Genomic DNA, 72,089 nt, shown 5'->3' on the forward strand with positions numbered 1-72,089 from the left:
AATACAATTAGTGGTAGTATAGTAGTAGTAGAACAATTTTGTTGAAAATGATCATTTTATATAATAGCAGAACAACAGCGGAGCTTGCGAGGATGTGCTAGAATAATAAACAAAAGAAGAAAGAGTATGGAGCATGAGACCATTTATCAAAACCAACATAAAAATAAACAACGAACCACTACAATATAAAACCCCAAAACAACACATAAAAAATACAGGAAAATAACCCACTGAAAATATAGTTAATCTATTTCGGAATTATAACTACCGAGCAACTCCACACGTAAATCAGATTTAAACTGGTTAAAATTACCATTATCCTTAATATCATTACTAAGTTTGTTCCAAAGCTTGGAAGCTCTATAAACAAGAGAAAAAGGAGACTTACTAGAAACAAGTCGAGGAACCTCAATATTTTCTTGCATCCGAGTATCGTGTTGGTGAACATCTGACATTTCACAAAATATACCTGCAAAACAATCTGGAAGGCCCTCGTTATGATACTTATATTTAAAAATCACCCAATACGACAGCAGGCATTATGTTTATTTCACTATAGACAGACCTCACGGAGTCCCGGTTCCCCACACCATAAAAGACTTGGATAGCGTTATTCTGGATTACACGGATTGGACGAAGTAACGAGGGGAAAGTACCAAGACATATCGATGAACAATACAAAATATAGAGGTGAATAAGGGAAAAATATAACAGCCGTAAAATATTTCGGGGGAAAATATGTTTTAATTTACTCATCCTACCTAGGTTACGCGATAGAGTTTTAGAAATCGACTTCACATGGTCCTTAAATGATAGGGTTTCTTCAACATTAATTCCGAGGTACTTGGTGGACCGTGTACGTTTGATAATTCCTCGCTCTGATATCAATTCAGTGATCCAAGGATAAAATTGTGGAGATCTAGAAAAAACAACAAAGTTTGACTTGCCTATATTCATGTCAAGGTGATCGATTTTTAGCCATGTGCATGTCTAGTTAATTGACATTATCTTTTACGGGTGTCAGTTTTCTACACTGATAGTATACACATTATTAGACCACATCCAGCAATGCAAACTTAAAATAAATTTATTTTTTAATTATTAGAATAACTAATAATTCATCCACTATCGTCATAAGCAACTCATTTTAAGTTTCGAATTTTGTTTTGTGTGTTTTGCTGTTTACGTAGGGTCCTTTCAAATGCGGTGCCTGTTTGGGACCAATCGGTCCATTTATCCTTTATCTGGCCCTGGTCCAAATGGGGAGTGAGCTTATTTGAACTGAAACCAAAGTTCTAGTGCCTTTTAAAGGGACCAAAAAGATTGGAGGACAACTAAACCCTCTCATAAGTCCCTTTTTTCCCAAAGTCATGTGCTCAGATTTTCAAGATAGTCATTTAATTCAGGATAGCTGAAAGGTCCAATAACTGTGCCTTTGAAGACTACGAATTACTCTGAGATTACTCTCAGACTACGAATTACTCTGAGATCCGTATTTTACATACGGGAACAAATGCGGTATAAAAAGCCATTTCGCGGCATAATCGCGGCATGCGGCATGATCAAAATTGTATGCGGCATTTCTCTCAGAATCGCGGCGTAATGCCGCGAAATGCGGCATAAGTGGCAACACTGCCAAGAATATCAAATCAAAAACTTTGATTGGCCTTTGGGCCAAATAATTTACAGGGATTCCGTTTGTATACATTTTCGACACTAATAGTAGGCTAATAATAATTTCGACACTAATAGTTAAATACCTAGAATATCAAAATAGAAACTGTTTTTACCCCCCTAGGCCGAATTAATGTACAATTAATGTACACTTTCTGACACTAAACTGAAAGTACCAAGAACGTCAAAACAAAAACATTTTCACTCCCTGGCAGTAGCCAGCCAAACTATGTAGTAGCCATTGTTTCCATAGAATTTTTCCATAGTATTTTGGTATTTTGTATTGATCATGGCTGCAACGATAGCTACACCGCAGTTCAGAGCGAACTATAGCCTATAGGAACCAAAGTTTTAAGGTTTTTCTTCTTTTTTTTAAATAGTCTAAGGAGAACATTGGGGCTGGTATTTTCCCTCCCGCCACCCCTTTTCCGTCCATTTTCAATCATAATTCATTTTTCAAAGATTAGGGGAAACCCTATGAAAAATCAAGTTTCGAATTAGGTTTTTAAGGAAAGTTTCTTTTAGCTGCTTGAGTATCTATTGAGTCTCCCTCTCGGATGAATACTCTGATGGTTCCTTCGCAGAAATATGCCTCCATTAATGTAAGTCATTCCCTTAAAACCCGTTCATTTCCGAATCCACCTATTATCAAAGTTGAATTGTATCCTTGCTCTGCCTGAATTTTATTTGGGTTGGAAATCGTAGACCAAACGCGTTAGTGTGACCATCAAATTATCGGTTTCTTTAAAAAAATATGAAAATGTGATGAGGACTTGCTGGTGGTTTCATAGTTTTAAACCGAATCGAGCATGTCTCCTGGTGTCTGGCGTAGAACTGGGCAGTGCAAGTTTCGAAGATCTCATGGAGCTATAAAAGATTGGTGATTACCTGAAAATCATTGGGGATTATTTATAAAATCACAAGAATCTTTATATTTTCGGTAGAAATTCCCCCTCATCGCGTATGTACCTGATCTATTAAGCAAATTTTCTTGTTAATGAGGGAGGGGTACCATTTATGACTAGATCTTTTTTGATAACTTAACAGTTAGTTAACTTAACACTTTTGTTTAGTTCAATTTCTTAGCACTTGAATGTTAAAGGGACGGCACTCAATAATTACGCTGTGTAGGATATGACAGAATTTGGTTTCCCTGCCTGGATTATGATTTGCTTATTTTGAGTGAGAAAAATGCGATATAGCTCCATGTATATTTTTATTCAATATATAAAAGTGATTTCAATAAAAAGTGGAAAACCTTATGTATTGTAGGAAATCAGATCATGACGAAATTTTTAGATCCAAACAATTTTCTTTTTTGACCAAATGAGACAACTGGTCAATGGTATTATTATAATCCTAAGAACTAACTGATAACCTTTCGGAAAATAAAATAATTGTTTTTACGCCACAAAAATACCCCTCCCAAAAACAACCCCATGGAAAATACTACCCCTTGTGGAAAATACTGGTTGGTTTCCAATAAATTTCGACTTTTAAAAAAGGACTAGAAATTTCTTTAAATCTCCAAAAATGCTGGCTCTCTGAAAAAATAGATACACGAAAATGAAAAAAAAAGAAAAAAAAAGCAAAACGGAAAAATAAATTAATAAAAAGAGATGATAAGAAAAGAAAACAAAGTTGCAAGAAAAACTCTAATCGGAAGTTCAAGGTAAACAGGGGCCAATACATCATCAAAAAGTTGTGTCAGCTTTTTGGTTATATTTACCTATAGGGGTGAGAGGAGGGGGACTCAGCCCCCCTAACTCAGAAGACTAGAGAGTGATTTTACAAATTCGTTAGAATAATTGGATTTATGGGGAGGGGGATGGTTAAAAAAGAAAAAATGTATTTTTAGGAGTTTAAAGTTATGATTAGGAGTTTTTAATGTGCTTTGCGGCAATATATTGAACGACAGAAAAATATATTGACGATTTTTAAGATTTAACCAAAAAGTGACGGGGTATAGGGATATCAGATAAATCTTACGACATCTAATCAACATTTTGAGCTACATGCTTTATGCTTTCTTTGTGGTACATTACCCTGTGTATGGGGAATTTTCACGGGGGTTTTTGGCGAGGGACAGATTTCATTTGGGTGAGGGGGGATTTTCAAGGAGAAAAAACACCAGTCCCAATTCCCTAGACTTTTTTGCTAAAACATTCTTCAAACTATGGTTCCTATAGGCTATGGTTTGTTCTGTGCTGCGGTGTAGCTATGTAGCTATAAAAAAAAAAAAAAAAAAAAATCCACTCGGATTTTACTTTTTTGGCCAAATGAGAAAGCTGCTAGATGGCATTATTTTAATCCTTTAGACTTTAGAACTAACTGAAAACCTTTTGGAAAAAATTAACAAAATTTGCAATTGCTATCATAATTCTGATAGGATGAATGGATGGATTTTTAGAGTAGTAAATCCAAGAATGCAAGTTTTTGTCCCTTTGATGCAAATTGCAGCTGCAGGATTGATAAGAAATTCTATGTTTTAGAAGAAAGATAGAGCTTAAACAGTAGAATTTTTAAATCAAATTTTTGGATATTTTGAAAAACAATCAGCAATGGAAACGCTTCGCAATCACCATCCGGGTATTTTTTTTTTATTTTTTTGATACTACAAAAGACTCTAAGTTAAGGATTAATAAACCTTAACGTAAAGAGCAGCTTTAAATTATTGAATAATTATAAGAAACAATGGCGAAAATTATAACGACCAGATCAAGGACCTCTTGGGTAGCAAAAAGTCTTATTCCCAGGCTTTTAAGGTCGATAGCTTGAGCTTTTGGTTTTAAATTAAGTGGCAATCCAGTTTCTCATTTGGTTTGTGGGTCCCTGCAATTATTCCTCGCTTGAAATAGTAGGAATTGGGGCATACAGAGCGGGGGCGTTGTGGAGAGAACAGCCCCTTTCATATACGGAGTAATTTCTGTTCGTTTTAAGTTTAATGTCGCTCCTTAGTTTCAGTTAAAAAAAACTTGTTTTCTTGTTTAATTTCTGAACGTTTTTGAATTAATGCAGGTTTTGGCTCTCTGCGCATGAATAATAAAAACGAAATTTGCATTTTTTTTTTTTTTTTTGGCTAAATGGTTTTCTCATAGTTTTGATCGGACTATTTTGAGAAAAACGGGAGCTGGGGAGTAGGTCTAGTTACCCTCTAATTTTTTGGTTATTTAAAAAGGTAACTAGAACTTTTAATTTTTAGGAACGTTTTTATTAGTAAAAACATACGTAACTTACGAATTAACTTACGTAACAAACTTCTATATTCGTAAGTTCTTATTACGTATATGAGGGGTTTCATCCTCACGTTGATACCTCGCTCTTTACACTAAAGCCTAAAATTAGTCCCAATTCCTTAAGAATCACCCCTGAATCACAAAAGCCGTAGAATAAATAGTTAAAATTAATAAAATTACTTTAGCGTAAAGAGCAAGGTATTAGGAGGAGGTGAACCCCTCATATGTAATAATTTCTGTTCATTTTAAGCTTTAATGCTGCTCCTTCCTTTCAGTTGAAAAAACTTTTTTAAATTAATTTTTTGACTGTTTATTTTTTAAATGCTAAACAATCCTGCGCCCCCTTCATGGAAATTTTATTCCACCATGACAAATTCCTCCATGGAATGTTTCTTCCACATTAACCTCCTTGCCTCAACCCCCCCCCCCAACCAAAAAAGACCCCTGAAAGCGTCTGTACACTTCCCAATAACCATTACAATATATAAACACTGGTCAAAGTTTGTAAATTGCAGCCCCTCCAACGGGGATTTTGGGGAAGTAAGTCATCCCAAAAGACATAGTTATTAGGCTTTTCGACTATGCTGAATAAAATGGCTATCTCAGAATTTTGATCCAGTGACTTTGGGGAAAACATGAGCCTGGGAGGGGGCTTAGGTGCCCTCCAATTTTTAGGTCACTTAAAAAGAGCACTAGAACTTTTAATTTACGTTAGAATGAGCCCCCTCGCGACATGCTAGGACGACTGGGTCGATATGATCACCCCTGGGAAAAACAAACAAATAAACACGCATCCGTGATCTTTCTTGTGGCAAAAAAAAAAAATTCATATTTTTGTAGATAGGAGATTGAAAATTTTACTGTAGGGTTCTCTGATACGTTAAATCTGATGGTGTGATTTTTGTTAAGAATCTATGAGTTTTAAGGGATGTTTCTCCCTGTTTTCTGAAATAAGGCAAATTTTCTCAGGCTCGTAACTTTTGATAGGTAAGTCAAAACTTAATGAAATTAATATATTTTTAATCAGCTTTAAAATGCGATTCTTTTGATGTAACTATTCTTATAAAATTTCTTGTTTAAGAGTTTCGGTTACTATTGAGCCGGGTCGCTCCTTACTACACTTCGTTACCACGAATTATTTGATAGTTTTTTATCATGGAATTTTTTCTTATATGTTTTGAGTTTTTTCCATAAGAATCAATGTTGGGGGTTGCTATTTGTATGTTGGAGAAGCTTTTCAACAATTTTTTATGTTGATGTTTTATGTTCTAACAGCATTTATTAATTTAATTTTATAACTCCTGAAGTTGACCTAAAAAATAAAGCTTAATATCATTCCAAAAAGACCTTTAGTAGTAGCCTTAAAAGTTTCAACTTATTATCCCCAGTCGTTCTCGATGCATTAATGAGGTGCTTATTGGCAACCATAAACAAATGCCTTTTGATTTAGCTTGAAGCAACATTTAGTTTTTAAGTAAAATAGGCCAACTGCATAATTGTGGGGGCTGACATGCCTAATATCCCTAAGGACATAGTTGCGGGATCTTTCTACCATGCTGAATAAAATGGTCGTCTCAAAAATATGACTGGGTGCGTTTTGAAAGTGAATGGGCTTGAGAGAAGGCCTGCGTGGCCTAATAACTTTTTATTCTTATAAAGGGCACTAGTACTTTCAATTTTGAATCAAATTAGCTCCTTTATAAATTACAATGATGTATCCAGCTATTATAGAGTGGTGCTGCCCATGACAAGGCTAATATGCTCTTTTGAAAACCTGCATGCATAAAGTTTTTTCATTTAATTGAGACTCCTCCCAAACGTTTCCTAAAGGTTTCACCTTAATACACATAACATCATTAGTTACAGTATTTTTAGTGGTAGCATTAAAAGTACAAACAAAGTGCCTCCTGGCTAGTTCAAAATACCCCACAACTTACCACAAGGCTCTAACTTAATAAAATAAGTTGTTCTTCAGATATTGGTTTGTCACCTTTTTTAAAGTCCATATACTCATATTTTGTTTTTAGTTAGTTCAAACATCCACCTAAATATTTCTAAAAAAGAATTTCACGCTAATACCCTCAGCTTGTCTAGTAGTAATAGCTGTTGCAGCATTAGCAGCAGTATAGCACCTTCGGTTTCTTCAACATCCTCTTCAAAACACGATGAAAGTTTCAGCTTAATACCATCAAACGTTCCTGAAACATTTCTGATGCGTCCGCTTGGCTACGTGTGTGGGCACAGTGGGTTTTGAAATTTTTCCATACAGTTTCTCTGCATCCCAAATTTTTCGCCTTAATCCCTTTAGTTTTTAATAGCAGTAGTAATAGTAGTAGCAGTAAAATTTAAAGCTTTATGGGTAGTAATAGCAACAGAAGCAGTATTAATAGTAATAGCAGTAGTTGTATGAGCAGAAGTAGTAGCATTAAGATGCAAATACTTTCTTGGTTCGTTTAACATCCCTCAAAACAAGCCCTGTTAATTCAACTTCACACACCAAACTGTTTCTTAGATATTGCTGTTACACTCTTTTGACTACCTGCATACAGACGGTATGTTGTGATTCACTTCATCTCCCCCACTTAAAATGTTTTGAAAGTTTCACCTTCAGACCCTTAGGCACAGCTTTAATAGTAGTCGAAGTAGTAATATTGATATTACTAGCAACAGTATTGAATAGTAGTAGTATTAAAATATTGTCCTTTGGTCAGTAGAAAATCCCTCCAATCTATTCCTGGATGTTTTCACCTAGGATGATTTGTTCCACAATGTGGAAGGTTCCAAATTGGTGATATGTCCTTTTCATAGCCTGTATTTTGGTATACTTCTTGAAATTGTCTTCTCAATACTCTTAGCCTTCCAAGAAGTTGCAACAAAAGTAGTTGCAGCAGTAGTACTAGTAGTAAATGAAGCAGCAATAGTAGTAATAGCACCAGTGTGCCCTTTTTTCCTTTTAGTAAAATTTAATATAAAAAAAACTAGTTATTTTAACTGAAAATAAGGAGCGACATTAAAACTTAAAACAAACAGAAATTACTCCGTATATGAAATGGGCCTTTCCTCCTCAATGCCCCACTCTTTACGCTAAAGTGTGACTCTTTCTCTTAACTCTACTTTTTAAAACAGTAAAAACTCCGTATATGAAATGGGCTTTTTCTCCTTAACGCCCCACTCTTTACGCTAAAGTTTGACTCTTTCTCTTAACTCTACTTTTTAAAACAGTAAAAAACTTTAGCGTAAAAAAAAAACCCAAAGAGATCATTAAATAAAAAAAAATCCAGATCAATTTCCGTGTAAGCTTCATGGCTATTTTATAATCTGCTCTTGACAATTTGAGTTGTGGTAATTTTGCAATATGATACTGTTTTTCTAATTAATTTGGTCGAGAAAATAAAAATAAGAATTTGTAAGAGAATAAATTCGAAGTTAATGTTTGCGTGGGTAGAAATTTGGCAAGCTACTTGACAAGTTACATAATTTTGCTGAATTGTGTTTCGGAGAAAAATATAAGAACGATTGTTATTCTAAATCATTTCTTTGTCAGATTTCTATAAGCGAGCACACAATGAGGATAATTCTGTTCGCTATACAGCCTAGCAGCCTATAGCAGCCTAGTGGGTAAGTGTTTCTTTATTTATTTTTTTTGCATTGCTCTAAATGTTTCAAAGAAAAATAAGAAAATTATTAGGACACAGATGGACATACCATGTGTAGCCGGTACTTTTTCTTTTGTATCGCTTTAATTTACTCATGTTATTTTTTTTCTGAAAATTATTTTAACTTTGCAGTTTCACCATCAAAATGTATTAGGACAAAACAATGCGTAGTTTCCTGATATGGGGGATATTATAAAGCGGCAATGCTATAGTGATGCCTATAGTAGAGGGCCATAGTTTTAAATGTATTATGTTTTTTTCCCAGATTGACTTCGTATCAAAGGGGTCATCATATGAACTTCGGAAGGGGTCATTTAATTTTAAATCCAAACTTCTAGTACCTTTTAACTTAAGCTTTAAGGGTAAAAAATGATCGGAAGGCAACCAACTCACTCCCCCTTCATCGCAATTTAGAAAATAGGGAAAAACAACCCCTAAAAGTCATAAAATCTTAACGAAAATCACACCATCAGATTCACCATATCAAAGAACCCTACTGTAGGAGTTTTAAGCTCCTAGTTACAAAAACGTGGAATTTATTATTTTGTTTGCCTGAAGACAGATCACGAATGGGTGTTTATTCATTTTTTATTTTTTCCAGAGATGATAGTATCGACCCAGTGGTCCTAGAATGTCGTGAGAGGGCTCATTCTAACGTAAATTGCAAGTTCCAGTTCCCTTTTTAATTGACAAAAAAAAATTGGAGGGTACCTAGACCCCGTCCCACGCTCATTTTCAACCCAATGTCACCGGATAAAAATTTGGAATCGTCATTTTGTTCAGCATAGTCGTAAAACATAATTATTATGTCTTTTAAGACAACTTAATCCCCTAGAGTCCCTGGAGGAGGGGCTGCAAGTTACGAACTTTGACCATTGTTTACATATAGTAATGGTTATTGAGAATTGTACAGACGTTTTCAGGGGACTTTTCACGTTGAGATGGGGGAGGAAGAGGGGGTTACAGTTGATACTATAAACCCTAAAAAAAACGCGTATCCTTGACTTTCCTCAAAGTTCCACATTTTCAAAATTCCACATTTTGTAGATGTGAGACTGAAACCTCTACAATACTGCTCTCTGATATGCCAAATTTGACGATGTAATTTTCATGCCACTACTCTCTTGAGGGATATTCTTTTTTTTTAAATAACCGACAACTTTTCTCAGGCTTGGAGCTTTTGTTCGTTAACATTAAACTTGATTAAAGCTTATCATTTGATCTTTTTTCTTTAGAGTTTCGGTTACTGCTAGCCCAAGCCACTGCTAACTTAAAGTTTATTACCACGAAATGTTTGAATCACCAAATTCTAAGAACAAAGCATTACACAAGAAAAAATTGTCGCATTTTTACCTTTTATCTACCACAAAACTTTTTCAAAAAATTTTAACAGCATTCACCCTTAAGTCAGTTTTATAACTCCTCTAGTTGATCTGAAAATAAAACTTAGTAACATTCTCGAAAAATTCAATCTTTGCTTTTTGAAAACCTGGATACACATACACTCTTTTGATTTAATCAAATTTAATGAGCAAAAGTAGCAATAGAAGTAACCCCAAAAAATTGAACTTGATGCCCTCGGTCGTTGTTGGGATATTGCTGACATGTCTTATTGGTAACTAGCATGAAAACAGTGCGTTTTGATTTAATTTAAAAATAATATTCAGTTTTTAAGAATAATGGGTAAATTGCATAACTTTATGGGGTTGACCTACCCGATAATCGTAGAGATATATGTATAATAGACTGTTCAGCTAAGCTGAACAAAATGCCTGTCTTAAAATTTTGATTGAAAGTGTTTGGAAAATTACGTGCTGAATAGGAGAGCTGATTGTCCTCCAATAAATTTTGGCTCTTAAAATGTGCAAAAGGGCTAGGATTCTTAGTTTTTTATGTAATGAGCACCCTCCAAAGTTTCTGCAACCATGAGGGGATGGGATGGATGAAGAAAGGGCAGTTCCCCTCTTCTATGGAATAAATTCTGCTCATTTTGGGGTTTATTGTTACTCTTTACTGTCGTAATAACTGCTTAGACCAAAAATTTTCCCGGAAAGCATTAGCAAGTAGAAAATAATTGGACAGTTTTGAAACGTTTTAAATTTCTTTTACAGTTTTTTGTTTGTTTTCTTGTAGAGGGGGGGGGTAACTTCGGCGGGGCCTGTTTTCTGGGGAGGGGGTAACTCCTAGGATCATTTCTATCACCAACATACCGATATACTCCTTCCTCAATCATAGAGTAAACACGAAACAAGATTTTTTTTTCTCACATTTATAGAATACGCTTGCTCAGATATTACCCAAATTTCTATTTGGAAAAAATTGTTCATTTTAATTCCGTTGCAAAGATTTTCCGGTGAGTAACAGTGACTAAATGTGCTATTACTCTTGTTTCCGTTTATCATTTCAGAATGCTTATAAAATATGGTACTTGTAAAGAAAGAAATTTAAATGAAAACATTTTGGACCTCAAAGGTTTGAAATCGAAACTAGATGACGAATGCCTAAGATATTTAAATTAGAGACATGTTTTTCCTAAATCGTATTGTTTGTTCTTTTATTACAAAAAACAGTTACGAAAGTAATCTAAGAAAGTAATCTAATATTTAGATTCTTCTAGATTTTTAATGGTGTGTGGAAGGTGATCATTGCATATTCACGGATGAAGAAGTAAGTATTTTTGGCTATTTGTTTATCCATATTCAAAATTCTCCTCTTACTCTTTTTCGTGAAAGTATAACTTTACTTTAAAGAATTGATATGCTAAACTGATACCGAGCCGGGACTATGCCAAAATACTGCTAGACAGCAGTAATTGATCTTAATTGACAGCTTATCCTTATACTTTCACCTTTGGAGGAGTTCCTGATCAATATTGGTAATCATAACTAGAAAAAAGAGTGGTCCCAAAAAGGTTCCTTGTGAAATTCCGACACGTTTAACTGATACGTCAGCGTCTTTAATATTTTTAATATTTTAATATTAATTTTTATTAATTTTAATATTTTAAAATTAATTTTTAATAATTTTTCGTCTCTTAATTTGGTTTGCAACCGTGTTGTAGGGAGTCATATTTCATACTATTTTCCTGTGCTTTCCAGCTTTAGCCTTGAAAAAAAGTTGTGCAGGAATACTCCAGCATCTGCTTCAGCTTCTTTTAGGTTTAGTCTGATTAAACTGATCCGCCTCAGATCCTATTTAGCTGAGAAGACATGGAAAATTGGGTTAGAATAATAATTTTTGTTCAAAGTTTGATTCCCTATATGAGTCAGTGAAAAATCTGTCAGTGAAAGTCTGATTAAACTGATCCGCCTCACACCCCGTTTAGCTGAGAAGACGTGGAAAATTTGGTTAGAATAATGATTTTGGTTCAAAGTTTGATTCCTTATATGAGTCAGTGAAAGAGTCTGCTTTTGACGTATTCGCTCTGTCCCCCTCTACTTCAAAATGAAAAAGATCTATTCTTCTTAGCCCATGGATGACCCTTGGCCTTCTAAAGAGTGGAAAAGAACAAATTCTCTTCGGAAAGCTTTTAAGTCAGCAAAGCTATCTTTGATTCTGCGCGTCTTCAGCAATTCAAACTCTACAGGAATCTTTTCAACTCCTTGTGCCGGTAGGCCCAATTCCTGTATTATTCCAAACAGTTCTTGGATTGTGGGAAGGAAGTTCAAAAAACTTGGCAAGAGATCATTTCTGTCCTATAAGGCTCTCTTCCAGCTCTTCATCTTGATCTTTTTCATCTTGAAGTAGAGGGGGACAGAGCGCATACGTCAAAAGCAGACTCTTTCACTGACACATATAAGGAATCAAACTTTGAAAAAAAATCAGTAATTGTTCGTTGACTAGTACTGCCCTACGTTTAAATTTGTTATTTCAATTCTGGATAAATTTGAATGAACTTAAAATATTGGGATGAATACTAATTTCGGTACAAAGGCCTTGTTATTAATACTACTAAAGAATTTTGATTGGATGAAAAGGAGTATTATTATTAGTATGGATAGAAATTCTGTGAAACTTTTGAATTTCCACATAATTGAAGCCATCACAACCTCTGAAATAGGATTTTCTTATCGATAAATGCATTAAATGCATTTGCGTAAATACATTGAAGTTCTTCATATAAATAGAAATAGAAAAATATTACCATTTAAACTCCTGAAAACTAAGCTCAAAGCAGTATTTGCCACCCCAAAAAATTTATTCCGTTAAAATGTTCTTTTTTTCAATCCACCCTAACCCACCTAAACAATAACCTCCCCCCCCCATTACAGCTCATCAACAATTACAGATGACCAAACGTAGGATAAATTTATTACAAGTAAAGCGAATCAAATTGGTTGAACCAGGTACTGCCACCATGTGGCATTACTTTTTTTGCAACTGGGAAGTCTAAAATACAGTAATTAATATTTTTAAATCAACTAGCTTCTCGTAATTTTAAATTGATTTTAAATTTGTTCCCTTTGGGATAAATTTTTTGTTTAGTGCCCTAAAATGGCAGGAAACAAAACCTTCCCCTAGCCCAACCTGTATGGTCACTTAAAAATAACTTTAAATTTACTTTTGAATGGGCTCTCTATCAATTATCTTAGACTTTCGGTTTGATCACCCCTGGTAAAAAGCAAAACAAATAAACATGCATCGACCATGTTTCTTTTTCTGAAAAGCAATGCAAAAATTCACATTTTGAAAATTGGATCTTGAAACCTCATAGGTTTTTCTGATATTATTTATCTAACAAAGTTATTTTCAATAAGATAGCTTGCTTTGGGGGGGGGGGTGTTTCTTCTTTTTTTCAAACATCAGGCATTGGGTGGTTATCAATAAACAGCAAGTATTTTATATATTTAGAATCAGCATAAAAAGCTAATACTCTCAGTTTAGCAATTGTCATGAGAATTCCAATTTTATTTTCGGTGAATATTGGCCCAAGCTACTTTTTACTTCCAGTTTTTATCACAAACTAATAAAAAAAGAGGGTCGATTTGACAGCTGGATAATAAGTTTAAATTATGTTTTTCTTTCTCTAGTCAATTTTTTTTTGCGAAAGAAGTACATTTTGTATGGCTGTTGTAAAATCAAAAGGTGGTATCTATGCAGGCAGGATGATTCTTGAGCATTTCTACTCCTTTTGTAAACTATTCTAAGGCGCAGGAAAATGCATAATGACAAAACTATATCTTTTATAATCTACGGAAGCAATAAATCTTTCTGTAATTTTGGTTTCAGTTTTATCTTCTTTTACTATTTAATGCATTATAATTAAATATATTATTGATTAAATAAATTGATCCATTTGCCAGGAATCCTTGTCATTTAAAATTTACTGTATTTTCTTTTATTTTGCAAGCAGTTTAACTAACTTTTTCTTAAGTTTAACTTAAGTTTTTCCTAAAAGTATTAAAAAATAAACTTAAACTTATTTCTACGAAAAATATCCTGAAATGTATTCCCTGTCACCCAACCGTCACTACTTTTTTTGTGTCTCCCCCCCCTGGAAAATATTCACCCTTAATACCCACCAGTACCCTTGGATTTAACAGCCTCGTTTGGTCGAACCACATCTGGCTGATTCATTAATTGATTTTATTAATCGATTTTAATAACCTCATTATTTTCAACGAATGACGATCGGCATTTTACGCATAACAAATTACGGTTTTTAAAGCAATTACTTTATGTGATGCCAGCACAAGCTGGGTGCAACCAAGCATTGCACTTAAAACACTGGAATGACCCAATTCCATGTTTTCTGTAGAATTCGTTACAAGAATGGGAATCTCCTTTCCCTTTGTCCAGTTTGGCAGTTTTTTAGTGAACCCCAGAAACTAGCTGTTCGTAGACTATATTTTTGTTATGCTAAATTCCATCTCAGTTACCCTCCTTGGATTAGAATTAGTTACTTAATGAATAAATTCCACCTAGTTTTGCCTATATGTGTTATTGATTAAAGGGTGCTTGATTTTCATTCTTCTATGTCAATAGTATCTCATTCTTGGTCAGCATTGTTTAATTGATTGTCTGTTGGTGTTGAATTGTATTTATTTATAGCTTTTTTCTCTTATTACTCCATCTTAAGGTTTTTTCGCCCTCTTTTTGTAAAAGATGGGTTAAAAAATAAATATCTTATATAAATATCTTATATTGATGGGTTATAAAGATGGGTTGTAAAGATGGGTTAAAAAATATATATCTTATTTATTTATTTATTTTTTAATGATATGTGAAATATTTTAAAGAAATGGATCGTTTTAGATGTCAGCTCTGCTTATAGGCCTTCTTTTTTTTGAATAAAGTTACCTACCTACCTAATTGAATATCAGATTTTAAAACAGTTTTTGACAGGGAAATGTAAATTAAGATTGATTTGTGCTAATAGTAAAAAACTCCAAAGAAAAAGCAGCTTTTGAATACAATGTCTTAATCAGAAGAATTAAGTTTTGTAGGGTTTCGGTTACTATTGAGCCACGTCACTCCTTACACACAGTTGGTCACCAAGAAATTCTTGGCTGAAAAAATATTTTTAGTGAATTCTGTTTGGTACTTTTGAAAAAAAAACCTTCTTGTTGGTCCAATTAAACGAACATACCGTTTCAGAAGTCGTTTTATTCAGATGAATTATTGTTGTATTGGTTGGTATCAGTAACCTAGTAAATCATGACTAGATTAGTAGCGTCTAATTAAGAAAATTATAATTTATATTATAGGTTTATTTGCTCATTATTTTTCTGTTTCTGTTTTTTTATCTTCATTCAAAAACAATCAAAAACTCCTAGCTCTCCCCCTACATTCTTCTAAACTGGTCCAACTGATGTGAATATGAGGTATGATTAAATATTCAGAAATGTATGATATTTGTCCAAAATGAGGCTCTTAACCTTATGCAGTATAAAAAATCTAATCAGGCAATATAAGGCCTGAGAAAAAGGCCAGGGTTTATTTTTATGGGAATAGCCAGAGGAAAATGAAAGATACACACTACTATCCCAGTTCATGTGACGTTCATAAGGTTTTGAGGTGAAGAGAAATATTAATCTTAACACCAAGAGTATGACACAAAACTACGGAAATAACAGTGGGCAAGTCCAAAAAAATTTTCATGCACTCCTTTTTGTGCCAGGATATCAATCCCTAAGATGACCAATGAAAATGATTCAATCCCAATTTTCAGGAATTTTTAAAGAATGAAAGGTGAAATTAGATGGGATACCTATTAACGGTGGAAAAAGATAGTCTGTCAAAATCTTGCTTATCGGTCTTATATTTGGAGCCTAAAAAGGAGGGTCTCGCTAATGGAAAGAGGTCGTAGAAAAAATATTTTTAGTGAATCCTGTTTGGTACTTTTGAAAAAAACCTTCTTTGTGGTCCAATTAAACGAGCATACTGTTTCAGAAGTCCTTTTATTCAGATGAATTGTTGTTGTATTGGTTGGTATCAGTAACCTAGTAAATCATGACTAGATTAATAGCATCTAATTAAGAAAATTAGAATTAGCGTCTAATTAGGACAAAACAGAGTGATTTAAGCTACATATTAACATATACTCATTTGTAGATTCATTCTACTGATTATCGATTACTGACTAATCAATAGTAATTTTTTTGATGACGATCGCTGTATATATGTGATTGAAATATATGGAATTTTGAACCTTTTTTTTCTCTGTCTAAATAAATGAATTTATCCCCACTTGAAAATTTGTTTGTTTGTCATAGATAGCCATTGTGGTGCAAGAAGAAAATACCTAATTTAAGGTGTTACGTCAAAAATTGTCCAAAAACCTTTTGAATGTAAGACTATCTTTTATCTCCAATCGATTAATGTCCTTTTTCTTTTCTAGGTTGAAAATTAAGAGAGCTGAGCAGTAAATTTCGAAACTAAATCTGTAAGGTCTGTATACCTGTTGCCGTCTTTTTGTGTGTAGCATTTATTTTCACATACAAAGGCGTTGCAACAGGCGTGGCCCCTTATAATTATAAAGTTTAAATAAAAACTAAGGGTTCTCAACCTTAAGTAAAGTTAATTTTCAGTAAAACTATTTCTTTTTATCTTCTTTTGTTTTATTTTAAAAGAAATGGAACCCTTAACATTTTTAAATCTGTTATTATTTTGCTCATCCCTTGCTAAACGGATTTACTGCTCATCTAAGCTCTTCTACTCTTTACGTGACTTCTCCGCCTCAGCCAAGGAGCCACTTCCTGAGTCAAGAAACAAACAACCAAAGAATCACAGACATTTTTTACAAATTACAGAAGAATTTTTTTATGTAGTTTCTATAATTGTGTTAATAAAGTTTTATGTTTTCATCCTGTTTTGGTATATTTCACCTAACTTCACTTCTTGAATGGGGTCGCTATAATACAGCAGTACCTATATACTTAGGGAAAAAATAACCCCCGATGTCGTTGGGGAGAGGGCTGTAAGTTCAGAAATTTGCCCATTGTTCACGTATCGTGATCAGATCAACGAAAACTCTGGGGTCGACAAACGCCCCCTCCCCAGTGTCTGGGGGCAATTGTTGTTAGTTATTCCGCGGGGGCATCAAAGGTTTAAAGTAAGGAGTGGCTGTATAAATTTTAGAGATAGCTAATTTGATTAGATATTGGAAGTTCTAGGTAGCTTTTAAGAGTGATCAAAAGTGATCGGAGGATATATCCCCCCAAACCATTTTTCAAAATGAACCTGATCAAAATTTTGAAATAACCTGAAGGCTTTTCCCCCAATTCTTATAGAACTCTTAAAGAATAAATTGAATAAAATCTTCTGTTTTCAAAATTGTATTCGTTGGGTTCATTATAAATATATTGTGATCGTAGACGGAATTTACTTCTTGAAATGACGCAGATTAACAATAGCCTTTTGTCATTCCCTGTAATGTTATTAAGTTATGGATCTCATTATATATTCATTTGTTTTGCTGGCTAGCAACCGGAAACAATCCTCTTTAATTTTAGTTTTGTATGATAGTGTGAGTAACTAAATAAATTTTAGCATTGGTAATTTAAACTTAAAATTTGAAAGAGAAGACGGACAAAAATGTTTTCAAAAGAAAGCCAGGACTAACATTAGAATTTAAAGCGAACATAAATTAGCGTATTACCTGAGGGGGTTGCTTTACATTGCTCCCTTATTATATATAGGCTAATAGGTCTAAGCGTTTCTGAAAGTGTTTAAACAATGATTTTATTTTCCGTTCGAGTGGTGGGGGATTTAGCCCCGTAAAATACCCCAATGGCTGATTGATCTCCAATCACTTTTGACTTATAAAAAAAAGTACTAGGCCTACTTTTTTCGGCGAAAAAGTTTTTCTGTTTCTCGTAAGTGTAAAAAAATAAAGAAGTTTGGGCGCTAGTTAAATATAAAAAAAAGTTATATGTGACAATTTGAAAAAGAACCACCCAATCATTCAAGTTCTTCACAAAATTCTCAATAGAGAAAATTTCCGTGGGAGAGATTTTTTATTTGGGGGGAGGGGGTTCCAAAAATGTTTACCGCACGCTGGGGTCCCTCGTGATCTGAAAAAAAGGATCAAAATTTAAGAAAAAAAACAGATCTTTCTTCAAATATAGATGTGCTAAAGGAGTAAGCTATTTTCGAGGTGGAATCGTAGCCTATGCAAAAAAATTCTGGAAGGAATACACAACTATAATTTTTTTTTCAAAATCGTCCAATCAAAATTTTTAGATAGCATCCCGCGCTTTGCAGAGGAAGGACGACAGATTACCAAAGATTGTCGTTTTTGTCCAGGCGTCTAGGGCTAAATAGAAAGCTGGTTATCAGTGGTTGGGGTGGGAGGATGTCATAGAGAAAGCTTTAAATGCAATGGAAATTTTCTGGGAGAGTGTAAAGAGGGAAGCTTTGAATAGATTGGGATGGAAGAGGACTGTGCTTAGCCTGTTCGCCTCAGGCGGCTTGTTGCTGAGGTAATGTGTTAGTAGTAAAAGCATTATTTTGTTCAGAATAGTTGAAAGGCCGATCAACTATGCCTTTGGTGATACACGATCCTCGTGGGAATAGGTCTAAGTTACAAATTTGCCCATTGCTTAAGTAGCCTATTATTGGGAATTATAAATGCATTAAAAATATTTGAAATAGCCATTTCGTTAAAAATAGTTAAAATTCAGAAGAAAAACTTTACAGTTGACTCAACCTCCCAGGGCCCGGAGGCAGCTGTTTTAAGTTAGACCATTGGGGCATATATGGTTCTTATGGAGGGGGTGCCCATATAAACTTCAGAGTGGGCTTGTATGACTGGAAATTAAAAATTCTAGTTTACTTTTAAAGAGTAAGAAAAGATAGGAGGGAAACTACCCACACGGCGCCTTTTTCCCAAACCTATCCGAAAAAATTTAACATAGTCATTTTGTTAAAATAGTTAAAAAGTCAGATAACAAAAACTTTGGTGTCGACAAAAACCCAGAGAGTCCTGGGGCAAGTCTTTTAAGTTATGCCCTAGGGTATATAAGTTTTTATGTAAGGGCTGGTCGTAAAAACTTCAGAAATGGCTCATTTGATGGGAAATTGAATGTTTTAGTTATCTTCTTATGAATCAAATTGATCAGAGGACATCTATCCCTCACACACACACCCTCTTTGCCCAAAATGCATCCGATCAAAATTTTGAGATAGCCAGTTTGTTTGAAATAGTCAAACTATAAGATAACAAAACTTTGGGGTCAGGATACCATACCCCTCCTTCCCCGATTCCGGGAAAAGGGTTGTAATTTATGCCCTCGGGACATATAGGCCTTTCTTATGGAAGAGGTGGTTGTTTAAAATTCGGACAGGACTCAAACAATTAAAAACTGGAAGTTTTAATTTCGTTTTTAAGAGTCAAAAGTGATCCGAAGGCAACTAGCCCCCCCCCTCAACCCTCTTTTCCCGAAATACGTTCGATAAAAATTTGTTTTATAGCCGTTTTGTTCAAAATAGACCAAAGATCATAAAAAAAAAAAAATAAGGGTAAGGCATCCCCCCAAAACCTTGGGGCATATAAGATTTTATTGAAGGGACGGTCGCATAAACTTTGGAGGGGAATCATTCGATTGTAAATTGGAATTCTAGTGCGCTTATTAAGAGTCAAATGTGATCGGATGGCAACTAACCCCCTCCCTCAAAGCCCTTTCTCCCAAATACGTCCAATAAAAATTTTGTTATAGCCATTTTGTTCAAAATATTTTTAAGATCAGACAACGAAAACTATGATTCGACAAACTCCCCCCTCCCCGGAGTCTGGGGGTAATTGCTGTAAGTTATTCCGTGGGGCATCTAAGGTTTAAAGTAAGGAGTGGCTGTATAAATTTTAGAGATAGCTCATTTGATTAGAAATTGGAAGCTCTAGTTAGCTTTTAAGAGTCATCAAAAATGATCGGGCGGTATACCCCCCTCCAAACCATCAAAATGAATCCGATCGAAATTTTGAAAAAGCCATGAAGTTTGAAATAGTCCAAAGATCAGATGAAAAACTACTCGGGTTCAACATACCCCCCCCCCAGCCCACGGGAAGGGTTTTAACTTATACCCATGGGGAAATATTATTTTGGAAGAGGTGATCAAATACATTTCAGAGGGGACCTAAATGACTAGAAATTGAAAGATCTAGTTTACTGTTTTTGGGTTGTTTATTCAGAAAAGAGGGCACGTTTGATTCTGGATCTCCTGGATGCGCTGCTAGCTGTGCAATAAGATTATTGAAAACATGGTTACCGATAGTAGATTGTGCACAGCCATCCCCGTCCACCCCCTAGCATCAAACCCGACCTCTGAATATCCTCCCATTTGCCGCACAAACGGGAAGATAACACTATACACTGATTGTGAGTGGTGATCTCTTATTCCTCCTCCCCCAGTCCCAGGGAAAAGGCTCTGATTTACGGAGCTTGCCTATTATTGCTTTGATACTTGGATTTCGTAAGTTACTTAGCAGCATTGGTTTACGGTGCAAGGACTGTAAGCTATGCAATTTGCTTATAGTTATTTTGATACCTTGTTTACTTTGATATTTTCTTTACTTGTTATTTTTTTTACTTTGGTATTGTTACTTTGATACTAGTTTTGAAACTTTGATGAAAGTTTGATGATGAAAAAAAATTATTTTAAAATAAGGAATTCTTTAAAAACTTGAAACTTTTGCAATAAAAATGAACAAAAATTAATTAAAGAAAAACTTTCCGAAAAAGAAGTCTTCAAAAAAAATTAAAGGCCCTATCAAACTTAAAATCATCAGATACATATACCTATTAAAATTCAAAGTAAAAAAGACCGAAAATTACTATTAAAGAGCAAATGAAACTCAAGAACGAACAGCAATTAAAAAACAGTCATAGCAAAAGAGCATACAGCACGTTTTAGCATTAATGAAGAAAATAAATTTCAAAACGGTTAATGCTTAAATTGAATATACAAATAAAGCTTAAAACGAAAACAAAATATTTTGCTATTGAAGTATATTTAAACCAACAACGAACAGAAATTAATTGATTTGATCAATTATTATATCAATAATTCAAATCAATATATAATATCAATATAATATTTAATAATATCAAATCTTAACGAAAATCACATCATCATATTCAGCGTATCCGAGAACCCTACTGTAGAAGCTCCTATCTACAAATATGCTGAACTTTGTATTTTTTGCCAGAAGACAGATCACGGATGCGTGTTTATTTGTTGTTTTTTTTTTCAGTGGTAATCGTACCGACCACCGGTCCCCAAATCAAAGCGTATTTCCTGCAGTAAGCATCCTTTGAGCAGTTACATCTTTAAGTTATGAGGTAGCAAAGAAAATGACAACAAATATTGTGTTTAAAACAAGAGTAAATTTATCATGCTACGTCTCGTAATTATGCTGGAGTTGTCAATCAATATTTTAGGACAGATCAGGGCAGATGATGAATTAACAGCTGTTATTCCAAACCAACGTCATATGTTTTTTTCTCATTAGGCAGTTTTATTAAAACTGCGTATTTTAGTTTAAGCTTAATAAGGGGGCTGATAGGGGACGTAGACAAGAGAAGGTATTTTAAACTCCAGTTAACGGTTTTCGACCATAAAGATTACAATGGTACCTCATTTACACTTTCCAGCCTTTCAACTTTAGAAATAGCACCAAAGTGTCATTTTTGGTGAATTATGGTACTTAACGATGGTGATAACGAGATGAGTTCTCAAAAAGCACCTATATGTGATCACGAGCTTTGAAACGACCTATTAAACATCTCTCTACGATTTGGTATGAGCCTGATAGTTCTGCTAGTCAGTAGACGACTTACGATTAAACACGGAAATCAGTGCGGCATAGAGGTTAACCTCATCTTCATTGGTTTTAAAGATAGGGGGGAGGAACTCCAGCCAAGGCTTATACCTAATAGCAAATCGATTGGGTATCTGAGAATTTGTATTACGTGACATTTTTACTCTCTTTAGGAGAAAACTGATGTTTTTTGTCAGAAAATGGCAGAGAATGCCACTATATTGTGGCTCAGTCTCTTTTGTTTATTTAAAAAGGGTACTAGATATTGTGATTTCCGTTCAAACGAGTCCTCTATAAGCGTCCGACGATCATTGGCTCGAAAAAACCACCCCTGAGAAAAAAAAGGAGATATATCAGTGCTACACATGCAAGAAAGTAATGTTTCTTACTGTTCATGGTGGGGACAGTAATTCCCCCATGTAGGGTTTCAACTATTTTGGTTGCAATGGTGCACATTCTAATTAATGCACCACTATTTTGTAGGGGTCTAAGTATTTTTGGAAGTTTCCTTAAATTTATTTTCGTAATAAACTTTTACGATTAAGATAAACTAAAACACATTATTAGAATTTTTTTACAGACCACACTCCCTTTTTTTTGGTGAAACAAAGAAAAGTTTCAATAGGGATAAGTTCATCATCAGAAAGTTATAAACAAATACAAAAGTTCTGAATATTTTAAAGACATGGTCGGTCTTCATCATCAGCAGATAAAGGTTTTTTCGTTTAAAAAAAATTTTTTGACGAAAAAAAAGGTTTTTTTTAAAGGGTAAATCGTATAAAAAAAGTTTTTTTTTTCGTTTCGTATTGTTAGACTTCCAGTAATTATGGGTTATGGTGCGCTCTTTCCTAGATTGCAGCTGTTGCTTTGTTTGGGTTCATTATGATTAAAACGATAAGCTCAGCAACTCTGCCCATGTGAAATTCAATCATCTCAGGCTTTTGAATTTATTTTTATCGGCATTTGAATTTTATTTGTAAAAAATTTTGGTAATTATCAGTAACTGATAATCGAAACAAGATAATTGATGTCATTATTCTAAAGACATAACGTATAAACGGATTGATTCCAGCATACGTCAGCTTTGAAATGCGATCTATCGATCTATATATATATAAATAAGTTGTCTGTGTGTGTGTGTGTCGAGTGACTTCATATTTGTGTGTCGACTGACGTCATGTTTGTCGACTGACCAAATTGCAGACAGGGACATCGGGACACAAATGACGACCGGGACATAGGGAATATAAATGACGACCGGGACACTCAAAGAGAAAGCGACCGGACACCGGGACACAAATGACGACCGGTACACAGGGTAACAACAACAACGGGGACGCCGGGGGCACAGGGGGATATATAAATGACGACTGGGACACAGAGAATGTTCGATTAGCAATCACCATCAACAAACCTCAAGGGCAATCATTAGAATAATGAGGTATAGATCTGAATACAGATTGTTTTTCCCATGGACAATTGTATGTTGCATGTTCAAGAGTCGGTAAACCTGACAATCTATTTATATGCCCAGACAATGAGACAGCCAAGAATGTTGCATATTCGCAAGTTTTACGTAGTTAAATATATATATATATATATATATATATATATATATATATATATATATATATATATATATATATATATATATATATACATATATTCACAGGTGGGACACAGGGACACAACTACAATGGCGTGTAACTAATATGGCGCGTAACGACTTACGCGTGCGGGGGGCTTGGGGGGCGCGAAGCGCCCCCACCAACTAGGTGTTGCGGTGGCGCGAAGCCACCGTTCTGTTTGGACATCAGAAAAATTTTGTTTGATATGAGATATTTACTATTAACACAACTTGAATTTATTCAATCACGACTGCGAACACTGCATGGTATGTCAATTCCTGCGAATCCTGACAAAGCCCAACCTGACATAAATGCTGTAGAAATAGACAGGGATAGCCCAACAAATGGCTTACAAAATTTTAATCAGTAAGCATTACCATCACCATCTTTCTCTGTGATGAAGGTATCCTTACAGGTGTCGAAACATTTTTGAAGCGAATCCACCTGTTTTACTAGGAGGTCGCAATAGGCATCCATTTCATCTATCTTCTCTTTTACGACTGGAATAAACAAATGTAATTTAATTTTAGCACTTAGCATTTTGAACTGAAATTATTTTATAAATAATATTCAGAGAGTCCCTATCCTATGAGTAATCAACATTTAATAGATGCAAATAGCTACTACTGTTACTAATAGCACTGACAACTGCCAGAAGTACCAAGGTACCTCAGGCCAAAACAGCAGCGCACGCTCCTTCTCCATCCTAATCTATTCAAAGGTTCACTCTCTTTCCCTTCTCACGAAATTTAAATTACCTTTAAACTATTCTTATGACTTCTTCAGAACTCGTTCAGGAATTACCTTATTTTCGTTTGACCCCGGAAGGTAGACCCAAAAGCAAAATCTTAGGCAGCTACTCATCTTTTAATCGTTAGAGGTGGCCTAGCCATTTTATTAACCTTTCTTTCATTATAGCCTAAAAAGCGATGCCGAACACAATTTTGGACAGCTTATTTTTTGATATATGGTCAACTAGACTATCCTAAAGCAACTAGGACTATGCTTAGGCAATTGTTCTGGAAAACGTTCAACAACTCAACAACTCCTTAGCATTTCGAAGCACCAATGTTTCACAACAATACTTGACTGTTGTGAATACCAGGGATTCCAATATTTCTAATCCTAGTTTGTAGATCCTAGTTTGTCCTAATCACTGCAAATTGTGTGATTACAGTTCAAAGGACATGAAAAAAAACAACAATGTCTTGCACCCTGTACGCTTTTTTAGGTATACATTACACCTGACAACCGACTCCCATACTTTGTAATTTTACAAACGAAACGAATATGACACACAGACCCGTTGGTACCATCCCTTGACCTAGTGAAATTGTATAGTTGGTAAAGTAGCTTACACATAGCTAGAGAGAAAAAGTACTAGTTTTCAAACAGTTTGTGGCAACGAACTATAGTAAGAAGCAACCTAATAGTAACCGAAACTCTAAACAAGAGCTAAGAGCTCATATGGCATGAACTCTATCAAAATTTTATGAGTCAATGGATGATTTAAAAGGAAAATCAGAGGCTTAATGTCAGTCAAGATTTAAAATAAGAGCCCTGAGACACGACGTCCTTCGAAAAATCAAAATTCATTAAAATCTGATATCCACTCATAAGTCAAAAATACCTCATTTTTCTAATTTTTCCTCTCCCTTCAGCCCCCCAGATGGTCGAATTGGGGAAAACGACTTTATCAAGTCAATTTGTGCAGGGCCCTGACACGCCTACCAATTTTCATCGTCCTGGCACGTCCAGAAGCACCAAACTCGACAAAGCACTGAACCCCCTAACACCCCCAAAGAGAATGGTTCCAGCCCGGTTACGTCAATCACGTATCTACGACATTTGCTTATTCTATAAACCAAGTTTCATCCCGATCTTTAGACTCTACGCGTTTTCCAAGATTTCCGGTTTTCCTCTCCAGCTCCCCCAGTGTCACCAGATCTGGCCGGGATTTAGAATAAGAGCTCGGAAGTATAAGATCCTTCTAAATATAAAATTTCATTAAGATCTGATCGCCCGTTCGTAAGTTACAAATACCTCTTTTTTCTAATTTTTCCGAATCACACCCCACCCCAGCTCCCCCAAAGAGAGTGGATCTGGTCATATTATGTCAGCCATGTATGTTGGACTTTTGCATATTCTTCCCACCAAGTCTCATCTTGATCTCTCCACTCTATTCCTTTTCCAAGATATCCGGTTTCCCCCGCCCCAACTCCTCCCAATAACACTGGATCTGATTGAGATTCAAAATAAGAGATCTGACTTACGAAGTCTTTCTAAATTTGAAATTTCATTAAGATCCAATCACTCCTTCGTAAGTTAAAAATACCTCATTTTTTTAATTTTTCGGAATTAACTCTCCCTCCCAACTCCCCCAAAGAGAGTAGATCCTTTCTGGTTATGTCAATCACATATCTGGGACTTGTTTTTAGTCTTCCAACCAAGTTTAATCCCGATCCCTCACCCTAGGTTATCTGGAAGTGAATAAACAAGCAAAACCGGGACAGACAGGCCGACCGACATTCCAATAGAATTTGCGATCGCTGCAGGTCACTTGGTTAATACCAAGTGCCATAAAAACAGAATTTTGAAACCAATAGCTACATGAAAAGAATTGTATTTATATGATGATTTTAAATATATAAGTTTCATCAAGTTTAGTCTTACCCATCAAAACTTATTGAGCCTGAGAAAATTTGCCTTGTTTTAGAAAATAGGGGGAAACACACCCTAAAAGTCATAGAGCTCTACTGTAGAAGTTTCAAGCTCCTATCTACGAAAGAACGGGATTTTTATTTTTTTACCAGAAGACAGATCACGGATGTGCGTTTATTTGTTTTTTGTTTTGTTTTCCAGGGGTGATCATGTTGACCCAGTAGTCCTAGAATGTCGCGAGAGGGCTCATTCTAACATGAGAGGATCTTTCCATGGAGAAATTTATCATGAGGGAAGAGAATGTCCATGACAGGGGTGCAGGATTTTCTAAAATTGAAAGAAATTCTAGACAAAACAGGGTTTTCCTTTGCTTGGAATGAAGGTAGAGAACCTATGGATATAAAAGCAAATTGAGAGAATGACTAGAGAATCAAATGATTCAAAAATGGAGTGAGGAGATATAAAAATCAGAAACATTAAAGTTTCATGAGGATGTTAGGGGGGTTTATGGGCAGGAGTTCTACTTTGAGCTGAATTTACCAGCGAGATATTTGACTTTGTGGATGCAGCTCAGGGCTATCTGCCTTCCAATTAGTGCGAGATTTAAAAGATATTCTAAAGAAAGTTTTTCCAGAGGAGACGGATATACTTGCCCTCTTTGCAGAAATAAACATGATTATTTAGTGCATTGCTTAAGCCGGTGCCAGAGGCTCTCTACGATAAGAGAAGGGGTATTTGGAAGTAATGAGTTGGTACTTCCAGGTGTCTTGAATAGTACGTCGCCTCAGTTTATTTGTAGAGTAGCAAGGTATCTGGAAATTTTGTCAAATAAAAAAAAATATATAAAATAAAATAAAAAATATCAGTATAAAGTATATTTAATGTTTTATTTATGTAATTTTGTTTAGTGTTAAATCTTCTTTTCAACGACCATTTTTTCAAGTATTAAGTACGAGTGTTAAGTTGATCCAGTGTTTCATATAAGTGTTTTATGATGATCGCGGATCAAACTCTATGTTATTTTGCCTTTCGTTTATTGTACTGTGTTATTGTACTCTGTTCATGGCTGTATATTTAGCTTTAAAATACATTTACCTATCAATTTATCACGAAAACTAAAAGTTCTAGCGCCCTTTTTCAGCGACCAAAAAAATTGGAGGGCACCTAGCTCCCCTCCCACGCTCCTTTTTCCCAAAGTCACCAGATAAAAATTTTGAGATTTTCATTTTGTTCAGCATAGTCGAAAAACCTAGTAACTATGTCTTTGGGGACGACTTAATCCCCCACAGTCCCCGGGGGAGGGGCTGCAAGTTAAAAGCTTTAACTTGTAGGATCTTTCCATGAAGGAATTTATCCTGAGGGAAGAGAATTTTAATAAAGTCGTCGCAGGATTTTCTAGCATTATTTAAATAAAAGAATATAGATAAATACAAAAAATTTCAACTAGAAGTAAGGAGCAGCATTAAAACTTAAAACAAAAAGAACCTATTACGCATATAAGGGCGTTCGTCGTCTCCTCAATACCTTGATCTTTACGCTAAATTGTTTTTAGTAATTTAAACTATTTATTCTACGGCCTTTGAGATTCACGGGTCATTCTTAGAGAATTGGGACAAAATTCAAGCTTTAATGTAAAGAGCGAGGTATAGACGAGGGGAAGAACTCCAAAACATACGTAATAAATGTATACAAATATATAAGTTGGTTACATAAGTTAATTCGTAAGTTATGCATATTTATTACTAATAAAAACTTTGGTAAAAAAAGTTCTAGTTGCAGGAACCCCTCAAGCAACACCTTAGACGTAATTAGAATGTTGTTACCAGAACGTCTTTTACAATAACCATAGGATATTAACATTTATGATAATAAATAGACGTGTTAGGTGGAATTTGATAAAGTTAGGTTAAACCGTACAAAGGTAATAAAACTGCAACTTCCAAAAAAAGGAACATTTGTGCTAGCTGTTCATTTTTTCTGCTGTTTCTTCTTGGATTCCACTTTGGATACAGAACCATTTTCAAGGGTATTTTCCAAGTCATTGGGACAATCCGTTTTGCATTGAGAAGCTCGTTTAAGGTGGTGAAACCGAAACAATTTCTAATGCTGGTTTTATTCAGATTGACCGCAGAGATGGTTCGATCAGCAGCCGTGGGAACGTGTGGAAGAGCAAGTAGGCTTAAAATGAAACACCCGAGAAGAGGAAAACGCTTTGACCCATTAACATTTTTTCCCCTGTAAACCCGAGTCCAAAAAATGGCTGGATCTGAGGCAATTGAATAACAAAGCTCAGAGCAAAAGGATAATCTCTCCCACTCTTGGACGATATCTTCCAGGTCATTGTCACTCAGTGAATTCGGAAACTGAGCCAGAAGCGGTGCCAGATTTTTTTGATTACAGCCATTCTACTCCCATAGCATATCATGGATATGCTATCTATGTAGCCTATCGAAGTTTCTTACCGATGAATACCTGGAGCTGAAAAAACGGTTTCTCATCTCATCACATATCAGGATCAAAAATTTCCTACGCTCTTTTTTAAAACTGCGTCAGATAGATACTTTTTCTTTGGTAAAAATCATTTCCACTCGACCCCCACATTCCATGTTCTTGACATCGACATAGAAATTGGTGCTATATGGGTTTATGAAGTGGGAATCACTTTCTTTCGTATAACTAGGCAACAAAAATTGGAATGCTATTATCTTGCACACTTCAGAAAAATGATTATGGACAAGAGAATCTGGGTCTCTTCTGCCAGATATTCCTTGTTTAGGTCTTCGATATACTTCAAAATTTGAACAAGGAAGGCAAGTAAGCCTTGAAAACCGGTGAAAGCAGATATTTTGATATGGCAGTGACCATAACCGGCTTGTTGGCTTCTTTATTACTTTCCACACAAAAGAGTGAAGTCAAGCAATCCCACTGCTCCAAATATCAAGCAACAACGGATAATCCAGACAACTATCGAGTTGCTATATGTGTCAAATCGAAGGTTCTTTCAGTTTCATAAACTTTTGCAACTCTAAAATCTCATTGGTCCGTTTTGGGCTGCGACATATATACCCGTATACATCCTGACGAAAATCTTCCATTTCTATTGGCAATTGTTTGCTGGCATCACTAGCACATAGGTAAATGGAATGACATGAACAACCAAGCACAAATAAAATTGGCCAGTCTTCCAACAGCTTCGCCTGCACACTACCTTGCTTCACGATCATAACCGACGCAGTGTCTGCAGCAAATCGTATTAGGTTTGCTTTGAAGCTCCAATTTCTTGAAAAAGTAGTATAGTTATGGCCCGGTAAATATCTTCGGCTGTACTTTGCTGAAATTCTATAAGTCTCAAGGAGTCTCTTAAAAAAAAATTAAAAAAATTTAAAGACAAGCCTTTCCAGATGGAAACACTATCAAATTCTGAAAACGACTAAAAAACATATTTACAATATTGATTTACGCCATTAAATGCTAATTCTTACTATTTCTAATTGAAAATCCATATAATAGACCTATGTTTCATATATCTTATATTCCTTGCAGATTTTTTCATTGCTTGATGCAACTGATATTGCTTGTTTCCTGTTAAATTACATTCAAGAAACGTCACATATCGAAATTCTATTGCATATATACAAAGCGAATAAAATCAAAATGTGGCGGAAAATTTTGATTGTACCAAAACTTTTTCAAATGTACCGCACTTTACCAGGACCTCTATATTGTACCAAAACGGTACAATTATAAGGCGTTGGAAACGCTGATCAATAGCACTTTTAGATAGGAATTAGAAGCATCATAAATGGAACCCTTGAAGGGCAAAACAGTGACCCACTTTTAAAAAAAAGGCGACATCTTCTCAGAAGATTCACAGCTAACCATCAAAAGTTACGAGCTTGATAAAATTTATTTGGTTTTTGAAACAGAGGAAACACGCCCTTAAAATTCAAGGAGTCCTAATAGAAATCACGCCATCATATTCAGCACGCCAGAAAACTCTACTGTAGAATTTTCTAGATCCTATAGACAAAAATAAGGAACTTTGATATTTTTGCCAGAAAACAGATCACGGATGTTTGTTAATTTTTTTTTTCAAATGGTGATCATAATGTAATAATGAGCCTAAAGGATCGATTCAGGGTGTATTAAAACGGGAATTAAAAGTTCTAGTGCACCTGGCCACCTCCCACACCAATTTCTGCCCAAAATTGTGTGATCAGAGTAAATCTGATCAGTAAATTTAGAGATTTACCCATTATTTACGTATATTATTTGTTATTGGGAAGTATTAAGAACATTTTCTGGGGCGGGTCGTTCCTGGGGTAGATTTCTATAGAAAGGCTCTTCCTAGGGGAGGAAAATTTTTGAGGGGATAATTTTCAAGGGGAACTGATACAATGGGAGGATTTGACAGAATTTCTGTGCAAAATTCTTATTATATGTCTTGCATTCCCTTTTCCAAATTTTAAATGCGAATATGTTCCCGGGGAATTATTTGGGGGGCTATTTTCCGCGTGTTTTGATTTCTAGGAAATAATTTCAAAGGAAGGGGCATTTAAGGAGTGACCGAGAAACTGATTAGAGATTAAAGTCGCATTCAAATGAAATAACGCCAAGGAGAATATTTCTGGCTTAATCGTCCGAAAGCAATTTATGGAGATGGGGGATTTTCAGCGAGGATGACACCGTCTGGAGGGAATTAGACGGATTTAGCTTGTTTGAGCCCAAAACACGGTCTATAATAGTTACTTTTGCATTCTAGCGCTATTGCTGTCTACAAAAAACAATCTTGGACTAAATTTTACTGCTGAATCGTAAGGTTCAAACTCAATAATAAAGTACTCACATTGATAAATATACAAATACATCGCCATAGCTGAATGGGTAGAGCGGTGCCTTCAAATCGTTGAAGGGAAGGATCCATTCCCGACAAGGCTGATCAATGATAACTAATATAATTTACATAAGGGAAAAATAATAATAATTATACAAAGGAAAAAGGATATAATTAAATCCTGTTTTTGCTTAGGACAATATAACTTTAAAAAAAAAAAAACAGATTCATTAAGGAAGCGTAAATCATTCCAACTAGGCACATAAATAATAGTAGTATCTAAATAATATTAATATCTAGATAAGTAATCTTGAAATATTAAAACATACAACAATTGTGTAGACTAGTCTGCCTTTCGGCATTCAAAATTAGTTAAGACTCATCAAGTGCCCCTCCCCACGGTAATCTTTAGTAAAAGGCGAAAGATTAACTCGATATGAGGAGAGGCCAGAGCTATGAAAATTGCTAAGGTTGACTTGGGTATATACAAATAAATCCTAGTAAATCCTCGTGGGTTTTTTTTTTAACAAGGTTCGAAAGCAATAAGAAATTCAATGTTCAATCAAGTAAATACGGGCCAAAAAATCATATGATGCGAAAACATATTCAATGAACAGCAATTCATGAGTAACTTTAATGACATACTACTAAAACTACATCCGCAGAAAATACCATAAATATTCAGTAATCAGGCCCAAAAATAATTGTAATGTAGCTGAATGGTCGATCAATTGGTCAATCAAGTATTTGATAATTACTGAGTATTTTCTAAAACAAAATGCATCAGGAATTCAATCAGTTTAGGCAATTTAATTTAATTATGGCGACTGGTCATTGATACCCCATCATTTGCTTTAATACAAGACTAAGAAAAACAAAATGTGTTTATTTAAGAGATGTTCTAAATTACTTGGTTTAAACATTATCAATTTGCATACTTTTTCCTTTCAATTCACAAAATTACAACCTAGTACGGGCCCAAAGGAAAAAACCTATTCAATGTGTGAACAGGGGTCCACGCGAACGCAGTCCCCCACTAACAAAAATTACGCTGTTGAGTTACCCCCATTTGGGGTAATCAAATGTAATCACAGGGGTCAGCCAATCCGAAGTGCAATGGAAAGGCCTTACGAAACTTTTTCCACAGCAGTGAATCAAGTCTCTGAATTGTTTTTGAAAATAGGAATGCCCCATTTCATTTTCATATGCAAGCCTCTAGATCGTTTAAATGCAAGTTTACCTTTTTGAGAAAAGAAAATCAGGAGTTTCTCACTCTCTTATCAATTTGACTGAAAAGTTGAAACTCTAATTTCTGAGAACCCAGTGACCGTTCTACTGACTTTGCCAATTATTTTCTCTCTAACAATCATAGAGGGGGGAGGGGCTTTACTCATTCCTACTATCAACAACTCACCGCAGAACCAAGCCGCCTGAGGCCAAAAACAATCGCTTCAGCCATTTTATCGAATATTGGCTCAATTTAAATTTCAGCAGTTTATAATTACGAACTATTTTCGATAAAGATGCATGGGGACTTGGATCCAGCTTGGGCACTTTAAATTAATTATGGCGTCCACCCATTGGCTTTTTACCATTAATTTTTGTAAATTTTTTACAGTGTTTCTTCTTTTTTTCATATGAAAAATAAAATGATTTTTAATGTATTCAAGGACTAAGAACCTAACAGCAGGGTCTCTCTTTACTTTGAATAACGTATTGTACCCACTATTGGCTAGGGTTCATGGTCTTTAGTTTCCCCTCGAAAGGGGTTCGCCGATCCCGGAGGTACTGCAATAACGGGCCAACGCATGAAGGGAGCGGAACAAGCCCCGACATCCCTCCGGTTTCCAAAAATCAGTTTTTTTCGAAATCCAGAGAGAACAATTCTCTTGTTTTTTTTTGTTTTTTTTTTCAAAGCTTATTAAACAACTCTAAGGTTCGAAACCATAGAAAAGTAGGGTCGTAATTTTTTATGGAGCTGGAAGGTGCAACTGCCCCTCCCAAACCTTGTTTTTCCCCTCCCCCAAACCTCATTCCCCTACCCCTTCTGAAATTTAGTCTCTTCCAAAATTGAGTCTAAACTAATATAAACCTATAAATTTAAGGATCTACAGAAACACATCTCTTTTTTTTCTTTTTTTTAAAAGTAAATTTATAGCTTTTTTAGAGTACTAAATAGTGCCTCTGTGGTACCAAATGGCTTCTTTTTAGTTTTTACTGCTATTTTCACTTTATTTTGGACAAAGGGTTCCATCTTTGCTCCTCCATCCCCTTCAAGTTTGGATTTTGACGAAATTATGCCACTGTAGAAAAGCAAAAGAAATGAAAAAAAAAGTCCTATAAGATGAAGTCGAGCTAGAAGGACTTAGTAGAAAGAGTTAATTTTGTTCACATTTCTTGAGCAATACTTTGCCTTTTGCTTTTTAGCCTAAGTAAATTAAGTGGCTATGCTCTAAGGATAATAAATCCAGAAATAGTTACTTTTTAAGACGAAACAAAAGAGGACTAAATGTAGCTGGGACTTGAATCGCTTTTACACCATCTAAGGGCTTAACAAATAAATACAAGAATCATTTCCCTTCCAATTTTGTACAGGCCCATTGGCCCATCACAAAGTCTTCTCCCTCTGGAGGCAAAATAGACTTGTGTAAAATTTAGGACGGTTCTGGAGGAAGGCCTGCAAAAGAAAAATGGGCCAGTCCTGACCACACCTATTCCTTGTGCCAAAATATGTTGTAGAATGTATTTCAGTCATTTCAGACCGAAGAATCATTAGTTTAGCTGTTAGAATGCCATACTTCAGACTCCCCGAATGAATCAACGAAGATAAAACTTTGAGGTGGTAAATCACAGGGATTTTGTGTTATATTTGCATTTAGGCTCCAGGCTTCTCCTTCCTCACAGACTCGTTTCTTGATCTCCCTTCACTTGGAGAATCACCTGTTGATTCTCTTTTCCCTTCACACAGAGAATTGTCTCTTGGATCGTGTTCTCCCGCCAGACTGAGTATTTTGTCTAGAAACCAGTGGAGTCCCCAAATGAAAGGATTTGCCCCTGTAAGATCTCCAAACTCCTCATTTTAGAGGAATCCCCTAAACTGGAATGGAAATACGGTTCCTAGACGAGGGAGGAATGAGGGCCCTAAGAGATTTCGGAGTCAAGAGCGCCTAGGACTTGGCACACTATTGCACCAAACCAAGAGTGCCTTCGAGCATCCCTTACCCGCTGAAAAGTAGCTTCCCTGGATGTAATCTGCAAAAGATAACAACAAACATCTAGCCAGCCACTTGTCAACTAAAGGGCTGTAGGCAACTAGGCGACTAACAACACCAATCACGTCTACTTCCCTATAAACATAGCTTATTTAGACACCCCTGGAAGTTGTGCCATATTTCACAATTACTGTCCCTATAAGTTCACAATTTGTTTTATACTTTTGAAAAGATTGGATTTTTGTTCATAAATTACTTCAATTATCTTGCATTTTCCAGGGTTACTTGTCTGACAACCCTAATATCTTGATAAGTAAGATAGTATCTAAATAATATTAATATCTAGATAAGTAATCTTGAAATATTAAAGCACGGTTGCCAAAGGGAAACTTATTGCTTTTACTGACAGTGTTTTATCTTTTGGTAACACCAAGACAGATTATGGTCTAAAAAGATTACTTCTTTAAAAGAGGGATATTTTCAAAGCATGCCACCCTTAATTTTAAATATTTAAATTCCCCTGAGGGAGACTGCATTTGTGCTTTACTGGCTTGTATTTTACTATTAGTTAGCGTTTTATTACTGTTTCAATGGCAGGCTCACTTTCGTTGCTTTCGTTAAAATGGCAATTATGTCAAACAATTTTAATGTAATGAAATACGCGACTAAGCTGATGGGGAAAATGTAAGCACACAGCTAAAACTAGAATTCTTGATTTTGAATTCGAGTTTAGTGGCCAGTTTTCTGGAGAGAGACTTAAAGTATTTGCTCATATCGACACTACGGTCCCAAAAATGTTTGGCATCTCTGATTAGTAGTAACATTATGGGTATTCAACCCATTGCTCCCCTTTCCTTATTTAGAAAACTTGCGACTAAGTTTGTTCTTTAAGGGGAAGGGGGTTGTCAATACAGTTAATCTGCTGGCTGATATTTTTTAGTAGCCTCTTTTTATAAATTGAAATGGATATTGAATAGAATTGCCATAAAATCAGGCTAAGATCACTGCAGTCTGGGCTGTAATATTATCATACAATCTTAACGAAAATCACACCATCAGAAACAGCGTATTAGAGAACCCTTTTGTACAAGTTCAAGCTCCTATGTACGAAAATGTGGAATTTTGATTTTTTTTTTTGCCAGAAGACATATCACGGATGCGTGTTTATTTGTTTTTTGCTGTTGTTTTGTTGTTGTTTTTTCCAGGGGTGATCGTATCGACTCAGTGGTCCTAGAATGTCGCAAGAGGGCTCACTCTAGTGGAAATTAAAAGTTCTAGTGCCCTTTTTAAATGACCAAAAAATTGGAGGGCACCTAGGCCCCCTTCCACGCTCATTTTTTCCCCAAAGTCACCAGATGAAAACTCTGAGATAGCCATTTTATTCACCATAGTTGAAAATCTAATAACTATGTCTTTTGGGAAGACTTACTCCCCCACAGTCCTTGCGGGAGGGGCTGCAAGTTACAAACTTTGACCTGTGTCAAACAGTTCGTTGTAACGAACTGTAGTAAGGAGCGACCCGGCTCAATAGTAACCAAAACTCTAAAAAAATGAATTTTGATATCAATAGCTACATCAAAAGAATTGCATTTTAATGCTAATTTTAAATATATAAGTTTCATCAAGTTTAGTCTTACTCATCAAAACTTACGAGCCTGAGAAAATTTGGCTTATTTAGGAAAATAGGGGGAAACACCCCCTAAAAGTCGTAGGATCTTGACGAAATTGACACCATCAGATTCAGCGTATTAGAGAACCCTACTGTAGAAGTTTCAAGCTCCTATCGAGAGGGAAAGTGAGAGAGGTCAGGGAGAGAGATTACTCTCTCTCACCTCAAGAAAAACGAGACTTTTTTCTTTTATCTTTTATCATACAGTTCGTGGTAACAAACTGTAGTAAGGAGCGACCCGGCTCAATAGTAAACGAAACTCTAAAAAACGGAATTTCGATGCTAAAAGATATATCAAAAGAATCGGATTTTTATACTGATATTAAATATATAAGTCTTATCAAATTTAGTCTTTGTCATCAAAAGTTACGAGCCTGAGAAAATTTGCCTTATTTTGGAAAAAAGGGGGTAACACCCCCTAAAGGTCATAGGATCGTAACGAAAATCACACCATCGCATTCAAGGTATCAGAGAAACCTATAGAAAAAATTTCAAAGTCCAATCTACAAAAATGTGGGATTTCGTATTTTTTGCCAGATGACTAATCACGGGTGCGTGTTTATTTTTTATTTTTTTTCTTTTCCCCAGGGGTCATCGTATCGACCAAGTGGTACTAGAGTGTTGCAAGAGGGCTTATTCTAACGGAAATGAAAAGTTCTAGTGCGCTTTTTAAGTGACCAAAAAAATGGGAGGGCATCTAGGCCCCCTCCCACGCTCATTTTTTCCCAAAGTCAATGGATCAAAATTTTGAGATAGCCATTTTGTTCAGCATAGTCGAAAACCATAATAACTATGTCTTTGGGGATGACTTACTCCCCCACAATCCCTGGGGGAGGGGCTGCAAGTTACAAACTTTGACCAGTGTTTACATATAGTAATGGTTATTGGGAAGTGTACAGACGTTTTCAGGGGGATTTTATTTTGTTCGGGGTGGGGCTGAGGAGAGGGGGCTATGTTGGAGGATCTTTCTTTGGAGGAATCTGTCATGGGGGAAGAAAAATTCAATGAAAAGGGCGCAGGATTCTCTAGCATCAAACAGTTCGTGGTAACGAACTGTAGTAAGGAGCGACCCGGCTCAATAGTAACCAAAACTCTAAAAAATTGAATTTTGATATCAATAGCTACATCCAAAAAATCGCATTTTAATGCTGATTTTAAATATATAAGTTTCATCAAAATTAGTCTTACCCATCAAAAGTTACGAGCCTGAGAAAATTTGCCTTATTTAGGAAAATAGGGGAAAACACCCCCTAAAAGTCGTAGGATTTTAACGAAAATGACACCATCAGATTCAACGTATCAGAGAACCCTACTGTAGAAGTTTCAAGCTCCTATCGAGAGGGAAAGTGAGAGAGGTCAGGGAAAGAGATTACTCTCTCTCACCTCAAGAAAAACGAGACTTTTTTCTTTTAAAATGTGGAATTTTGTATTTTTTGCCAGAAGACAAATCACGGGTGCGTGTTTATTTGTTTGTTGTTTTTTTTTTGTTTTTTTTCCAGGTGTCATCGTATCGACCAAGTGGCCCTAGAATGTCGCAAGAGGGCTCATTCTAACGGAAATGAAAAGTTCTAGTGCCCTTTTTAAGTGACCAAAAAAATTGGAGGGCATCTAGGCCCCCTCCTACGCTCATGTTTTTCCCAAAGTCAACGGATCAAAATTTTGCGATAGCCATTTTGTTCAACATAGTAGAAAACCATAATAACTATGTCTTTGGGGATGACTTACTCTCCCACAATCCCTGGGGGAGGGGCTGCAAGTTACAAACTTTGACCAGTGTTTACATATAGTAATGGTTATTGGGAAGTGTACAGACGTTTTCAGGGGGATTTTATTTTGTTTGGGGGTGGGGCTGAGGAGAGGGGGCTATGTTAGAGGATCTTTCCTTGGAGGACTCTGTCATGGGGGAAAAAATTCAATGACAAGGGCGCAGGATTCTCAAGCATTACTATAAGAAAACAATGAAAAATAAACATGAAAACGTTTTTTCAAATGAAAGGAAGAAGTAGCATTGAAACTTAAAGCGAACACAGATTATTACGCATATGAGGGGTTCTAAAATACTTTAGAATAAAGAGCGAGGTATTTAGGAGGAGATAAATACCTTGCTCTTTATGCTAAAGTATTTTTAGTAATTTAAACTATTTATTCTACGGCCTTTCTGATTCAGGGGTCGTTCTTAAAGAATTAGGACAAAACTTACGATTTAATGTAAAGAGCGAGGTATTAACGAGGATACAAACCCCCTCGTATACATAATAAAAATATGAGGCTATGAAAGTTTGTTACGTAAATTAATTCTTAAGTTACGTATATTTTTTACTAATAAAAACGTTCGTTAAAAATTAAAAGTTCTAGTTGCCTTTTTAAGTAACCAAAAAATTGGAGGGCAACTAGGCCTCCTTCTCCACCCCTTATTTCTCAAAATCATCTGATCAAAACTAAGAGAAAGCCATTTAGCCAAAAAAAGAATTAATATACAAATTTCATTTTAATAATTTATGTGCGGCGAGCCAAAACCAAACATGCATTAATTCAAAAACGTTCAGAAATTAAATAAAAAAACATTAATTTTTTTAGCTGAAAGTAAGGAGCGACATTAAAACTTAAAACGAACAGAAATTACTCCGTATATGAAATGAGTTGTCCCCTCCGCAATCCCTCGCTCTTTACGCTAAAGTTTGACTCTTTGCCACAATTCTACGTTTTAAAACAATTAAAAGCTTTAGCGTAAAGAACGAGGAATTGCGGAGGGGACAACTCATTTCATATACGGAGTAATTTCTGTTCGTTTTAAGTTTTAATGTCGCTCCTTACGTTCAGCTAAGAAAATCAGTTTTTTTTATTTCATTACTATAAGAAACAATGAAAAATAAACATGAAAACCGTTTTTTCAAATGAAAGGAAGAAGTAGCATTGAAACTTAAAACGAGCAGAGATTATTACGCATATGAGGGGTTCTAAAAATACTTTAGCATAAAGAGCGAGGTATTTAGGAGGAGATAAATACCTTGCTCTTTATTCTAAAGTATTTTTAGTAATTTCAACTATTTATTCTACGGCCTTTCTGATTCAGGGGTCATTCTTAAAGAATTGGGACAAAACTTACGATTTGAGCGTGGCATTAACGAGGGTACAAAACCCCTCGTATACATAATAAAAATATAAGGTTATGAAGATACGTGGGAGAATTTTCCCATGGAGGAATTTGGCACGGCGGAAGAGAATCTCAATGAAGGGGGGCAGGATTTTCTAGTATTATTTAAAAAAAGACAATGAAAAAATAAATATGAAAAGTTTTTTCAACTTAAAGTAAGGAGCATCATTGAAATTTAAAACGAACAGAAATTATTACGAATATGAAGGGTTTACCTCCTCGTAATACCATGCTCTTTACTCTAAAGTATTTTTAGTATTTCTAACTATTCTACGGCCTTTGTGATTCAGGGCTCATTCTTATGGGATTGGGACAAAATTTAAGCTTTAGTGTAAAGAGTGAGTTATGGACGTGGGGATGAACCCCCTCATATACGCAATAAAAACATACGAATATAGAAGTTCGTTACGTAAGTTAATTCGTAAGTTACGTATATTTTTTACTAATGAAAACGTTCGTAAGAAATTAAAAGTTTTAGTTGCCTTTTTAAGCAATCAAAAATCTGGAGGGCAAATAGGCCTACTCCCTTGCTCCTTTTTTTTCTCAAAATCTTCCAATTAAAACTATGAGAAAGCCATTTAGCCGAAAAAAATAATATGCAAATTTTGTTTTAATTATTTATGTGTGGAGAGCCATCATCAAAACATGAATTAATTCAAAAACTTCCAGAAATTAAATAAAAAAAACAACTTTTTTCAACTAAAAGTAAGGAGCGACATTAAAACTTAAAACGAGCAGAAATTACTCCGTATATGAAAAGGGCTTTTCCTCCTCAACGCCCCGCTCTTTATGCTAAAGTTTTTTACTATTCTAAAAAGTAGAGGTAAGAGAAAGAGTCAAACTTTAGCGTAAAGGGCAGGGGTTGAGGAGGAAAAACCCTTTTCATATACGAAGTATTTTCTGTTCGTTTTAAGTTTTAATGTTGCTCCCTTATTTTAGTAAAAAAAACTTATTTTTTTATTTAATTGTATTTAGAAGAGCTGGGAGCGCGAAACCCTAGTTATTCCACTCTTTGTATTGCATAATCTCCCCCCCCCCCCTTCCAACCTATACTGTAATTTTAGTTTGTAATTTTTCTTATTCAATTTCACTATTAAACTTCTGAAAGTTAAACCAGATAACTTTACTAGTGATTCCGAAATTAAAATACATTGTAATTTAATATCAGCTAAGAGTGTCCAATCCCTCAATTAGTTCATAAAATTGTTAATACTTTCTTTTGAAGTCCTGTATTCACTCCCTCTTCATTATTTTGATAAAATGATTTTATGATTAACAATTTGCAATAGACAGGAAACATTTTAAATTTTAGATTTTGAATATTTAAGCTTTCTTTCATACAGTATAACTAAAAAATGAAAATGGTTTACTCAGTTATACAAACATTATAAATATAATCAGGCATTAGCAAGTAAATGAAGACAAGAACTTTTAAACTTTTCCAACTCTGAAACAATTTTTGAAAGGTTTTACTGATTGTAAAGTTGTCGAAGAAACTTTACAATTAGCCAACCTGAAAGCTGAAAGAACTCTAATCGAGTTCTTTTAATACTTCCATTAACCATGAGACGTAATTTAATACTTATATCCTGGCTGGGAAAAAGTAATTGAAACATAGGGACGTAAAGCGTTGTATTTAAATATCAAATGTACTGTGCACAGATGGTGTTTTACGGAAATCAGATTTATTAGAGAAGTAAAAATCTAACCCTTAGTAGTTTTTAATATTGGGGTGAAGGAAAAAATGTGTGTGTGCAACATTTGAATTCAAAGGAAAGTGATGAAGATGGCCCTTTTTGACTGCTTAAATGATTCGCCATTGAACATATTTATTGTTAAAATTTGCAGTAAATAGAAAAATTTCAAACTTTAGTATCTGGAGTAGAATGGACATTTTCAAACAGAATTATAGTGCTATAAATTAAAATTGACAGCTTTATGGGAATTTTTCATATTTGTCTAAATTGGTTTTCAATTCGGTCTACTTAATTTACAAAACAAAGCTTAAAGAACACCCATCAATCGGATTTATATTGAAAAATGTTTCAAACTCCTTTTCTTTAACACCTTTTGTCTTAAAGTAGTACATTCTCTGGCATAAATACTTTAATCTTGGGAAATATGGCAATAACCAAATAGTGGACATTTGCCTTTTGTTGATACACTATAGAGCTATTACCAAGCTATTCCATTATCACAAACAACTAAGGGGTTTTTCATGATGTAGGCCGTAGATTCAAGCAACGAATTCAAAGGTAATAACAGTTTTAAAATTAACTAAATGAGCAAAAGAAAATTGTGTGCTAGAGGTTTTATTTCTCAGTCTCTTCATCTAACCAATCTTTTTTCAAATCCCCGTCCACCACTTTTCCGCTTCATGTGTAGAATTGGTACCGAAAGGGGGGGGGGTCCTTTTCTTTACGACAATCTATTTGGCACTGAGAAGCCCATTCTTGGTGGGGAATTAGAGGAAATCTCTTGTGTTGATTTTGGTTAATATTACAGCTGAGTTAGCTCAGCAGTCACTGAAGTGTGCGCAAAACCGAGTAGGATTAGGGCAAAATGCCCAAACAGTGAAAAACGCTTGCTTTGAAACCCTAGTTTAAAACATGGCTAGTAGACATTGAGTCTATTAGGTAAAGTAAACATAAACATGAAGCAAACATAAACAAGAGGTCTAGTTTATTTCGGGTATATAGTTTTATACCCTTTATTCTGGAGCACCTTAATAATAATTCGTGATTAATTGCCAAATTCCCCTTTTCCTCTATTGCCGTTTTTATTCTTTTTTTATTTACTGCAATGTTTTTGTAATTTAATTGTTAAGTCTACTGATTTGCCCTTTATCTTTGATGATTTTGCTTTTTTAATCCCTTTTAATTTTAAGTGTTTGACTTAATGTACTATTTTGATTTTTTTTTTTAGCTTTTAGTGACATATAAAGCGAATTCGGCTCTTTAGAGCTTGTGATAGCCTTTTGCAAATAAATATTATCTTATCTTATTTCATAAGCAAATTCAGAACTTTGATAATACGTACTTGCTCTCTTCTTAGTAGATTTGTCAATGAAAAGTGATTGACTCCTTAATGGTTATACATGCGCACACGAAGGACAAGTTCAAGCCTATAATCCCCTTCCGTCCCCAAGTGATGAAATTTTGTCTCACTCCTATTCGCATGGCCCTCTCCAGGCTGAAGTTTTACGTACAAGTCTCGCAAAGAGAAAGCTTTTGAATTTTGAAAATAGTGCAAATGACAACACTAGTGGATATGTATTCATGCTTAGTCATGACACTAAGGAGTTAAATTTCTTAGGAGTACTGAGAAAATTCAAGTGTTATAGAGGTGGATATACGAGAGTAAGATCACCAGAGGAGTTAGTGTTGAAAGATAACGCAAGCATAAAATTGTTAATGACGAAGGCCAACTTCTTGCTTGAATATATATATATTTGGTATATTTCCAAAATACCTTTCTTTTTCCTTGGATTTAGTCAGTGTGGCCAGTCAACTTTTTTACTTCAAGTTTTGATAGTGACAGATTCTGAGTCACAATAATTTGAGACGCTTACAACTTCAAAAGTACCGTAAAACTATCGATCAGTATTTTCCTGTCATTGGCCCATACTATTTCAAAATGTTGGCCCAAACAAGAGGCCGTAAAAATGAAGGGTTTGACCTAAAAATTGCTTTTCTTCGTCAGTAATGATATTTGAAGCTTTCATTGCCGTTCTTGCTTTTTCATCTTTAATAAACTATATTTATAGTTAGTAGAGTCGCATGCTATTGAGAATCAAGCACCACGACAACGAAATTGGTGGCAGTCAGCAATCATATTTGAAGCGTTGATAACAGTGGCACTTTTCTTAGCTCTTGGTGCTCTGACTCTGCGGCATCTTTAATAAACTATATTTATAGTTAGTAGAGTCGCATGCTATTGAGAATCAAGCACCACGACAACGAAATTGGTGGCAGTCAGCAATCATATTTGAAGCGTTGATAACAGTGGCACTTTTCTTAGCTCTTGGTGCTCTGACTCTGCGGCACACGAGATTAATAACTAGAAATGAAACAAGCATTGAAGCATTGGAAAACTTAGATGTGAGGAATAAAATGAAAGAATCTGGAAAGGTAATATTAGCAAGAAATTGTCAAAATTTGGTGAAAATAAAATTAACAGTAAAGAAGGGATAAGATAAAATTTTAATCTAGAATAATGTCAAAATTTTGGCGAAAATAAAATTAACAGTAAAAAAGAAATAAAATAGAGGGAGAAAACTATAAGTAAAAAATAATCAACACTTATATCAAACAGTTCTGAAAGATGATACCCAATTAACTGGAATAAGAACCTTATAAAAACTTCACATGAACTAAAAATTACTAAAAAGCTTCAGAATGAAGAGCAAGGGATTGAGGAGGGGGCAGCTATCCTCACATATTATATTATTTATGTTTTTTAAAGTTTTAATGATGTTCCTTACTTTCGGATGAATTTTTTTTTATTTAATAAGTTAAGGTAAGACAATTGATCAGACACTTTTAAAGTTTTTTGAATACAACTCTTTTCCTTGGGTTATGCTTGAACATTTTTGGGTCTAGAAAGAGCGCTTTTGGAAAAAAAGATACTTTATTCATTTTATTTCAAATTCAACCCTAGCTAATTTTTCATTCTTGCTCTTTTCTTGTGAAAAATAGTGCTTACGCTTTTTCAGGTTGTGTTTTCTTGGTACCTAGGGAATTTTTCCCATTTCGGTGGCGTGTTTACTTTTTTCTGCTTTCTCTCAAAGGACAAACTTGTACAAAAATAAGAACTTGATGAATCATGTGGCTGGACTGCTGAAAAGGTTATAAGCAAACAGTTAGAACTAGAGACTTTGAGCTTGAGTTTGAGTCAAGGCCCTAGTGTTCTAGTGGAATACTTTTTATGTTCCATTTTTGCTCATTTCGACATTTTTGTCCCAAAAAGTTCTAGAGCTTGGTAAAAAAAAAAAAAAATCAGCGCTAGGCCAACGCAAAAATCCATTAAATCGTTGTCTAAACTTCTAACAATTATCATAAGCTAACTATTCAGAAATAAAAAATTTGGAATGAAAAGGGACATGAAAAAAAATTGGTGAGAGAGAAAAAAGAGAGGAAAGTAGTTGGGTCCTAAAGTGTTAGAAGAATAACATGTTGGAAGACAAAAGAGTCCCGTTTCGGATTTTGAGTGCTTTTTATGGCACTTGGTATTTACCAAGTGACATATAGCGATGGTAATTTATGTCCGTCTGTCTGTCTGTCGGCGTGTCTGTCTGTCGGTTCTGGTTTTGCTGGTTCGGGCGCTTCTAGATAAGCTAGGACAATGAAAGTTGGCAGGCGTATCAGGGACCAGACCAGATCAAATTTGAAATAGTCTCATCCTCGATTCGACCATCTTGGGGGGGGGGAGCGAGCAAACAAGATAAACGAGAATAATTTTATATGCTAATAAAGCAAATGATTGTTCTTCTTAGCTTTGACTTGATGGTCTAGGGGTATGATTCTCGTTTAGGGTGCGAGAGATCTCAGATTTGAATCCCGGACCACCCCAATTTTTACATGAAGAAGATCCGAAAGTAGATACGTGATCAGTATAGCGATCGCTGAAATTTGGCAGGCGTATCAGGTACCGGATCAGATAAATTAGAAATAGTAGCTTCCCTGATTCTACCATCTGGGGGGGGAGGAGTGGAAGGACGGTTAATTCGGAAAAATTAGAAAAAAAAATATTTTTAACTTACGAACGGGTCATCGGATCTTAATGAAATTTGATATTTAGAAGGACCTCGTGTCTCAAAGCTCTAATTTAAATCCTGACCGGATCTGGTGACATTGGGGGGAGTTGGAGAAGGAAACCGGAAATCTTGGAAAACGCTTAGAGTTGAGAGATCGGGATGAAGCATTGTTAACAAAAGTTTCAGCTTTCAAACTGCGTACCAAAATGGGACGTTCTACGTCCATACTTTAATCAGTTGTTCTTAAACGCAGTAAAACATTATGTAAAATTCTCATTTTGATTACACTGTTTTATTCCGCTCATGGACTAATGATTAAGCAAAAACGGAGTAAATCTCAACATAGAACTGAATTCTGAATTAAATTATGCTCGAGAATGTTTTATCAAGTTTCACACGAAAACTGACCTCCTTGCAGAAAACTCTACGTCTGCACAAAATGACTCATAGGAAAATTATCCCCTACTTAACCCCTCTCCCATGGAAATCGCCCTCGCTTAATAATAACGATCGTATTTTTGAATTTTAAAATATTCGAAAATTCCCCCCTGTGGACGACTTTCCTCCTGAAAATTCCCTCTGGGGGAAATTTGCCCCTACCTGGACAATTTCTCTTCATAGGGAAATCAATTCCGTAAATTGAAAATCACGATCGTACACCAAATCGATAAACACAAACATCGGTGTTTGTCAAAAATCTTTTCCGCAAAAGAGGTAATTCCGGGCTGAGTAAATTTGTTTTTGACCGTAAATTTGTATAAATTACCTTATTTTTTGTTAATTACATATGCAAAAAGTCGAAAAGACATGCAGATCAAATTCATTTTAACATGGAAAATCTCCACCATTTGAATTTCTCCCTCCCCCCGAAAAATTTGCCTCGACCCTCCAACAATTCACCCCACACAATTTTCCTTGGGAAAAATTCCCCCTTTGTAAAAAGAAAATGATGGTGTTTTTTAAATGTGACAAGTATTAGGTTGAATACCAAGTTGACGACAAAGTGGAAGTGGGTCATATGACAAAGTTCATAATTAACCAACCTGTTAATTGAATATTCAAAAAATTTGAACAATATGACCGGAAGAGACCGTCAATTACTCCTGCTGAGTTGGCTCTGATTTCAGCCAGTGCGAAACGTGTTAAGAAGGCCTTGGGGGGGGGGGGGGGGGTTACAGGGCCATATTTTATGTCTAAAAACTTTGCAATGGTGTGCTCAACAACCTGTCAAAAGATGTTAAAAGAATGTCAAAAGAAATTAATTAGTTTTACTCACTGATTGTACATTAATTAGTTTTGTTTTGTGATTTATATTTTGCTTTTAGATTTTCCTCTCTCTCTTTCATACTAATTGTTTCTAAAAGGAGGCAGCAGGCAAATATTTTTTCGCCTTCATATTTTTACTATTTCTGTATTTCTAAAATTCCTAAAACAAAATAGTATTTCAATCTAGTCAAAATTAGAAAACAAATATAATAAAAAAGGGAAAAAAGAAAAAGAAAAGACAGTGAAAGAAAACAACACAAAAATAGCTTAGCCATCTTCAAAGGGCTCATGGATTGACGCTACTTAAATGAGTCTTTTGTGAGGGTGCAGAGAATCAAAAACATTTTGGAGAATAGCGGCAGGCATCTTAAGCAAGCTAACTTACTCATGAAGTAGTTGAATTTTGTCTCAGAATTGCCGATTATTCCCCTCCCCTTCCTCCTTCTATTGAAATTTTTGAAACTAAAATCGGTTATATCGTATTGAAAATTGGTACTTACTTTCTAAGCATACATTTTTTGATAGCATGTAAATTATCAGCATAGAAAAAAATGTAGATGGCGGGGTTTTTCCTTTTTGTAATAGTAACCGAAATGCGAATTTAGCTAATGGAGATTGAAAATTGTCTGTCGTGAAGATAAAATTTGTCTAGTTGTTTTAGAAAATGGATTAAATTAAATGGATTAAATGGAGTCCTAAAACGGACACCCTCAACCTGAAAAAATTCTATCGGTGATTCTTCTATCTTATTCTATGTATTTTATTCTTTTTGTCTTATTTTTCTATTCTTATTCTTTTCTTCTATTTTGTTGTCCAGACGTTTCGAAATTTCAGTTTTCTCTTAAGCTGTGTTATATTTCTCTCTTTTTACTCACGGAATCCGCTGATAAATCCAGCTTTGGATGGGGAATGTAGCTTTGGCCAAATCTTAGACGCCGAAGAAAACTTCCCTTTACTAAGAACTGTTCCCCAACGATAGGCGGAAAAATCAGAGACGTTTTTTCAGTTTTTACGGTATCCTGTAAACTTATGCTGTGGTCATAGCAAATTTTGAGCTGTCATTGCTAAATTAGTCTGCATATTTTTCTAAGAGGGGGGAGGGGGGCTCATTATTCCGGCAAATTCTGGTTTCTGGATAAATCTTTTGATCAGTGAAAATTTTGGCCATTAGCAATTATAAGGGCAATAGTTTATAATGCGCATTGCAAGGATCGAAGAAAATGGGGGGAAAAAGTATAAAAACTATACGAAAAACGGAAAAGTATTTTTAAGTTTTTCCGTTTTATTTTAAAACTTGTATTTTACAAAAAATCTTTTTACAATACACTTACATATATTTACACTTACCACTAACTTGTATTACAACAACTTTCATTTGCCATAACAAAATGCATTTTTTTTTATCTTGATTTAATTTTTACGGAGGGAGAGCGTTGTCAACTTTAACTGATTAGTTTTTCTAATTCATCTATACATTCCAACGTGGCTAAATTGACAAAAATGGGGTACTGTCCTAAAGACTTCATAATTTTGAAACAGCCAAAAGAAAAATCTTCAAAAATTGCATTTTCAGGTATTCAATAAACCTTAAGAGATTTCCAAGGAGCAAAACTGTTTGCATTAGCCTACAATGTCCTTCGTACTTTGAAATTCCTAAATCCTGATCCTATTTCGGAAAGTGGTATTCTGTCCTATTTCCATCGGTATTTCCTCCGTTTGGCAACGGAGTCAATTGGGAAATAAATTCAGTTCGACATTACTGCTAGTTATTTAGTTTTTTGGAGTCCTTCATTGAAAATCATTTACCTAGGTGAGTTTTTTTTTAATTGTCCTTTTTTATTTTCTAATTATATTAAAATTATATGCTTAGACAAAATCAAAAGATATCGAGCAGAGGAAGTCGAACTTATGCTCGAGCCACATTATCTGTTGATAAAAAAGCTAATATTAATGAATGACATGTCATGTTTAGTTTAACGTCAGGTTTGCGGTACAGGAGTGGAAAAATAAAGTAGTACAAAAGGGTTTAAATGCCTACATTTCAATTTAAGTTATTTAATGACTAATTTAACTTATTTAATGTATTTCAATAACGAACTTAACCTAGATTAAACTAACATACATATTACATTGATGAACCAGTCATATCTATCCATCTATCTATATTGATCCCCTGCCGCGTGGGCACCCTGAGTACAATTCTTGGCTGATGTTACTTTTGAACTGAAAGTTCTAACTACAAACAGTGAAACGAAAACGCTAAAGAAAACTTCGTAAACGTCCTATTTTGTCTTAAATGTGTGAAATAGTACCAAGCGCTTTTTTCAGCTCCCCTAAAGAATTAAAATATTAGAGATTAAATTAAAACCCAGCGCGTTCTTGAGGCAGAAAATCATTAGCGTTTGCATTGTTAGCGTTAACGTTTTTATCGTTAGCGTAAACGAGACTAGATAAAATTTAGTCTCAAGGCTGTTTCTAGGATTTCTTCTCGAAGGTTTTGCAAAAAAAAATCTTTAAAATCAGGTTTAAAAAGAAGAATCAGTGATTATCATTGTTTCTATTTAGAAAAATTTGTTCATATGTATTTTTGTTACTTTTGTACAATTCTTCGTAGAGTTTAGAGATTTCAGGGGAGGTTGGGAGGGGGCGGTGTTTAAACCTAGAAAACCCATCCTTTTGGATACGGCCATGTAAAAACTAATTTGCTTTCAAGTATTTTCTACTAATGCTGTGTCTTTCTATGTGTTTCTATATTAATTATACGAGCTAATATATTTTCTAATTTATTAAAATTTCACTCTTATTGGTCGATCATACAGATTATCGCTTGAAAGTTTAACATTTCAAAGCTTAACACTAGTGAACAACTAGACCTCCGTTGCCTGTGCAACGGGAAGTGTTGCAGCAACTGTGCCCTGTTCCTTAGGGCACAGTTGCGGAGCAACAATCTCCATTATGTCCTTCAGAGGACATTTTTCTAATGCGGCTTCGATTGTTATCTTGAAGCATCTTTGATATGGTTTTATTTCGAGCTCCTACTAAACTGAGTTTGGTAAAATGTTTAGCTGGTCCAGAAATAAACGAGAATAACACAATAACACAGTTGACAATTCTGAATATTTATAGGATGGATAATTACAATTTCAAGATAAACCAGAATTTCTTTAAATAATTGAAACTAGAAATCAAATTTAACTTTTAGAATTTGTCCTGTACAACAGAATAATACGATACAAATAAAAGTTCTATATGAGTTCATAATTATTTTATCTCTAAAACGTTTACTTCCGAAACTAGGGCCGTCTTAACTTGACGCCAATTCGAAGTATTATGTTTCGAGACGCACATTTCGGGAATTATTTCCGGGAAATCTGAAAGAGATACGGAAATAACGTCTTATAGTTTTCTGCTTAACTTTTGATGGTCTAAGCTAGGAAAATATAAAACAAACCAAATTCACCAAAAAATTTAAATTGCCCCGAGGGCATGACAAAACTTCCAAATAGAAAAACCCAAAGAAAGAATTTTATTTCGGAGAAACTATTGTAAGCTCCAGTTGTTAGGAGATCGAGACCTGTCGAACCGCGTTGGAAAAAAAAAATTCTAGCTGGTCCAGAACAGAAGTTACCTCTAGAACGTCGAAACTTCGGAAATTATTTCTTAGAGAACGAAGCAACTTGGTATATAGAACACTTCACTTCTTCTTGCATACTTTTCATAGCACTACTCGATAAAAATATAAGAAACATCAAAATCGAAAATTTGAGAAAATTCCAAAAAAATTGGAACGAGATGAACTTTTCCGGAATTATTTCCGGGAAATCTGTAAGAGCTACGGAATTTGTGCTCCGGTTCTCGAAGAGACAAATGAAAGTTCTACATGAGTTCAGCATAACTGTATTTCTAACAAGTTTATTTCCGAAGCTAGGGTCGTCTTAACTTGACGCCAAACATCGAACGCAGAGTTTCTAAGAAAAAAACGGTTTTATTTTTTTTATGGAAAACTGTTAGAAATTTTAGGAACTTCTCTGGAACTTTTTTACTCTGTTTCACGTTTCCCTTCCCTCTGAAAAATCTCAAATTTTTAACTCTTACCACTTCGGAGCTACAGGTCGCTGATCACGGTGAAAAAAAAAAAAAAAAAAAAAAAAACTACGAAAGCAGTAGTGTTGCTCCGCAACACAATTATAGTGACGAAATATAAATATTGGAAGTCTTAAGTAATGCAGCAATAAAAAGAAAACTAACGATTGGAAAGATACCAATAGATCAACTATTGATAACTAATTGACAAATAATTTGACATTGGGGTTTTACTTTAATTATCTTCAGAGAATAAAACTAATTTCTTTCCTAAAATCGGCTATAAGTAATATTAAATACTTGGAATATTTTTCAGTCACTTTAGCTAAACAAACTCTTATAAAATAGGACAACGTGATGATTTTATCAAATGTGTTTTTCATAGAAGTTCCAGCAGAAGTTTCTTTTATTGTGCTCCATCGTTGTTGTTTTTTTTTTTTTTTTTTTTTTTTATAGATTGGAAATAAAGACCCATTCATTCATATAGCTTATCGCTTGAAAGTTTAAAATTGCTCAACTCGACAAATTAAGGTGGGTAGTTGCTATACTCTAGGGTAGATTTCATTTTCAAACAATTCGTGGTTACGTGGTAAGGAGCGACCCGGCTCAAGAGTAAACGAAACTCTAAAAAACGGAATTTTTATGCTAAAAGATACATCAAAAGAATAGGATTTTCATGCTTATTTTAAATATATAAGTTTTATCAAATTTAGTCTTTGCTATCAAAAGTTACGAGCCAGAGAAAATTTGCCTTATTTTGGAAAATAGGGGAAAACACACCCTAAAAGTCATAGAATCTTAACGAAAATCACACAGAACCCTACAGCGAAAATTCCACAAGCTCAAGCTCATATCCACAAAAATGTGGAATTTTATATTTTTGCCAGAAGACAGATCACGGGTGCGTTTTTTTTTTTTTTTTTTTTTTTTTTTTTCAGGGTCATTGTATCAACCAAGTGGTCCTAGTATGTCACAAGAGGGCTCGTTCTAACGGAAATGAAAAGTTCTAGTGCCCTTTTTAAGTGACCAAAAAATTGGAGGGCACCTAGGCCCCCTCCCACGCTCATTTTTTTCCCAAAGTCAACGGATCAAAGTTTTGAGATAGTCATTTTGTTCCGCATAGTCGAAAACCATAATAATTATGTCTTTGGGGATGACTTACTTCCCCACAGTCCCTGGGGGAGGGGCTGCAAGTTACAAAGTTTGACCAGTTTTTACATACAGCAATGGTTATTGAGAAGTGTACAAACGTTTTCGGGGGGATTTTTTTGGTTTGGGAGTGGGGTTGAGTGGAGGGGGCTATGTCGGAGGATCTTTTCTTGGAGGAATATGTCATGGGGGAAGAGAAATTCAATGAAAAGGGCGTGGGATTTTCTAGCATTACTATAAAAGAAGCAATGAAAAAATAAACATGAAAAAGTTTTTTCAATTTAAACTAAGGAGTAGCATTAAAGCTTAAAACGAACAGAGATTATTACATATGAGGGGTTCTAAAAATTCTTTATTATAAAGAGCGAGGTATTTAGGAGGAGATAAATATCTCGTTCTTTATGCTAAAGAATTTTTAGTAATTTCAACTATTTATTCTACGGCCATTCTGATTCAGGGGTTATTCTTATAGAATTGGGACAAAACTTAAAATTTACTGTAAAGAGCGAGGTATTAACGAGGGACTAACCCCCTCATTTACATAATAAAAATATAAGAGAATAATAGTTTGCTACGTAAGTTAGTTCTTAAGTTACGTATATTTTTTACTAATAAAAACGTTCGTTAAAAATTAAAAGTTCTAGTTGCCTTTTTAAGTAACCGAAAAATGGAAGGCAACTAGGCCTTCTTCCCCACCCCTTGATTCTCAAAATCGTCTGATCAAAACTAAGAGAAAGCCATTTAGCCAAAATAAGAATTAATATGCAGATTTTATTTTAATAATTAATGTGCGGAGAGCCAAAATCAAACATGCATTAATTCAAAAACATTCAGAAATTAAATAAAAAAAACTAGTTTTTTTTTAACTGAAAGTAAGGAGCGACATTACAACTTAAAACGAACAGAAATTACTCAGTATGTGAAATGAGTCTCCTCCGCAATCCCTCGCTCTTTACGCTAAAGTTTGACTCTTTGCCACAATTCTACGTTTTAAAACAATTAAAACTTTAACGTAAAAAGCGAGGTGTTGAGGAGGGGACAACCCATTTCACATACGGAGTAATTTCTGTTCGTTTTAAGTTTTAATGTTGCTCCTTACTTTCAGTTAAGAAAAAAGGAGTTTTTTTTATTTCATATATATATATATATAGCCTCCTAGTTTCAGAGGTCGTTCTTGTTTGTACGTCAGAGAGACAGCTCTTGTTTTCATTTGTAAAAACTTAATCTTCTTATTGATATTATAAAAATAAACGGAACTCTCAATAACAAGGAAGAGCCTTGTCCAGAAAGTCGACAAGTCGCACGAGTAACAAAGAAGAATGGCGCTTTTGAAATTTTTCCTATGGACTAAAAAAAATCGATTTGAAATGATAAATTTTGTCTTGTTCTCCCTTTTGAATTTCGACTCTTGACATTTATAAAGAAAATATGACAACACTTAAGGGCCGAAAATGATTTGAGGGCAACTAGGTACCCTTTCTGTGCCATTCCCCCCACCCGCTTGATATTGGACCGAAGTAGTTATTTTTTTCAAAATTTTCAGAAAGGCATAAAACGTCAGTAAGCTTTCGTCACGCGCACCTGAGTTTGTCTTATTATAAGTGTTTGCACATTCAATACTATTCAAAAAGATTGAAAATTGGACATAAATAAACGAAAAACTTGGGAATTTAGGATAAAATAGACACTATATGCTCAAATTACTACATATTAGAAGCTACAAGCTGGTACTGGCAAGATTCCGCTGAAAGCTGTTTTGATTCGTGCATAACTGTGTTATTGATATGTGCTAAGAAACTTCATCGTTTGACTTTGGAAGTCGAGGATTGTTGCTGTTTCCATCGTCAAAGATTCCAGGATTCAGTTCCAACATCAGTCCCAGGTTCCAGTTCCAGGTTCCCGCTACAGATTCCAGTTTTAGAAAAAAAAGTAAAGAATGTCGAAGGACAATTTACGATTGTAAAGCATGTATTTTAAGTTCGCACGCGAGTAGGAAATCTGTCAGTAGTGTTTAGTGACGATTTTGCCTTGTTTTCACAGCTTTGACTTAGTTAATTTCTTTTAATTATTTTTTCTTTTTAAATGAGCGTAATTTCAATGTAAGATTCTTCAGATCCTGAATTTGATAGAGATATTGCTTCATCCTTTTTGAACAAAATAAATAAGTAAAGGTTTAAAGGTCCCTTTGAATTTCGATTCTTCAAGTCAGGATAATAATCCTGCTTCAGTCGTAAAATTTTGGATTTCTGTGGGTAATTTAATAATGAAAGAAAATGCCACTATCAGAAGTAGTGCAAATATGGGATATTTTTTGGGGGATAATATAACTGATACACCTAATGAGGGTAAGAGCAACAAGGATAAAATAATAATAATAAAAATTTATTTGTGACCCTCTTGAAACAGCGGAGTATAAAACAAACACACAGAAAAAAAAACTTCTGATAACACATTAAATTACTGTAGAAAACATTTTAGAAGATTGTGAAAAGGGTTAATAGTAAAATGTATCGAGTCGGATAGTTTCTGGTGTAGCACTTTAAGTTTATTTAATAAATCTGGAGCCCCAAAATTTGTTACCATATCACTGTTCTTGTACCAGGGAGGGAGATACAACAAAAAACGGAGGGAACGAAAATAAGATGACTTGAGAGCCTTTAAATCTTTTCTTTTTAAAACAGGATACAATCCAGAAAGATATATAACCGAGTGATCACAAAAGCAAGAATAAGTCTGTGAAAGGGCTTTGTGGTTGTATTTCCCCCTGTTCCCAACAATTTTGAGAATAACCCACTTGAAATTTAACCTTAGCATTAGAAACAATTTTATTACGAAAAGAGACTAAATTGTTAGTAAGGGTAATGCCCAACCACCTTAAAGAAGTCACGCACGGAATGCTAATTAGCATAATTACTCCTTGATATGAATCAAAGAGTAATTGGGTTGGTAATGGATCCCTTGGGTTATATTCCAACTCTTGATAATGCAAAATTTATAAAAACCTTTTTTTAGCCAATTGAGAAAGGTTAAAACGGCATTGTAATCCCACTTCAGTCGTAAAATATTTGACTACAGTGGGTAATTTAATGACCAAAGAAAGAGACATTATAAGAAGTAGTTTAAATATGGGAGATATTTCTGGGGATAATATAGCCGATACACCTATTGAGGATTAAAGCCACAAGGATAACATAAATCAAAGAGTAATTGGGTTGGTAATGGATCCCTTGGGATATATTCCTGTTCTTGATAATGCAAAATATATAAAACCTTTTTTTAGCCAATTGAAAAGGGTTAAAACGTTGCTTGGCTGGTCAGACTCGTAGCTAATATATGCAGTACCGCTTAGACTAACAGGGCTAAAAAAAAATTTTTTTGAGGATAGAGATTCCTCAAATATCAGAAATTTAGAGGAACTTGAAAAAGAAATGACGCAGGCGCACCTACCTGGAAAGAAACCTGGAACCTACAAACTAAACCAGAAACCTACCTGGAAAGAAATTTAGAAATTTAACTAAATTGAGGCAATCATTGAATGAAACAGTGTATCAGTTTTATAAGAAGGTGGACATTGCCACAAAATTGTGTCGATCAGGATATGGCGGTTTACTAGTATGTTTTTCCGATAGTATATGCCTAGATTGCTTTATTGAAAGCTGGAGGCGAAAGCTCGAGATATTTATTAGAACACCAGAATGATTATAATTCCCTTTCTGAAGCGTATAAAGTAGCACAGCGTTTTGAAGCTATTGAAAACGTATTAGTTAAAATATATCTAATATATATATATATATATATATATATATATATATATATATATATATATATATATATATATATATATATATATATATATATATATATATATATATATATATATATATATATATATATATATATATATAGTAAAAAATTAAGATCGCACAAAATAATTGAGCCACAAAATGAAATTGTATCGGTATGTATTGAGCCACAAAATTGTATCGATCAGGATATGGTAGGTTAGTTTAACTCTTTGTCACAACTCTACTTTTTGAAACAATAAACAACTTTAGCGTAAAGAGTGAGGCGTTGAGTAGGGGACAATTCCTTTCATATACGGAACAATTTCTGTTCGTTTTAAGTTTTAATATCACTCCTTACTTGCAGTTAAAGAAACTTGTTTTTTATTTAATTCCTGAACGTTTTTGAATTAATGCATGTTTTGATTTTGCCTCATTACACATGAATAATCAAAATGAAGATTGTGAATTAATTTTTGTTTTGCTAAATAGCTTTGTCATAGTTTTGTTTGGACGATTTTGATTATGCAAAGGGGTGAAGGAGGAGGCCTAGTTGACCTCCAGTTTTAGGTTACTTAAAAATACAACTAAAATTTTTAATTTTTTTGCAAACTTTTTTGTTAGTAATAAATATGCGTAACTTACGAATTAAATTACGTATTGAACTTCTATATTTGTGCATTTTATTACGTGTTTGAGGGCGTTTGCCTCCTCGTCAATACCTCGCTCTTTACACTCAAGGAATTTTGTCCCAATTCTTTAAGAATGATCCCTGAATCACAAAGACCGTAGAATAAATAGTTGAAATTACTACAAATACTTTAGCGTAAAGAGCAAAGAATTTTTGAGGAGACAAACCCCCTAATGTAGGTAATCTTTTTTGTTCGTTTTGAGTTTTAATGCTGATCATTCCTTCAAGTTAAAAAAAGATTATTTTTATTGCCTCATTGTTATATTTAATCGTGCCAGAATATCCAGCGTCCCCTTCATGGAAATTCTCTTCCCTCATAATATATTCCGCCATGGAAAGATCTTACTAAAAGCAAATACTTTTTCAATTTATTTGTAAATAACCCCAGGAGCTCAGTCGCCCAAATGCTCCCTGGAACAAATTTCCACACATTAGGCCCCGAAAATCATGTAGGGAAGCCTGCCTTGGTTCCGCTTCTGTGCGGGACAACAAAATCGCGAGCGTGACACGTTTCATAATTATGCAAAGACCTTATGAGTTCCTGCTAAAAATAACTCCTATACTGCTTGATCTTTGCAATATTTAGTATTATCTAGATGAAGGGAATACCTTGTTTAGCTACTTTTTGTATTTTATTGTTATGTATGGCTAACCTTGTTTAGCATAAATATGTTTCTTGGCTATTTATCACTAGGTTTTTTTCATCTTCTTTTGTCTCCTGCCAACAAAAAGTTTTCTATTAATATTATGGGAAATTTCAATAATTTCGTATAATCCATGTTCCCTGTCTATTTTTCTGCTTTTCTGTTTATTTCAATGGCTATACCATTATTCTAAAAACATTATAAGAAAAGATAGTCTCAAGGTTTTGTGGCTATTAAATGATTTCATATTCGTTATTCATAAAGTAACCAGTATATTAAAAAACGTTAAATGTTTTAGAAAGGGTGCGTATAAATTTTATGGCTTATGGTTTAACTTCCTTTTAAAAGTAACAAATTAACTTTGCAGCTGGATTGAAACTTTACTAAGTCGTCCCCAAATACTCAGGCTCATAGCGATTTTTTAAGAATTTTTATTTTTTGATTTTTCTAGAATTTCTTTAGAAAATGGATTCACCTCATAGGAATCTTTCTAGCATTGTAAAAAAGTAAAAAAATTAATGATTTTCATATTCCTGAAAGGTTTGCTAATTTGTATTCTGATTGAAGGGTTTCGTTTGTTTTGCATCTTTCTGTCCTGAAAAGTAGCCTGCTGGCAAGGACTAGATTTTCTGAAAATCAGCAAAAACGAAAGACTTGATGCTGATCAGTACATAATAGGTTAGTAAGAATGGCAGATTTGATGAAAGACTCAAGAGAAAATGACATTGAAAAATTTTAATAACCATGGGAAACCGAAAAACTTTTAAAGTCTTCGAACTCGAATGAATTAGACAGTTTGAGAGGTCAGATGTAATGAGATGGTTTAGTATTAAAATTAAACAGTATAACTATACCCTTATTGTGAATTCACTATACCCTTAGAGATGACATAACTCACATAGCCTCTAAGGCAAGGACTGTAAGCCATGCAATTTTTTTCACTTTTACAAATAAGATTTGATATAGGGATCCTGGGTCTTCAAAAAGGGTAATTTAATTATGGAAAAATTTTCAAGGTTTCTGAGGGAGGTGTCAAATTAAATCACAATAGATTTGGTAATGAAGAATGTCAGAATGACTTCGGGCAACAAGTTGAAACTTTCAGGGAATGTCTTAGAGCAGTTGCTGAATATCTGCATCTCAGCATTACCAAGTCATCTTTAAATGGATTAAAATTGAACAGAATGACCATCTTAAGAAACCCAGCCATCACTGAAGCACTTTCAGTGAACAAAACCCTCAAAGACTATGATTACCGCCATCCTGAATCAGAGACAATATGTTGAGAAAGACTTTTTAATCAATTTTCAATACAACCTTAACAATCAATTCTGTGACCCTGTTAATGGAAACTAAACCTATCCATTGTCAGTACGAAAAAAATTACATTCGAACAGTTTTATATGGAAAACATGAACTATGAAATTATATACAAATTCCCAGAAACAATGTGCCCAAGAATACACCCAAGAAGATGCCAAACCTATAAACAATTAACCCGTCCAAGCACAAACCCAGTGAATGTCTACGCATCGTAGAAAAGAACAGAATAAAGATATTAGCACAAACTTTAAAGTATTAATACAAACCTTATCCCTTAACAATAAATATCTTTATTTTTAAGTGAGATAGAATTAGAATAATAAAAGCGGATTTGACCTCCTACGTACCGAATGAACTATAACAGACCACCGTCAAAATTGAAAACAATGCATTACTGAGTTTAAAAACGATTATCATTTACATAGAAGAACAATTACCACCGTGAATGACTACACATGTGAGTATTATACAAACACTTGGGAATCTGGAATAGATGTGAAAGTATAAGTATCAATTAATAAAACTAATAAATAACTACGACCAATCTTGTGAACGAATTGACATTTCAAAGTATCATTTACCAGTGATTATGTTAAAACTTATTATCATGCGTGTTTATTCACTCTTATGATAAGAGAGAATGATTTTGATCAATTAATTGTGATCAAAATTATTATTTCAGAGTACTGGTTATTGCTGGGCCAATTTGTTTTATACTTATTGTTCATCAACTTGAGCTGTTTGATGGGGGTGAGACTCAGTGGTGAGCTATAGTGGTTTCACATTGAATAGCTAGTTTTATACCATTGATTTGCATTAGATCATCAAAAACCCAATTTTGTTTATATTGGTGTATTATTTCTAGGTGACAAACCAAAGACCATTTTGTATTCGTTTATTTGATCTCTTCCACTATGTAATTCACTATAAAACCAAATTTTATTTTTAGAAATAAAGACAGCCTTTAGGCTAAGCCTTGTTTTTTAAAACGACTGAAACTTTTCTTCGGGCTGGCCTACACTTTCGAACCTTATCTTAAAAGTTAATTTAAACCTTGTGGAGCTTTATTAAAAAATAAAAAATCATAAAAATCAACAGAACGTAAAAATATGAGCTACGGGAAATGAAATTAAGGAAATCCCCAGTGAATTACCTGAATTGAAATTTACACTTTCTACTTTATTTATAAATGCTATATGCTTAGCTATAAATGTGAGCTAGCTTCTCAAAAAGCTACCTTCCAGAAACAGTGTTTGGTGCTTCAATTTGTTTTTCGGTTGGTTTTATAAAGAGGTGGAAAGTTTTTAGTATCGTCTGTGGGTTATTAAATATAGCTTGTCCTGAGCTTATTCTATTATTTAAGTGTTTATTTTATTAGTTTATCAAGCATATATTTAAATTTTTGTTTGTTTTACTTATTGGACTTAGTCTGAGACTCAGTATTTGACAGAATCTTTAGAAATTAGAAAAGTTTGAAACTTGGTCTAAGACGGAATCCAGGTTGTAATGTCTCTATCAGAGGCATCACATAAAATAGTGTTTGGGGGGGGGGGTGTAATTTCTCAATATTTTCAGCCAACGAGTGAAACAAAGTTTAAACGGTAAAATTTAGGCGCAAACCATCGCTATTTTACTACCTCAATTTTTTAACAAATAAATGCAATGATAGCAAAAAATGACGCAAAATAAATGAAAGAAGATTGGTTCCAACCGGTAAAATTATCAAGCAACCTTTATGACAAAATTTTCAAATTCGTCAGCTTAAATTATCGCCCGAATAAAGTCCATTCCGCTTCCCTTTCCCCAAGATTTCGGCTTGTGATACCCCTGGTCTCCATTTAACAGATTGAAAAAAAATACTTTTTCAATCTTTAAATTTAATTTCATTAGAAACTCGTCCTCAGTTTCATTATCTGTAGTTTATAAATTGGAGACTAGACACTTTTGGAGAATCGACTAAGTGATAGATTCGCATACCCTGCCATCTGCCAATTGAAGACTTGCTACCGGATAGCAGTGTTTCCACTTCTACTGATTTATCGGTAGATCTACCGATTTTCGGACCTTTCTACCGAATAAATTTCAAGCCTACCGAAATACCGAAATTAGCTATTTATAACTTACGAGTGTGTGATCGGATCTTAATGAATTTTGATATTTAGAAGGACGTCGTGACTCAGAGCTCTTATTTTAAATCCTGACCGGCATTAAGCCTCTGATTTTCCTTTTAAATCAATCTATTGATTCTTAGAATTTTGTTAGAGCTCATACCATATGAGCTCTTGGCTCTTAGCTCTTCTTGCCTCGTCACAAGTGCCGTATGAGCTCTTAGCTCTTGTTAATCAAAGTAACACAGGAGACGAAAATTAATGAACAAGAGAGAAGTGAAAAATTATGGTGTTTAAAGTAATATTTACTAGGGATAGTCACTAGGGGTGACACCGTGATTGGGTGATTTTTGGGGAAATTTTAGGGATTCGTGGAACCAAATTTTTTTTCGGGGAGACACATAGATTTTCGGGGAAATCCCCTAAAATTCGGGGATAGTGGAAACCCTGTGAGAACCTGTATTGCTAGCAGCGTTTCCACTTTTCGATTTCAGAATTCTTTATTTTAATATCAATTTTCTATAAAAAATTTCTTGTCTTTGGGTCTGATTTCTTCCTAGAACAAAGGAATAATTTGCCTTAGATTCTATACAATCTACAAGAAAAATGTAGAACATCATCAAATTACAATTTTTTTTTACTTTAGATAATGATATACATAACATCTTTTACACTACTGAGAATACATAAAATAGTCAATTAAATTTCATTTTCAGCACTTCATCAGAATTTTTGGTGCTGGCACGTTTGAAACATTTTGCATGCCTGATTATGATTTTGACCTCTATCCTCAAAATTCAAAATTGACTTTTTTGACAAAATTGACGATTTTTGAGTAGAATTTTAAGCAATATCAATGTTTTTTTTTCTAAAGTTAGGATATATGTTTGCACATCTTTGAAACCTCATAACTTAGAATGAGCTAAGTTCGGAAAACTTGGACAGGCTAAAAACATTTTTCTTGAACTTCATTTGGTAAATATCTCGCAGTTTATATTATTGACTTACGAATAAAGTGAATATACTACTTGAGACTTTTTTATGTTATTTACGAATATAATAATCGCTTTTCTCGAAAATTCTTTTTTAAACCCTTATAAATAATAATTTCCTTCTATATTTTTTGGATATAAAATGAGTTTTTTCAAACTTACTATGATTACTATACTATGATTACTTACTATGATTATTTATGTCTTTGAGGATGACACTCCAATAGCCCTCAGGGAAAGGGTTGTGAGTTATGCCCTCCGTGCATTTAAGTTTTTTTTTTTTTTTTTTTTTTTTTTTTTTTTTTTTTTTTAAATATAGAAAGCGTTGTAGAAACTTCAAAAGGGCTCATTCGATTGAAACTGAGGGGACTAGTTTCCTTTTTATCTGTCGAAAGTGATCGGAGGGCAAAGTCCCTCCCCGACGCCCATCATTTCCCCAAAAACTTCCAATCAAAATTTTGAGATATCCATTTTGTTCAACGTGGATGAAAGGTCTGGAAATTATTTCTTTGAGGATGACAACCCACCCCCAGCCCTCAGGGCGAGGACAGTAAGTTATGCCCTGGGGGTATATAAGATTTTGTAGAAAGCGTGTTCGTATAAACTTCGGGGGGGGGGGTGCTTATTGGTTTGGTAATCAGAAGCTGTAGTGCCATTTTTACCCCTCCTCCTACACTCACACGCTGTATTGTCCCAAAATTCACCTAATAGAAATTTTGAAATATCCATTTTTTTCAATATAGTCCAAATATCATATAACAAGGCTTTTGGTGTTGGAACAAAGCCCCAGAGCCTAGAGGCAAAGGTTGTAAATTGTTTCTAAGGGGCATTTAATGTTTTTATGGAAGGGATGGCTGTATAAACTTTAGAGGAGGCTTATTTGGTTAAAAAACGGAAGTTCTGATTCCCTTTTAAGCGTCAAAAGTGATGGAGGGCAGCTACCTCCCCGTCTACCCCTCCTCACCAAACGAATCTAATTAAAATTGTAGTGATTTTACAAAAAATAGTCTAAAAAATATATTAACAATGCCTCTAGGGTTGAAACAACCGTCGAACGCCCTGCAGATAGGGTTGTAAGTCATGGCCTTGGGGCATATACGGTTTTTGTGGACTGGGTTGTCGTATAAACTTCAGATGGGGCTCATTTGATTTGAAATTGGAATTTATAGTGCCCTCTTTAAGAGTCAGTGATTTGAGAGTAGCCAGGCCGCCCTCTACACTGATCGTTTCTCTTCACACCTCCTATTAAAATTTGGAGACAACAATTTTTTTCATCGTAGTTCAAGGATTCGGAAATTATGTCTGTGAGGAAGACAGCCCCCCTACAGTTCTCAGGGCAAGGGTTGTAAGTTTCACCCTGGGGCACATAAGGTTCTTATAGAAATGGTGGTCGTATATGCTTTGGAGGGAACTCATTGGACTGGTAATCAGAAACTCTAATGCCCTTTTAAAAGTCAGAGTGATCAGAGCGCAGCCCCCCCCCACACACACAAACACGTCGTGTTTTCCTGAGATGCATCCAATACAAATTTTGAGACAGTCCTTTAATTCTAAATAGTCCAATGACCATATAAAAAGGCTTTTGGGGTGATACAGACCACCAGCGCCTAAGGGTGAGGGTTTTAAGTTATGCCCCTTGGCAATTTAAGGTTTTTATGGAAGGGATGGCTGCATAAATTTTAGTGGTGGCTGGCTCATTTGGTTGAAATTGGAAGTTCTAGTGCCCTTTGAAGAGTCAATAGTGATGGAGGTTAACTAGCACTCCCCCACTACCCCTCTTTTCACCAACCGCTTCTGATTGAAGTTATACGATGACGATTTTGTTTCAAATAGTACAAAGAACATATAACAATACCTCCAGGGTTCGCACAACCCCCCAAAGCCCTGGGGCAACGACTATAACTTATGCCCTGGGGCATATAACTTTTAAGGAATGCACTGAAATGTACGCATGTTTCACTTCTACTTTCCCAAATGCGAAGGGCATTAAGATGAGGAATGTTGAGGGGAGTGTGTAACTACATCATAACACGTTATGTAATTTGGAATTTTCAGGAAATGATAAGGAAAATGATCAATTGATCAAAAAGGCAATATTTGCACGCTACTACTACTACAACTAATGCTACTTCTACTGCTATCACAAGTGCTATTACTACTATCACTACAACTACTAGTTCTGTAGCGAGAGCTAATAAGGCTGAAGATATTGAAAAAATATCTGACAAAGTGTTGAGTGGGAAGTTGTACTAAATCAACGCATACTATGTGTATACAGATTGCTGATACGGGCGTATTAGCAATATTTTGGAACGCCTTATCATACCAAGAGGAAACTTCAGGGGCATCGTGAGTGGGATGCTCAGTTAAGGAAAAGGCAAAATGTACCTGCTACTACATCTATTAATGCTGCTGTTACTGGTAATAATTATGCACTATTACTGCTACTACTGTTCCTACTACTACCACTGCTACTATGATACTAGTTGAATGAAGACTACACGTATGAAGGTGAAAAGTTGCCAGAATATTGAGGGAGTTTGAACTAAATCAAAATAAACTAAGCGCATGCAGATCTTCAATATATATATATATATATATATATATATATATATATATATATATATATATATATATATATATATATATATATATATATATATATATATATATATATATATATATATATATATATATATATATATATATATATATATATATATATATATATATATATATATATATATATATATATATATATATATATATATATATATATATATATATATATATATATATATATATATATATATATATATATATGTTTTTAACTACGTAAAACTTGCGAATATACAACATTTTTCGCTGTCCCATTGTCTGTGCATATAAATAGATTGTCAGGTTTACCGACTCTTGAGCATGCAACACATAATTGTCCATGGGAAAAACAATCCGTATTCAGATCTATGCCTGGTTATTCTAATGATTGCCCTTGAGCTTTGTTAATGGTGATTGCTAATCGAACATTCCTTGTGTCCCCGTCGTCATTTATATATCCCCCCGTGCCCCCCGGCGTCCCCGTTATAGTTGTGTCCCTGTGTCCCGGTCGTTATTTATATATATATATATATATATATATATATATATATATATATATATATATATATATATATATATATATATATATATATATATATATATATATATATATATATATATATATATATATATATATATAGAGAGAGAGAGAGAGAGAGAGAGAGAGAGAGAGAGATACATACATATATATATATATATATATATGTATATATATATATATATATATATATATATATATATATATATATATATATATATATATATATATATATATATATATATATATCATACAATCTTAACGAAAATCACACCATCAGATTCAGCGTATCAGAGAACCCCTTTGTACAAGTTCAAGCTCCTATCTACGAAAATGTGGAATTTTGAATTTCTTGCCAGAAGACATGTCACGGATGCGTGTTTATTTGTTTTTTGTTGTTGTTGTTTTGTTGGTTTTTTCCCAGGGGTGATCTTATCGACTCAGTGGTCCTAGAGTGTCGCAAGAGGGCTCATTCTAGTGGAAATTAAAAGTTCTAGTGCCCTTTTTAAGTGACCAAAAAATTGGAGGGCACCTAGGCCCCCTTCCACGCCAGTATTTTCCCCAATGTCACCAGATGAAAACTCTGAGATAGCCATTTTATTCATCATAGTTGAAAATCTAATAACTATGTCTTTGGGGAAGACTTACTCCCCCACAGTCCTCGCGGGAGGGGCTGCAAGTTATAAACTTTGACCTGTGTTTACATATAATAATGGCTATTGGGAAGTGTACAGGCGTTTTCAGGGGGATTTTTTGGTTTGGGGTGGAGAAGTTGATGGGGGGATACGTGGGAGAATTTTTCCATGGAGGAATTTGTCACGGGGGAAGAGAATTTCAATGAAGAGGGGGCAGGATTTTCTAGCATTATTTAAAAAAAGACAATGAAAAAATAAATATGAAAAGTTTTTTCAACTGAAAGTAAGGAGCATCATTGAAACTTAAAACGAACAGAAATTATTACGAATATGAAGGGTTTACCTCCTCGTAATACCATGTGCTTTACTCTAAAGTATTTTTAGTAATTCTAACTATTCTACGGCCTTTGTGATTCAGGGTTCATTCTTATGGGATTGGGACAAAATTTAAGCTTTAGTGTAAAGAGTGAGTTATTGACGTGAGGGTGAACCCCCTCATATACGCAATAAAAACATACGAATATAGAAGTTCGTTACGTAAGTTAATTCGTAAGTTACGTTTATTTTTTACTAATTAAAACGTTTGTAAGAAATTAAAAGTTTTAGTTGCCTTTTTAAGCAATCAAAAATCTGGAGGTCAAATAGGCCTACTCCCTCGCTCCTTTTTTTTCTCAAAATCTTCCGATTAAAACTATGAGAAAGCCATTTAGCCGAAAAAAATTAATATGCAAATTTTGTTTTAATTATTTATGTGTGGAGAGCCATGATCAAAACATGGATTAATTCAAAAACGTCCAGAAATTAAATGAAGAAAAACAACTTTTTTCAACTAAAAGTAAGGAGCGACATTAAAACTTAAAACGAGCAGAAATGACTCCGTACTCAAGTTCAGGGTTGGTCAAAACACCCTTCCCTGATGTCCGTGTGCGAGTCTTCTAAAATTTGGCTGAATATTTGGAGGAATTGCGACAGGCCGAAGTCTCGTGAGTATTTTAACAAAAATTCTATGTTTCTGATATGCTTCTCTAAGCATGGTATCTTTTCAGTCAGTGTAACAGCCCCTTGTACCACACCGGATATGCTTTTAAATTGACCAACAAAGGAGTTGTACCTCTTCCAATTGACAAGTCATTGCTGAAAACCCCATTTCTTAACATGGTATCTACACATCACATCCTACCTAGTCTTGTAAATTATAATACACTAAAAACACCAGTGGCCCAAGAAGGAAGGGAAGTTACTATTGCCGAAAACCCTGAAGTTTGTCAGAATGGAACTTGCTGGGTTAATGTGGCGCAAACCTATGCTGTACAACCGATAGAACTTCCTGATCTCCGAGTTCCGCCCCCGGTTTTGTTACCACCACAAGAATCTTGGCAAAATATCCACAATCAGGTATTTTTGCTCTGTCCTCCTATTCTTTTATGAATAATTTTGCCTGATGATGTTATCCCAATTATTCTGTTCAATTTGTTTTCAATTCCTTTAATTCGTTTTTTTTATCCCTACTATTCCATTCATGAAACGATTTGATCAAGAACAATGTTCTTTATATCGGGAAAGGACCAGGGGAATAATTCGCCTCCTTCATTACCACATAAAATTTTCAGTGCTTCTATTTAATTTTTTTCTTTTATTTCACTTAGTTTATTTGAGCAGTTCTTGAAACTATGGGTTGTAGCTCAATAAAGAGCCATGGTGTCGTCATAATGGTAACGCAGAATATTCAGTTAAACAATTCGTCAAATCTATTGGTATGCAATTTTATAATATCTTGGAACAAGATTTCAGACATAAACTAGAGCTACAGAGTAATGAAATAATAAAGATGGTTTCAACGATTGTTTTTTCTTGCTGTACCCAATCCTCCAAAAAAATTAATTTACCGTGCAATATGACATCTTATTTTGGAGATCATATGTTGAAAAATGCTTTCCATTAGATAATATTTAAAAATTTACAAAAAGTAGAAATTTTCTGCAAGCAAAAGTCACAAACTTCCCATAATAAAGTTCATTTCTCCCAATGCCTTTGACCCGTGCCCAGCTAATGAACCGGAAACTGGGAAGTCAGGGAGAATTGCTGTCTCAGTTGCGCCGAAAAAAGTAAGAGCACTAAATAATATGTAATCATTTTGTGTTGCATAAAAATGGCTGGTTTTTATTGTATTACTTTAGTTTATCTGCTGATGACGGTCGCTGTATATTTGATTGAAATATCCAGAATTTTTAACATTGTTTTTCACTATCTAATAAAAAGATTTATCCCTATTTAAACTGTTGATTGAAAATTTACAAGACCCATTTACAGGAGCCAAGATAATATTCGCTACCCATTTAAAACCAAGGATCCATCTAAACTTACTGCTTCAAAATGAAAATCTAGTATTGACTCATCTTGCGATCCGATTGCAAAAATTGTAATATTTGGCGACATTTTTGCAAAATTTGCTAAATTTACGAAATTTGAAAATATGGAACTTTCTAAGAAAAATTAAGCAAGAAAAAACGGGTTTTAATTTCGACAAAGCAGTGAACAAAAAATTAAAACAAAACAACACTTTAATTATAAAAAATATTCCGAATGTCTCAGCCCCACGTCCCGGAGACTTTCTCAACGGAAAAAAAACGAAAAGAACGGAGGCAAAATTAAAAATAAATAAAAATAACGCACAAAAAAAACAGGAAAACTAAACACACAAAGAATAAAAAAATAAATAAAGAACAACTCAGGTTGTAAGCAAGCTTTCAGCACTGATGTTACAACATAAGAAAAAAACCAAAGCGAACGTCTATAGTGCAACCATGGGTCACTTTCCTCTCAACATTCAGTGTATGAATAGGAATCTATTAAAAGGAAAAGGTCACCAAACCCCAGGTCCATCACTCCCAACTAAGTCTCACAGGTTAACCAACAAATTCATGAATTATAAAGTAAATACATCTTTTTTCGCCAGTTTAGCTGCAGTCCGTTAACTATTCCCAGCTTTGACCTTATTTTGACTTTTTTTTTCTATAGGTTATCACTTGTTCCAGGACAAATATGTAAATCACTACTGGTTGGAGATTTTACCTGCTCCTTAATTAAACTATTATAACTTGAGTTTATCCTAAAACCCCCTTCATCTATATTTATACTAACCATACATAATTTTTTTATTTCTATAATTTCTCTAGAACTTTGCAAAAGTCCTGCAGGCGTATCTACAATTTTTCTGATCAAATAAACACTGTGATGAGAAAAAAGTTACTAATTTTACTGAGGAAAAATTTAATAAAATTTACTTGGAGAAAGGTAAATTTACTAAACTTAAACCATGTTTTAAAAGATAAACATTTCCAGAGATCATAAATTGTAAAAGGAACAGATTTAAAAAAAAAAATATCCTTTGTGCTTTTCTTAATACGTATGATTTCCAACAGTATATCAATTTTCAAAAATTCTTTTGATCATGTTATAAGATTATATAGGGAAAGATTAAACTATGCACCCCACTCTTGTCACTGCCTATGCACCCCATCCTTGCTGCATGGGTAAGTAAATTCTATTTCACTTAATGTCATGTTTTCTACCCCTGGGAAATGAGTTTCTTAAACTCCTAACTAGTCCATCTCAAAAAATTGCTTTTGATATTTTATTCTTCGTTTCAACCTATTGTTGTTTTTTTATTCAACCTTTTTGTTTTCGGCCGCTTGTTATATTAGTAGCTCGTAACTCAATTATTTATACAGTTTTTTTTATTATTCAAGACCCTACTGTGTTCTCGAGCCTCAACCTCTTTGTCTCGCCATATGTCTGCACCCAGTCTCCGTTATCTCCAGTCTCCGTTGCCACAACAACTTCTTCAAGAAATCAACTACGCTCCTAGGAACACTTTACCTTCTGGTTATCCTAACACAAGAGTGATGTAGCCTCTCCTAAATGGCTACTTTTATGTTTGTTTACTATCTTTTTTTTAAATCTTGGTTTACATTTTGTCTCATACCCACCCTAAAATTTGCTAGGTCTAAACGGATATAGGGATAATTTTTAAGCTACCCATTCTTAAGAGGTAATCTTTTTTCTTTCTCTTAAATTCTGCAGTCGCATTGTCCCCCACATCCTAGTAAAGAACAAGATGTAAGTTAATTTAACGTGGATACTTATTTTTAATTTTCTTTTTGTCCGTTTTTCAAGGTTATTCTGTTTCTTATTAACTTTTGGTTTTTATTTGGCTTCCCACTTACCCTAGCACGAGCAAAATGTAAAATTTTTATTTATCTTTTTTTTTACTCTTTGCTGCTTTTTTGAAAGTTGTTTTCTTTCTTACTTTTTTTGTCATGTTTTTCCTCCTACTCAATATTAGATGATTAAGAGCTTGAACGGATTTAACATTTATTAAATTTAATTTCTATTTTCTCTCCTTTTTGAATTTTAGTTGTTTCATTTTTCACAGTTGGTTAAAATATTGATGAAAATAGAAGGTATTGAAATGTTTTGAACACATTTTGTGTAGATTTTTGGTTTTTTGGATCCTAATAGTCCTTAATTTATCAGAATTTAGAATATACACTAAACACTCATCTATTCTAAAAATGTAGTTTTTTTTTAATTGACTTTACTCAGTTTGTTTGATAAAATGTCAATACTGAATTTTTGGAGGAAATTTATCCTTATTCTTTCTTTTCAAACCCGGAAGTATTTTAATTTTTAACAAAATAGTCCACCGTCTTTGAAATATTGACATAGAAAAAGTAAAGTTTTCTGGGGAAACAGTATAAAATGTTTTAGTCAAAAACCTTCACTTTTGCTGTTTTTTGGGGGAAGGGGCGTTGGGCGGTTGGATCCAATAATAAAAAATAAATTAGAGAATTTCACAAGAATTGCCAAGAAAATCGTAAAAATGTATTATTCCCAGGAGAGGACTTGGCCCCGAGCCCCCTTCCCCCTTTGTGAGCTGAATTTAGAAAAATCATTTTTTAAGGCTATTGTTCTTTTTAATTTTGTTTTGCATTTGGTGTCTTACTCAATCTTGTGTGATCAAGAGCTTAATGCCTTTTAGATGGTTTCTTTTCTTTTCTTTTCTTTTTTTTTCATTTTAGAGTGCATTTGTTTTATTTTTCACTGTTGGCTTGAATATAGATGAAAAAAACGGGGTTTGAAATGTTTTGAACTCTTTTCTTAGCTGTTAAATTTATTTTAGATCCTTATAGTATTAAAATTGTCAGAATTTTGAACATGCACTAAATACTCGTCTATTTTTATAATGCTAAATTTTTTACATTCTCGTACTTAACTTATTTTATTCAATGAAATGAAAGGTTTATCCTTATTATTTCCTATCATACTCAGAAGCATTGACTCTTTTTACGTTTAAATTTTAACGTTTTTATAAAAAATTCCTGTGTCCTTCATATATGGAACGAACAAAAAATAAGGTTTGGAGGGCAAGGTTATACATTTTTCTGTCAAACCCTGGCATTTATGCTGCCGTTTTTTCGAGGGAGTGGGTTAATAATACACAAATTATGTAATTTTGGCTAAAAAATACCAAGAAACTTGCAAAACTGAGTATTTTCAGGGGAGGCCTTTGCCCTGACCCCATCTTTCTATGTATATCCTGTTTCAAACCCTGCTTAGACATTCCTTAAAAAGATTAAGATTACTAATAATATGTATTTCGAATATGTTGTGTCCAACCTATAATTGTTTTATGCTGTTTTGTTTTTAAACTTTTTATTATTGTAAAATTAGCCAAAAGCCTGTCGGACGATATGCGTTATAAATAAAGAAGTGTATTCTCTCTTTTTTATGAAAGCGGAGAAAAATAGTTTTCCTCCTTCCTTCAAATAAAAAATACCAAGCACACTAATCCCCTTCACCCCGAATTTTTCTATAAAAAAAAACAACAAAAACACTTTTCTGAAAGTATCAATTCGATCAACTAGTCGTCAGAACAAAGCAAGGTATACTTACCAGCTGCGTAAAGAATAAGCTCTATACTACAAAAAAAAGGACAAAAGGAAATAAGTGAACTTCCCTTTGTACCCTTTTGAACAAAATTGAGCATTTAATTGTTGGTGAGAAATAAAACAAAACTAAAAATAGGGATCCAGCTTTTTGATTTTGCTGGGTAACTTTAGATGACGTTGTTTTTTTCCCTCTGAGACAAACTTATGGCTTAACCTTTTATCTGTGAGGCCTTTCATTATTAAAGAAAGCTTGGTGTTTATATATATATATATATATATATATATATATATATATATATATATATATATATATATATATATATATATATATATATATATATATATATATATATATGAATATATGAATATTTAACAAAATAAAAGCAGAATAATACTCGGCACCAGAATATTATCAGAACAACGCAATAAATCTTGGACAGTAAAACTCGGTTTTATCCTCTTTTCTCCAACTGTGTAATATTTTTAGGCGTTCTGTCTATTATTCTTCTGTGCCTTCAAGAAGAACATATGTTTCATTTCTCTGTTGTTCTTCTTCATTTCTTATCTTTATAGCTTATATGTCACATGCGTGACTATAGAATTAATGTCGGGGTGGGGGGTGGGGCTGACACCAATAGAAATTGGCTTTCCCATTGGTATTTTTCGCCCCTTCAACCCTGTAATTAGTGTGATTTTGACTTTCTTTGGGGGGGAGGCATGTGTACGTCAAAACAACTCTGGATCCATCCATGTATGTGTAGTGGCGTTTTTAATTTTTTTTTTTTTCTAAAACTTTTAATTGCTCCCTTGTTCTGTGATTTTGAACTTGTTTTATTTCTTTTGTTTTTGGTATACGTATTTTTTTCTGTCATCTTAATTCAGTTCAGTTGAAGAAAAATTTTACCAAAACAGGCCAAAGAACTTTTGAAAATTCCCTGATTACTTTTTTAGGCTGGTAATAGAAGAAAATTACTGCTACCAAAGTCATCTTTGACGTTTCTAAACCAGAACCAATGAGGGATAATTTATGTTTCTTTTGCGATGTTTTCTGTCCAACATGGTCCTCTAACTTGAATCACCAATAAACTGAGCTTTTGAAAATATATCTTCGGTTTCTCTCTTAATATTTAGTTTTACTTTTATTTACAATAATGTACCAATACAGTTAAATTAGCCCCAAAGAGGTCTGAACACCCTATATTCCCCTTGTTTACTCACCGCGTTATTTTAAATGTAGTCGAATAAGCTCCTTAAGAAAAACCAATTTCTTTTCTGCATTGCTCCTCTTCCCCCTCACTATTGAAGCCACTCTGACGCACTTCAATAAAAGTGTTCTCTGTCCAGAAACCTCGTATTTTCCTCTCCTTGTTTTTTCTTTGTTTTTTTTTAAGTTTTTCCTTTCTGCTTTTCTTTTGTTTCTGCAGATTTATATCTCCTCTTTCATCAATGTATTGAAAACACTTTGGCACACTGCATTGAAAGCATTCAGTGTTCAAAAAGCCTTGTGATTTTCCTCTCCTAGCTTTTTCTTCGTTTTTTGTAAAGTTTTTCCTTTCTTCTTTTCTTTTGTTTCTGGAGATTTATGTTTCTTC

General features: G+C 34.4%; 1 long non-coding RNA gene, 1 other non-coding gene and 1 pseudogene across 2 annotated transcripts; 1 reads left to right on the forward strand and 2 right to left on the reverse strand.

Moving 5' to 3' along the window:
- Nucleotides 1–8,380: 8,380 nt before the first annotated feature.
- Nucleotides 8,381–16,872, forward strand: LOC136038222 (uncharacterized). Its single transcript, XR_010620155.1, has 3 exons — nt 8,381–8,528; nt 11,184–11,233; nt 16,407–16,872. It is a non-coding gene; the product is annotated as an uncharacterized LOC136038222 (long non-coding RNA).
- A 14,424-nt stretch (nt 16,873–31,296) lies between these two features.
- On the reverse strand, nt 31,297–31,402 carry LOC136038324 (U5 spliceosomal RNA; annotated as a pseudogene).
- A 1,308-nt stretch (nt 31,403–32,710) lies between these two features.
- On the reverse strand, nt 32,711–32,905 carry LOC136038312 (U2 spliceosomal RNA). Its single transcript, XR_010620188.1, has one exon. It is a non-coding gene; the product is annotated as a U2 spliceosomal RNA (small nuclear RNA).
- Nucleotides 32,906–72,089: the final 39,184 nt, after the last annotated feature.

Source organism: Artemia franciscana, chromosome 17 (assembly GCF_032884065.1).
Source record: "Artemia franciscana chromosome 17, ASM3288406v1, whole genome shotgun sequence".
Taxonomy (NCBI): Eukaryota; Metazoa; Arthropoda; class Branchiopoda; order Anostraca; family Artemiidae; genus Artemia; species Artemia franciscana.